Source organism: Gymnoscopelus microlampas (genome assembly GCF_963454915.1).
Source record: "Gymnoscopelus microlampas genome assembly, chromosome: 4".
NCBI classification, from domain to species: Eukaryota; Metazoa; Chordata; class Actinopteri; order Myctophiformes; family Myctophidae; genus Gymnoscopelus; species Gymnoscopelus microlampas.
The window spans coordinates 19,884,814-19,956,902 of NC_139941.1; the positions used below are offsets into that span (position 1 = coordinate 19,884,814).

A 72,089-nucleotide genomic window follows, 5' to 3' on the forward strand; every position below is an offset into this window, starting at 1 on the left:
ATTCTACTGAAACCACACTCTGCTAAGGCCATCTGTCACAGTAAGTTGCTTCATGCTGTTCAAACGGATATACATGAATGAAACTTTATTTGTGTGAACTGAGTACTGAATCTTACACATGCTCTTTTTCAGCACTGTCCTGCTTTTTGTTTATTATCTTTGTCTCGCTATTTAGATGCTAGAACTACAATAGATCATTTACTTGTAGATATGTGCCTGTTCCAAAATAGATTGAAAGACGATCTACAAGCCCACAATGCTTTGTGAGCTTGCGACTATTTTCGCACAGCCAAGTATAAATTGGGCTTTGTATACAGTAGCTGGCACCAGGTTTTCCTGGTTACTCTAATAAGCCTGCTGCAAAGGAACCAGGGAGCCATAATAACCCCTGATTACAACGGGGGTCATCCAAATCGTCATAAGCCTACTTGGATACATTACATTACATTACAGTCATTTAGCAGACGCTTTTATCCAAAGCGACTTACAATAAGTGCATTCAACATAGGTAGGGAACAAAACTACTAATCACTAGAAGTCTTAAGTGCATTTTCTGCTAAAACAAGCAGCCAAGAGTATACCTAGCGCTAAGGTAAAAGTGCAATATATCAGCTACCTACTTTCTTAAACAGATGAGACAAATGGCAAAATCAAATGAGCAAGAGCTAAAACAAATAAGTGTATTGACTAAACAAGATCCAATAAAACAATACAACAATAAAACAAGAGTTTGTACAACTAGTTAACAAGTAGGCAAGGCGAATACTTTTATAATAGACAGAATTAATTTGAAGCCTTTTTATTTCTTTATTCCAGACACAGAGCGATCATGGCTGAGTACAAGCTTGAGGTGACAACTGGTGACCAGGCACTTGCAGGGACAGTAAACTGCATATATGTCACCTTAATTGGAACTGAAGGAGAGAGTGAACACACACGTTTGAACAAAATAGGTTTAATTACTGGAACGGTAAGCTAATTTAAAGGGATGTGTTGCCATTTACTTTTATTTAAGAAGGAAAGAAAGGTCATTTTTCAGCAATGTTTTTTGGAACGCATGCATCCTTAATTTGTGTTGAAGTACATTTTAGCATTGAATACTACTTTAACATAGATAACACTGGCCAGTCTTTGAAGTCTGGTGTCTGCCTTGCTCAAAAGAACCTCAACAAGTTTCCCTGACTATTTTTACTCCTTCTTTTTTTCATACAGACTAGGGGCTACCCTGTGAAAACCAGTTTACATCTTGGGCAACTTCTATTGGTCAAACTGGAGAAAAAATCCTTTGTCCTAGATATCGCAGACGATGCATGGTTCTGTTCTAAGATTGTGGTGACTACTCCAGAGGACGATGTCATCCTTTTCCCATGCTACAGATGGGTGTACAATGGGAAACCGATAGAGCTGAGAGGAGGGAAAGGTGTGTTCCAAATAAAATAGACACTATAGAGCGCCAAAGTCTGACATCACTGCCGCCAGAGGGTGCTATCCCCCTAGGTTATTATTTTTATATTGGATTTCCCATAGGGGAATCTTAAATTATCATATAAGAACTGTATTCCAGAAATAAACAAATCAGCCGGGCGATTATCAAATCGATATCATAGAGTCACATACCTGACAAAATCTCCTGGGTGGTTTGTTTCTTTTGGAACACAGTTCTTATGACGCGATCTAAGATTCCCCTATGGGAAATCCAATACAAAAAATAACGCCATGACCCAGAGGTAGTGGGAGGAGTGGACTTTTGTACTCTATAATATACACGGTAATTGTGGTCAAACATTCACTCCCATTTTATGTGATGACTCTGATGTTTTCTTGATGTTTTCCATGATATAACTATTAGTCTTCTTTATCCTCAGCCATGAAGGCCTTTGAGGATGACCATCCCCTTCTGACCGACCACCGAAAAAGAGAGTTAATATGTCACAACGACTTGTACCAGTGAGTTTTATGTGTGCACAATTACATACTGCAAGAAGGGTTGTCGTTATAGTATCAAATGTACAAATATTACGTTTTTCATGATGTCATTCCCTACAGGTGGGGGACAGCTGGTCAATTAATGCCACACATCTCCACTTATATGGACGATTCTGAGATCCCTGATGAATACCGTTTCTCAGTCTCTAAATCTTTAGAAATTGCTCTTGAAAAAGAAAAGAGGTGAGTCTATATTGTTCAGGATCTCTACATACTGTACTGTATAACAAGGACAAATAGACCTAGTATAAAATGTTGATGAAAAATAGTAACTTTTTTTTCTTTTTCCAGTGTGGCTGAACTCAAACTGAAGGGAATGATGAACTCTACTGAGCAGTGGGCGGACTTTGAGGCCATAAAAAATGTTTTCTTGTTCAAAAAGACACAAATGTCAGGTAGAAATGGACTCTAAAGTTTGTAGTGTAACTCACTGGAACATTCTCATTGAATAACTACAAGGATTATTGCTTACATGCACGTAGGGTATAATTGGCCATGTTGCATTACATCCACATCTGAGAATGAAATACTCTCTGACCATTAGGAAACAGAAACATTTATATGCGGTGTACAATACATTATAAATAAAACATTTACCAATTGTCATTCCTGTAGAGTATGTCTCCGAACACTGGATGGAGGATGACTTTTATGGATTCCAGTTTCTGAATGGAATCAACCCAAATATCATTCAGCGCTGCTTGGAGCTTCCTCACAACTTTCCAGTCACAGAGGAGATGGTGAAGCCCTTCTTAGACAGCGGTAGCTCTCTCCAGATCGAAATGGAGGTAATGAATCCGTCTATTATATTGGTCCGTTTCAATTAATGGTTGTGTTAATGCCTGTGACATCCAGGAAGTACAAATATGTTGTATCTATAATCTAGTTTCTTCTCTCACGCAGAAAGGCAATATATTCCTCTGTGACTACAAGGGATTGGTTGGATTGTCCACTAAGGTGGAGAATGGTGAAGTTCTGCCTTTGACACCTGGTCTCTGCTTGTTTTACATGAACCCAGAGAATAAACTGATGCCCATTGCAATTCAGGTATTTCACTGATGAGGTCATTCAGTTACTGTATAGTCAGTCACACTGTCAAAGGAATATGAGCATCGATATGGGATCACTGGTCAAGTTTGTTTGACTACTACTGTACTTGACCATTAAGGATGAGACACTGAGAACATTTAAAGCCCGAGTTTTTACATGAAAATGTAAAAAAGATTTATTTTCCTTTTAACATCCCAGCTGACCCAACAGCCATCAGAGCAGAATCCAATTTTTCTGCCCAGTGACCCAGAGTGTGACTGGTTGCTGGCCAAGATGTTTGTGAAACATGCAGATGGCATCTACCACCAGTTTGTGTATCATCTATTGAACACTCACTATTTGGCAGAAGCATTAGCAGTTGCAACTCTGCGAAGCTTTCCAGTGATTCATCCTCTCTACAAGGTATGGTCATGAAGATCATTTAAATTATTTTACTATATGTATGTATATATAGCAGAAATCTTTCAGCGTTTTTAATGTCACTCACAACTCAATGACATTTTAACTATATCCACAAAACCTTTATGATTATGAATAACACACTGCTTTTTCATTACTGTTACCTAACATCTAGGTCATATGGCTGCTGTATAAACATAACATAACTTTATAGAAAATTGAGTTTTGCACAATAAAACTTGAATATTGTACCACTGTGTATGATTCTGGGTTTGTGATTAATCTTTGACATGGTTCTTCCTCCTCCTTGTCTGTCCAGTTGCTGATCCCACACTTCCGTTATATCTTCCCAATAAATGTTCTTGCCCGCAAAATACTTCTGTCACCTGGAGGAACGTTGTCTACAGTAAGAATAATATTCAAACTTGAATTGCTGCTGATTTTCAAAGTAGATTTTTATTCAAAAAAAATTAACCAGTAAGAGATAGTCTCTTACAGTATTGAGTTGAAAATATTTCAACTCTCGACCGGATACAAACGCCTGACGTGAATGTGCAACGCAAAATAGATGCTCAGTGCGGCACTCTCAACAATTCAAAAGCAAGAAATGCCTTGGTCTACACAGCCCTAACCTTGTCTAACGCTCATTATTTATTCAGACTTCGCTAACACCAGAGGGTTTTATTGAGATCATGGGAAGGTCTCATTCTGAAACAACCTACAGCTCCCTCTGTCTGCCAGAGAACATCAGAGCACGAGGACTGGAGTCTGTCCCAAACTTCTGCTACAGAGATGATGGACTGAAGCTGTGGAACATCATCAACAGGTGATCATTAACCATTGTTGTGTGACCGTCATTGAACCAAGCACGTTGGCAAAGACCGCACTCATTTAGATTGCAGGTCCTTACCAGACCACTGCTACGGCCCTTTAACAACTTTAACCCTGGCATCTCCATTTTGGGCATGGCATTAGGCAAAAAAAGGAACGAAAGAAAGAAAGAAAATGAAAGAAAGAGAAAAAATAAATCCTAAAATGTTTTGAAAATAATGTACTATATTTGTCTCTGCAAGGTGTGCACTCCCTTGAGGCCAGGGAAAAACCTTTGCCCTGCATTTTTCACATCTGCCTTTTATAGCGCCACCAGAAGTTATATATACTTATATAAAACATTTTTTTATATTACTCCTTCAGATCTTATCCAAATTTCATACAAATCGGTAGACATTGATCTCTATAGTCATGCGATCAAGACGGATCAGTTTGATTTTTCATATTCCATCCTGATTGTCTAAGACTGATCTAAAGTTTGCAGGAGTGGCCCGTTTTGAACAAAATGTTGCAAATCATGAACGCAGCGCCCGATTGCGGTGAAACTTTGCACGCACATTGGCACTACTTTGCGGAACAATGCCACCCTTTCAACATTGCCCTATTACAGCGCCTGATTGGCGAATTCCGAACATTGGTGGCCCACACTAACCTACCTGACCTGGCGGAGACCTGTGCTCCGAGGAGCACTTTTTCTAGTTTTGTGGTATTTTTGTGGTTAAGTGGCTTGGGGAATAGTCTTGTCGATTTGTGGCTTGACCCAAAAGAAATTGCAATAGTATCATTCAGGATTTTTTTATGATTCTTAGGGTCATCCAAATAACATATTAAAACTAATATATACTTAGTGGATCAAGGTCAATTTAGGGGTTGAAATGTGGGGCCTTCATGCCTTCAGCGTCACACAAATTAGGTTAAATTGGCATCCAAGATGGCTGCCGGGGTCTTTAAATTGCTATATATCAATTGAAAAAATGGATACAAAAGATTTATTTATTTATTGTGGTACCTCTATGCATGCTTAAGAACAGACTAAAAACCTAGGAAAATATACCTCCCGGAACGGTGTAATTTCATTTTACTCCCAAATGAGCAGTGTGGCACAAACTAAGTGCCAAATGCGACAAACAAATGGGTGTTGGGGTATTGGTACCCCAAATACAAGCATAAGACATTAAAATATCCTCTCAAAAAGTGTTTTATTGGCAAGATTGACCCCCAAAACTCAAGAAAATACACCAAATATGTTGGATAACTCTACATAAACCCTCCAATATTTAACACCATTTGACCAAGACGCCAACGTTTTAAAACCTCAAAACTTTGCTTTTGACCTTGACAAAAGTAGGTTCCACTAAATCCATGAATGAACACTTTTAACATATGATGTAGGAGGGTATTGGGACCAATAAGAACATTGCAATCACGTTACTATTGCAATTTCTTTTGGTTGGGCCTTTCTTTTGGCTTAGATTGACTGGCTTATAGTTGCAGGGGCAGGAGGATGTGTTACACATGACATACAGTCACACCCAGGAGCCACTTGATGTGATAACATGTTCTTGTATCGTTTGACTTCCTTGTTGTTTATTCTCTGAATTTTCTTTTTTGGAAATTTATGAAGTGAGGTTTTATGAAAGCTATTAAAGAGAGTGATGAACTTTTGGTGTTGACACCAATTTCTATAATTTTATGACATAATGTTATATAATTATCTATTTCATCTGCATAGAAATGTATATAACTATACGTTTAGGCCAGTGATATTTAAATACTTGTCATTATGTATCTCCAGCTTTGTGAGAGCAATAGTGGAGCACTATTACCCCTCAGACAGTGATGTGTGTAGAGACTCTGAACTCCAGGACTGGATCAACGAGATATTCACCAAAGCCTTCTTAGGAAACAAAAGCTCAGGTATATTACAACCTACGGTATGCTGTTGACAAACTAGTTAACATACACTAGTAAACATCATCTTTAAACAGTTGTAAAGCTTTGTTTAATGTTGCACTTCACAGGACCTTTTTACGTGTGTCTAAAAGCCGGACTAAAGCCTCCTAGAGGCTGTGCTTCTCCTGACACAGACTGAAGCGTTTGAACCGATTGATATTCATTCTCAGACATGGTCTAATATGGCTTCCAAGTGGATCTCGGAAGTCATGTGTCCAGCCTCGTAAAAGTCAAAAACTAAATAGAAAAAGAAAAAGAAAAGCTTCCCAGTAGACAGGAAATAGTGGCCATATGTCCATGTTGTGCGTTGAACTGTGCACAAAGCATTTCATGGGCACTAACTTTTCCATCTGTGCCGCGATTGTCATATTGGGGACATGAGGGGCGGTGGTGCAGTGGTAAAGTAGGTGCCCACTACCATGGAGTGTCGTGTTTGAATCCACTGTGTTACATCCAGCTTTGTCTATCTATACGAACACAATTGGCCCGTGTTCGGGGGAGCTAAGCATTCCCTTCATGTTTCTTGTTAATTTTCCAACAAACACACAACACACACACTGTCACGCATTGCTGCAGGTACTGTACTATACTGTAGTTGACAAGACACCGCCAAAGGTCCTGAAGATCTGAGAGACCAAAAGTTTCAATCAAGGGTCAGCAATTTACTAATAGTGGTGCCAGGCTAATGCCTTGTAAAATGAACTTTCAAGTTTTTACTTTACTTATATTCATAAATTATCACAAAAACATGGATTTGTGAATAGTGCAATGTTGCTGGTATTTCTCAATTGGAAAATGCAAGGCTGTGATTTAACCTGCTATGAAGTCAAAGCTCTAATAAATAATGAATGCCCAAGCTTCAAGATATTAAAATGTCTGTTGATGTTGATCTAAACAGGGATTCCTGCAGCCTTTCACACTGTGGAGGAAGTGATCAAGTTCATAACCATGCTGATCTTTACTGTATCATGTCAACATGCTGCAGTCCACCTTGGGCAGGTAAGATATTTCAATTAAATCTTCCTTGTTGCAAAACACACACCAGTGTTAATCGAGCAAACAAAATGGTTCAGGGCCAAACGCCCGAAGAGTGCTTTTTATATAGAACAATCACACATTGCAGATTACACATTAAATGACAAATCTGTTAAGTATGATGCACAGGATCTACTGACAGGGTCAGTTGTCTGGGTCACATACACATTGTAAAGTCATATTTTGGACTGTGATAGTATGCAACACTATGTGTTCACTCCCAAAGATGTCTCCTATAGCCTCTCTACGTTGGTTGCACGCACCACCATCCAGAGTCCTGTAGTATCTCTTTGCCCCATGAATGACAGAAATATGGAGGAAGGTATTAGATCAAGCCTCCTGGCAGATTTGTGCTCTACTGAGTGCACCTTAAACTGTGCATAATGACCCCAAAAGACATGTTTGCAGTTGTTGAAGCATACTTTTACATGCTACTTAAGTTTGGCTGGTTTTGTCAACTTAGCCACCAAGTGGCTATTTATTATAAGTAGATTTCACTTCACCACATCTCACAACCCAATGCAATGGCTAAGATAAGATACGACCTTCATTGATCCCGTGAGGGAAATTAAGTCGCCATGGACAGTACAGCAGCTAAAAAAGCACACCCAGTGTGAAGTGAGTGGTGCCATATATACAGTATATGCACATACAATATACAACACTATCACACCCTCAGCAGATTCTGTTGAACGGCTTGTTTCTTGGCAATTAGTCTACTGAGCGAGCTGAGTGACCATTGTGTGCCTTGTTATATATCTTCATAGCTAGCGGCACAAAGGACTATCTGAGTCTGTTTGTTGCCTGTTTAATTGTGATTTGTTTTATTGTGACTTTTAAATATGTGCATTCTCTCATCTCAATTTTAGTTTGACTATCAAGGTTGGGTCCCAAACTCCCCTCTCGCACTGCGTAAAGCTCCTCCAACCATTAAGGGACAGTCTAGCATGAAGACGATGTTTGAGACACTTCCGAGAGTTGGAGATGCAGTCAGATTTGTGTTACTTGATTGGGTACTCACCAGGAAATACAAGGACTCTGTAAGTTTTACTAGGCATGGTTGAATCATGTTGCCATCATGACTGATAAGTAATAGCTGTGAGACTTTGTTTTCAGTGGTGGAAAGTGACTAAGTACATTTACTAAAGTACTGTACTTATTTAAAATTCTGAGGCACTTATACTTTAATTGAGTAGTACTGTATGTTAATTTTTCAATACTCTATACGTGTGCAAATATTGTACTTTTTACTCCACTACAATTATTTGAAAACTCTAGTCACTATACAGTAGTTACTTTCTAGATTAGATTCTTAATACAATACGTATATTGATCGATTGATTGAAAATTGTATTGTATACTTTTGTCTAAAAGGTCCATCCAAAAATGTCCTTGCGGACTTGTTTCCGTTGAGGTCCTTAGTATTAATTTCATAGACATATATAGTAGCAACCAAACAGTTCAAATACCAACACAAAAATGCAGAGAAAATAACACCATGTACAAAACATTTTTTTTTTTTAAAGTACATTACCCACATAAGCCTGTTATTTGTTGTGATTTGAAACGAGTTTGATCAACAAGCTAGATCGTCTATTTTGCAAAGATTTTGAGTACTTTTACTTTTGGTACATAGGTATATATTGATGCCAATACTTTGAACTTTTATTCAACTAACATTTTTAATACCCCTTTTACTTGTACTTAACTTTTCTACTTTTACTTAAGTAACACATCTGAAAACTTCTTCCACCTCTGATTGTTCTCCATCTTTTCCAGATTCCCCTGGGTTTATATCCTGAGGAACACTTTGATGAGCCTGCCCCAAAGCAGATTATCAAGGAATTCCAAGCAGAGCTCTCCTTCCTCAGTGAGGCTATTGCAGCAAGAAACACAGGACTGGTAGTGCCTTACAACTACTTAAACCCTACCGAACTAGAGAATAGTATAACCATGTAGTCTGGGGGTTGGCGACAGGGCCTTTCTGTGTGGAGTTTGCATGTATAACACTTTAGTCTGGGAGTGAAGCATAACATTGCTTAACTCCCTGTGACCCTGATGAAGACATTGGTCACATTGGTCATATTTAGCCACCTAATGAAGCATTTTTAATTATTCTACATCAGAAAACAGAGTATGTTTAGACCACATCCCCTTACCGTTTTACTGTAAGGCTTATTATTGCCTATTTTTAAATCTACAGTTAATCATCATTCAGACCATTGTTCATGATTATATCATTATTTCAGATGAATTGTGTAGTTTCATTCAACATATAGGCTACATCAACTATTTATGGAAATGCATCGACAAGAGCGGTCAAAATTTTGGTTTCAAAGTATGGTTGCTTGTTTTAATGAATAAAGGTAAACTAATAATGGTCAATCTTTTTCTATTCCACGTAAAATTCATGATATGCTCTACTAAATTAAGAAAGTAAGCAAAGTAAGCATTACCACCAATCAGGTGCTGTTCTTTTTTAGATTTTAATGTTTGAGTTTTGACTTTGTGTGTTTTTCATAATATTCTGACGTGTATGCATGAGGTATATCTTTATGCTATTTGTCTTATTTTGTAACCTTATACACTTTGGCCGTATTTGCTCCAGAAGAGATTGGTACCATTTGTTCCATAATTGCAATAAAATAAAAGTAAAAAATAAAAAGGAAATGATGTAGTGCAAAAGTATAATCGAATACAATTGAAAGAATTGCTGGCACCCAAGATAAGAGAATAGACAACGGGAATTTGTTCAGGCAAATACATTTCAAAACTAGGAGCATCGCAATCACAATAATCAAAGGGCCAAGTAGGCCTACTGCACTGCCAGTTTTTCTGTTGGGTGTATGCCAGACAGCACTGACCGTGACCACCAACATGTCAGATATTTACAAGCAGTCTAAAAGTTTGTTTCATGGTCTTGTGGTGTGCTTTGATGAGTGTATCGAGTCTTTATGAACAGTGATATAGCCTCACTACAACAGTAATACAGTAACTTCTTGGCTCAACTAATGACCAGATTATAAAAATAAATACAACATAGGTATTCTGTAAGAGTAACCACACAGAGTCCAAGAATAGTCCTTTTTAAAAAAAATCAAAATTCTAATCCCGGTTTAATTCCCCGAAGAGAGCACTGTGTGAAAATAAGCATTATGGAATTTTCTAAACAGCATTGAATCATAGTGTTCTGTGAAACACAAAGCAAAGTAAGACTACCAATATTTGTACATTTTACCAAATGAGTAGGTAGTATCTGGACACTGGTGACACACACTGTCTTTAGCGGAAGGCCTCACGATGTACAGAAAGTATGTTCCAGCCAGAGTAGAACATTGTGACAGGTACAATTAATGGCTAGCTCAGACTCACACACACACACACACACACACACACACACACACACACACACACACACACACACAGTACAGAGATGTACTGTAGCACACACCTAGCTCCGTGCACATCCAATGCACACGTGACACGAAAGCAACGTATGCAAGTGCATACACACACATGTGAAGTCTAGATATAAATACTGTGAAGACAAAGAAACCCCGCCTCTGGTACGCGGCCCCTTCCAACAGCTACACCATGCAGCAAGGCTGACTCCTGTACTCTGTGCTCTGTTTTTATCCAATAAACTAACTTAAGGAACTTGTACACAACACCTCACGTTGTGATACGATGTGAACAGCATTTTCACTAATCAGGGTCACTCAAGTGCAACGTTTGCAAATTCTAGTTTTGTATTTTGAATAGGTCTATATCCCTAGATGATATTTGATCATGATAGCCTTTCCCAAGTGGTAGCTTAGTCACAGTTATCAGTCTTCAAAGACACCAACCATATTCAAATAATGAAGAAAGTGTGACACTTTTTTGGAACAGAACATGTGGGGGAAATCATTTTCTCTCTTTCATTCACTTTAATAATAATACAAAAAATAATAATAATAGTAGCTTGAATTTATATAGCGCCTTTCAAAAACAATGAACAACCAACAGACAAACTAACAAACAAAACAACAAACAACTATATGCCATAAGCCTGAGAGAATAGGTGTCTTTTCAAGACACACAGCCTTAAGAGTCCAGTGTTGCATGAGCATGGAGCAGGAGCATGACCAATCCCTATTGGGAGAGAGTTCCACAGGGTGGGGGCTGCCACACTGAAGACTCTGTCCCCGACAGAGCCTTCAGAACAAGGTTCAGAACATGGTTTGCTTGTTTGCCTTGGGGACAGAGAGGAGGTCCAAGTCTGTGGACCACAGGGTCCGTGACAGAGTCGGTTTATGGCTTGAGAGGTACTTGATGATGATGATAATCAATGATCATCATCATCATCATCATCATAACTGTCATACCAATATCAATTCTTCAGCATTCGTCATCGTCATCATTATCATCATCATAATCAATCAGTTCCACAGTTGGATAGACAGATGTTTGATGCCTACATGCCTACATGCAATCGGGATGTATTTCTTGAGTTTTAAGACCATTCCACGTAGGTTTTTCCCAAAATAAAGTGTAAAGATGTAATAAATACAGGTTCAGAAGTGTACCGTTCCATTTTTAAATACTTGGACTTGATAAAGATGCACAGGACCACAGCTCAACACGAGGAGGGTAACTTTTCTATTTCTGAACATGCACAGAATCGTCTTTGACCAGAGACGTAAGTTTCTTGTCAGATTTCAATTTGAAAACTTGTCAGACTGGTCAGTTTTCTTTCACTCTAAGCTCCACTGCTATGGGTCATTAACTGTGCTAAAAATGGATTAATCCACACATGTTGAAAAGGTTTGATTGGGACAGTACATTAGCTGAGATTTCTTTGAATTATAATAAGTTATTTGCAAAGATGCAAGGGGAAAACTTTGTTGTGTGGTGTGTCTTACAATTTCATGAAATATAACCATGTTTTGCTTCCTAATTAAATAAATAACCATTATATACAGTCCTTTTGAAGAAGTACAATTTTGAATTAATATCTGAATAAATTATACAGTCCTTTTGAAGAAGTAAAAAATGTGTACGTTATCTGAATAACTAACCATTTATTTTTGCCCTTAAGTCATTGAAATTTCTGTATCCTTACTCAGCCACAATGTAAAGTTTGCCTGTCTGGTTTGGTTTGAATAATGTCACAAGGTACAAGAATTGATCAGCTTGCCCTTTGACCCTATCCAAATCATGATAAGATGTAGGCTTGATAGAGTTAAATCTCGTTATCATAATTATCATAATGTGTCTAGGGTCATAAACCTGCTTAAAATGTCAATTTAATATAGTGGTGTCTTTTTGGGCCTATACTTCAGTAAGTCTACTGTATTTTCCCTTCCAAGGCCATAGCTGGTTCCATAGTTGTTATCTGGTGCCGGCTCCATATGTTTCCAAATCAGTAAAACTTGTCTTGTCAACGCTTTGCGCTTTAATGTCAAATGGTGTGTTCAATGTCCTAATGACCTGTATCTCTGTACGATGACCGATATCTCTGTTGGACCCAACATCGTCACTAATTCCCTTTTGTCAGCTGTCATCCTGTCACAGATAGAACCATGCACATGTCCTATGATATCGAAGGAACAACTTGTTTATGGAACCGAGAATTGTACACAAGGACACCCTAAGACAACAACTTATTATGATGACACCCTGATGCCTGACAGCTCATCAGATATGATCTGACGTCTGAGGGTCTTAACCAATCGTTAGGATCCACCTTATATCTGATGTCCGGACTCCAACTTGTAAATACTATTGCCTGTTATTGAATCATGAGTGTGTGATTGTTATTCTTGTCTGTAACTTGTACTGTCTCCGTGTGCACGCTCAGGCAATACAGACTGATCATTTTTGGACGTACCGGTGTGTGACTATCATTTCTTTGGGTGGTGGGGGGTCTTAGCACCAAACCATCTTTTTCCATCTAATCTTAGAGTTAAATAATTCAACTCTATCAGCGTGCAAGGCCGTCCCATGAGCAATGCAACCCTGGTTACTTCGACTATATTACTATATTATAGCCGTTGAAATATATAGACGCTCGGAGCGCCAGGTCAGGTAGGTTATTGTGGCCTCCTGGTGGCACTATAATAGGCCAATGTGAAAAGGGTGCCATTTCTTCTTAGGCCTTTCACGGCAATCGGACACTGCATTCATAATTTGAGGCATTTTGTTCCAAAAATGTGTTTGCTAAATTAGACCTGCTGGTGGCGCTATAACAGGCCAATGTGAAAAGGGTGGCATTTCTTCCTCTGTCTAGTGGGAATGTGCGTGCGAAATTTCACAGAAATCGCACGCTGCGTTCATGATTTGAGGTATTTTGTTCAAAAGGGACCTATCCTGCAAACTTTGGAAGCCAATGTTAGCCAATTACGATGGAATATGAAATATCGGACATAGTCTCGGCCATGCCTTTCGGCCTGGCAGAGACAATAATAGAAGCTTAAAGGTAGGGTAAGTGATATGTTTTGGTCAAAACAAAAAAAAAATGTTAAAAGGTGGAAGCACTATGTTCTGATAGTATTCATTCTGTTTTTTCTTAATAAACAGAAAATACATTTTCAGCATGGGTTGCAAATTTCCAACCAATCAGGAGAGAGTGCCCATTCATCAGCTACATTTTTAAGTGTTCCAGTTTCAATTTTGTGTGCTAATTTCTTTATGCCATCACTTCCCATTTCAATTGTTTATCCTGTATGAGTTCTCTCTCCTGATTGAATATGATTGGATAAAATTGGTATCCCGACCTGAAAATGTATTTTCTGTTTTTTAAACAACTGTACTCCACCCCTCCTCAAGAACTGCTGACCAGAAAGGCTCATTCTTTAAAACCTGCCCTCTCCCCGCCTCTCGTAGCATTACATTTTTGAATCCCAAGCTGTAAAGTTTCTGTAGAATAATCCATTATTATGATGTAACCTGGCGTTTGTATTGGCATGTTACCTGCACATGTGTTCTTCTAGCGCCTTCCTGTATCTTATTTTCAGAATGTTTCAGGATATTTAGCCATAATAAATACAAATATATGCAATTCTAAGAAATACAGCTGTAACACTGCACTGTTGAAACCAGGGGACTTTGTACATGTCACATAAGAGTGTTGAGAGAGTTGATTGATTAGATCAGATAATGACAGTAGCCACTGTTAGAGAACAGTACTGGAGCCTGAGTTGCGTCATTTAAGACAGTACCAAGTCACATGATTAATCAACAGAAGGTTTCACCCACATGGGTAGACCATGTAAATAGAGTGGATGCTCACTAGTCAGTACGAAGTGTCCTGCAGGCATCAGTGTTATTAGTTGACAAGGTGTTATTGCTGCGTTCGTCATTTTCCATTGCGAGCTCCGAGAGACTGACGGTAAGAATTGAGAGTGTTTACACAACAATGAATGTATGTGTTTCTGATATGTTTTACAGTGTTGTGTGTATATTTCATGAGAAAAAAAGAAGGGAAGTCCGCACACCGATTGAGCTCCCAATGGAAGAGTCTGGTGTATTCATTTGTTAGGCAACGTTTTGACCACTGTCGGTCTTCATCAGGTCTCGATACATTACAAGGCAAGGCAGTTTAAATACAGGAAGGAGAGGCACAATACAATCAGCGGCAGCTTAAGCTTGCAACTGCAAACTGTTCCTGTTCGCAGATGACTCTGCTCTGCTGGTCTCGGACAGGGACAGGCTGCAGGTTGAGAAAACTCTGAGCTCCAGATACGGATCTCGACACGATCCGTATCTGGCTCTCCGACAACAAACTATCATTACACCTGGGTAAAACTGAATCCATCCTCTTTGGGTCCAGTTCTAACCTTTGCAAGGCTGAGAGTCTCACGATCAAAGCGGGTGATGATGTTATCACAAGAAAGGAGGAAATTACCTACCTGGGTTCCATCTTGGAGGCATTAGTATCATTGGTAACACCTGTGAATGTCTTCACAATATGGCTGCTGTGCATAGAGCCTATTAATAAACCAGACTCTTCCATTGGCAGCTCAATCGGTGTGCGGATTTCCCTTCTTTTTTTCTCATGTACGTATTGTTGTCCAGCACTTACTATTTTGGATGTCCGTGCTTACCCCTCGTTCCTGTGTGTATATTTCATGTCAGTAATTTGTTGTTGTGTTGTTGTTTATGTTTCCTTTCCTAGGTTTATAACCTATTGGCCTAGAAGTGTTAGAGTATGTTTGTATTGTAATGTTAGTATAATTAAATCATCAAAGACAGGGGTCTGAGTTGTGTCCGCCAACTCTGTTGCTCCAATATCCTTTACAAGGGGAGATCTAATTAGTTGCATTACTTGTGCGACTGGCTAGATAAATTGTACAGTTTCAAACCTGCCAGACCATTTCCCTGACTATTTTTACTCCTTCTTTTTTTCATACAGACTAGGGGCTACCCTGTGAAAACCAGTTTACATCTTGGGCAACTTCTATTGGTCAAACTGGAGAAAAAATCCTTTGTCCTAGATATCGCAGACGATGCATGGTTCTGTTCTAAGATTGTGGTGACTACTCCAGAGGACGATGTCATCCTTTTCCCATGCTACAGATGGGTGTACAATGGGAAACCGATAGAGCTGAGAGGAGGGAAAGGTGTGTTCCAAATAAAATAGACACTATAGAGCGCCAAAGTCTGACATCACTGCCGCCAGAGGGTGCTATCATCCTAGGTTATTATTTTTATATTGGATTTCCCATAGGGGAATCTTAAATCATCATATAAGAACTGTATTCCAGAAATAAACAAATCAGCCGGGCGATTATCAAATCGATATCATAGAGTCACATACCTGACAAAATCTCCTGGGTGGTTTGTTTATTTTTGGAACACAGTTCTTATGACGCGATCTAAGATTCCCCTATGGGAAATCCAATACAAAAAATAACGCCATGACCCAGAGGTAGTGGGAGGAGTGGACTTTGTTACTCTATAATATACACGGTAATTGTGGTCAAACATTCACTCCCATTTATGTGATGACTCTGATGTTTTCTTGATGTTTTCCATGATATAACTATTAGTCTTCTTTATCCTCAGCCATGAAGGCCTTTGAGGATGACCATCCCCTTCTGACCGACCACCGAAAAAGAGAGTTAATATGTCACAACGACTTGTACCAGTGAGTTTTATGTGTGCACAATTACATACTGCAAGAAGGGTTGTCGTTATAGTATCAAATATACAAATATTACGTTTTTCATGATGTCATTCCCTACAGGTGGGGGACAGCTGGTCAATTAATGCCACACATCTCCACTTATATGGAAGATTCTGAGATCCCTGATGAATACCGTTTCTCAGTCTCTAAATCTTTAGAAATTGCTCTTGAAAAAGAAATGAGGTGAGTCTATATTGTTCAGGATCTCTACATACTGTACTGTATAACAAGGACAAATAGACCTAGTATAAAATGTTGATGAAAAATAGTAACTTTATTTTCTTTTTCCAGTGTGGCTGAACTCAAACTGAAGGGAATGATAAACTCTACTGAGCAGTGGGCGGACTTTGAGGCCATAAAAAATGTTTTCTTGTTCAAAAAGACACAACTGTCAGGTAGAAATGGACTCTAAAGTTTGTAGTGTAACTCACTGGAACATTCTCATTGAATAACTACAAGGATTATTGCTTACATGCACGTAGGGTATAATTGGCCATGTTGCATTACATCCACATCTGAGAATGAAATACTCTCTGACCATTAGGAAACAGAAACATTTATATGCGGTGTACAATACATTATAAATAAAACATTTACCAATTGTCATTCCTGTAGAGTATGTCTCCGAACACTGGATGGAGGATGACTTTTATGGATTCCAGTTTCTGAATGGAATCAACCCAAATATCATTCAGCGCTGCTTGGAGCTTCCTCACAACTTTCCAGTCACAGAGGAGATGGTGAAGCCCTTCTTAGACAGCGGTAGCTCTCTCCAGATCGAAATGGAGGTAATGAATCCGTCTATTATATTGGTCCGTTTCAATTAATGGTTGTGTTAATGCCTGTGACATCCAGGAAGTACAAATATGTTGTATCTATAATCTAGTTTCTTCTCTCACGCAGAAAGGCAATATATTCCTCTGTGACTACAAGGGATTGGTTGGATTGTCCACTAAGGTGGAGAATGGTGAAGTTCTGCCTTTGACACCTGGTCTCTGCTTGTTTTACATGAACCCAGAGAATAAACTGATGCCCATTGCAATTCAGGTATTTCACTGATGAGGTCATTCAGTTACTGTATAGTCAGTCACACTGTCAAAGGAATATGAGCATCGATATGGGATCACTGGTCAAGTTTGTTTGACTACTACTGTACTTGACCATTAAGGATGAGACACTGAGAACATTTAAAGCCCGAGTTTTTACATGAAAATGTAAAAAAGATTTATTTTCCTTTTAACATCCCAGCTGACCCAACAGCCATCAGAGCAGAATCCAATTTTTCTGCCCAGTGACCCAGAGTGTGACTGGTTGCTGGCCAAGATGTTTGTGAAACATGCAGATGGCATCTACCACCAGTTTGTGTATCATCTATTGAACACTCACTATTTGGCAGAAGCATTAGCAGTTGCAACTCTGCGAAGCTTTCCAGTGATTCATCCTCTCTACAAGGTATGGTCATGAAGATCATTTAAATTATTTTACTATATGTATGTATATATAGCAGAAATCTTTCAGCGTTTTTAATGTCACTCACAACTCAATGACATTTTAACTATATCCACAAAACCTTTATGATTATGAATAACACACTGCTTTTTCATTACTGTTACCTAACCTCTAGGTCATATGGCTGCTGTATAAACATAACATAACTTTATAGAAAATTGAGTTTTGCACAATAAAACTTGAATATTGTACCACTGTGTATGATTCTGGGTTTGTGATTAATCTTTGACATGGTTCTTCCTCCTCCTTGTCTGTCCAGTTGCTGATCCCACACTTCCGTTATATCTTCCCAATAAATGTACTTGCCCGCAAAATACTTCTGTCACCTGGAGGAACGTTGTCTACAGTAAGAATAATATTCAAACTTGAATTGCTGCTGATTTTCAAAGTATATTTTTATTCAAAAAAAATTAACCAGTAAGAGATAGTCTCTTACAGTATTATTTCAACTCTCGACCGGATACAAACGCCTGACGTGAATGTGCAACGCAAAATAGATGCTCAGTGCGGCACTCTCAACAATTCAAAAGCAAGAAATGCCTTGGTCTACACAGCCCTAACCTTGTCTAACGCTCATTATTTATTCAGACTTCGCTAACACCAGAGGGTTTTATTGAGATCATGGGAAGGTCTCATTCTGAAACAACCTACAGCTCCCTCTGTCTGCCAGAGAACATCAGAGCACGAGGACTGGAGTCTGTCCCAAACTTCTACTACAGAGATGATGGACTGAAGCTGTGGAACATCATCAACAGGTGAGCATTAACCATTGTTGTGTGACCGTCATTGAACCAAGCACGTTGGCAAAGACCGCACTCATTTAGATTGCAGGTCCTTACCAGACCACTGCTACGGCCCTTTAACAACTTTAACCCTGGCATCTCTATTTTGGGCATGGCATTAGGCAAAAAAAGGAACGAAAGAAAGAAAGAAAATGAAAGAAAGAGAAAAAATAAATCCTAAAATGTTTTGAAAATAATGTACTATATTTGTCTCTGCAAGGTGTGCACTCCCTTGAGGCCAGGGAAAAACCTTTGCCCTGCATTTTTCACATCTGCCTTTTATAGCGCCACCAGAAGTTATATATCTCTGCTGTCCAGCCAGAAACGGCTAACTCCAAAACGCTCATTGTTCAGGAAACGAAAAAACAAAATATACGTTTTTCAGAAAATGAAGAAAACCTTATATTTTTAAAACAAAGCAATACTACCTCATCAAAGTTGGTATAGTGACTGTATATATTGTGAGATACTTGCATGTGTCCTTATATTATCAACACTTTACCCAAATCGCGGGTAAATCAACACTTTACCCAGCGCGAGTGGAGTTAGAAGTTTCAGACGAGCAGAAATCAAGCTGAAATGGAGTTAGGTGTCCAAACAACAGTAGCTCCACTCGCTGCTGAGAGAGAGGTTTCAAAAGGGTACAGATTCCCAAAAGCTAACAATGGATCTCCAAGCTCACAATGCATCACAACAACGTTTGAATTAATGCCCTGATGCTTCATGACACTTATTATTTAGGCCTAAAACAATAAACAGGACTTTAAATATTACAATAACTTCTGCAAAGAGGTAGAACACTAGTGCGACAGAAATGCTATGAACGTCTTTCTTCTTATCACAATGCTCAACTCATTAAACACTAAATAGATTTTAGAAATATAATTACTTGTTTTCATAACATTAGCGTCAGTGCTAAGTTTGATAAACAGGTACACTGCATAGTTTTAACAGACTACGGGGAGTCTGTTTACGTGTTCCTCCTCGTCGTTCACTGCGCAACGCGCACTGCTAATGCTGTGAAGCAGCACTGTGTAGACGAGAGGGGGGAATTGTTTGTTTTTGACGGACAGTTTGAGGATCCAATGGAGTTGGGAGTTTTCGTCCGAGGCGCTTTTTAATACTTTTCATTGTTTTTTTTGTTTTTTCCTTTTACACAGATGTAAAGGGGGTTTAATAGCATTGATTTATAAAAAAAAAAAAAAAAACCGAAAATGGAGTTAGCTGTTCCCGGCTGGACACCGACGATATACTTATATAAAACATTTTTTTATATTACTCCTTCAGATCTTATCCAAATTTCATACAAATCGGTAGACATTGATCTCTATAGTCATGCGATCAAGACGGATCAGTTTGATTTTTCATATTCCATCCTGATTGTCTAAGACTGATCTAAAGTGGTCCGTTTTGAACAAAATGTTGCAAATCATGAACGCAGCGCCCGATTGCGGTGAAACTTTGCACGCACATTGGCACTACTTTGCGGAACAATGCCACCCTTTCAACATTGCCCTATTACAGCGCCTGATTGGCGAATTCCGAACATTGGTGGCCCACACTAACCTACCTGACCTGGCGGAGACCTGTGCTCCGAGGAGCACTTTTTCTAGTTTTGTGGTATTTTTGTGGTTACAGTAAGTGGCTTGGGGAATAGTAGTCTTGTCGATTTGTGGCTTGACCCAAAAGAAATTGCAATAGTATCATTCAGGATTTTTTTATGATCCTTAGGGTCATCCAAATAACATATTAAAACTAATATATACTTAGTGGATCAAGGTCAATTTAGGGGTTGAAATGTGGGGCCTTCATGCCTTCAGCGTCACACAAATTAGGTTAAATTGGCATCCAAGATGGCTGCCGGGGTCTTTAAATTGCTATATATCAATTGAAAAAATGGATACAAAAGATGTATTTATTTATTGTGGTACCTCTATGCATGCTTAAGAACAGACTAAAAACCTAGGAAAATATACCTCCCGGAACGGTGTAATTTCATTTTACTCCCAAATGAGCAGTGTGGCACAAACTAAGTGCCAAATGCGACAAACAAATGGGTGTTGGGGTATTGGTACCCCAAATACAAGCATAAGACATTAAAATATCCTCTCAAAAAGTGTTTTATTGGCAAGATTGACCCCCAAAACTCAAGAAAATACACCAAATATGTTGGATAACTCTACATAAACCCTCCAATATTTAACACCATTTGACCAAGACGCCAACGTTTTAAAACCTCAAAACTTTGCTTTTGACCTTGACAAAAGTAGGTTCCACTAAATCCATGAATGAACACTTTTAACATATGATGTAGGAGGGTATTGGGACCAATAAGAACATTGCAATCACGTTACTATTGCAATTTCTTTTGGTTGGGCCTTTCTTTTGGCTTAGATTGACTGGCTTATAGTTGCAGGGGCAGGAGGATGTGTTACACATGACATACAGTCACACCCAGGAGCCACTTGATGTGATAACATGTTCTTGTATCGTTTGACTTCCTTGTTGTTTATTCTCTGAATTTTCTTTTTTGGAAATTTATGAAGTGAGGTTTTATGAAAGCTATTAAAGAGAGTGATGAACTTTTGGTGTTGACACCAATTTCTATAATTTTATGACATAATGTTATATAATTATCTATTTCATCTGCATAGAAATGTATATAACTATACGTTTAGGCCAGTGATATTTAAATACTTGTCATTATGTATCTCCAGCTTTGTGAGAGCAATAGTGGAGCACTATTACCCCTCAGACAGTGATGTGTGTAGAGACTCTGAACTCCAGGACTGGATCAACGAGATATTCACCAAAGCCTTCTTAGGAAACAAAAGCTCAGGTATATTACAACCTACGGTATGCTGTTGACAAACTAGTTAACATACACTAGTAAACATCATCTTTAAACAGTTGTAAAGCTTTGTTTAATGTTGCACTTCACAGGACCTTTTTACGTGTGTCTAAAAGCCGGACTAAAGCCTCCTAGAGGCTGTGCTTCTCCTGACACAGACTGAAGCGTTTGAACCGATTGATATTCATTCTCAGACATGGTCTAATATGGCTTCCAAGTGGATCTCGGAAGTCATGTGTCCAGCCTCGTAAAAGTCAAAAACTAAATAGAAAAAGAAAAAGAAAAGCTTCCCAGTAGACAGGAAATAGTGGCCATATGTCCATGTTGTGCGTTGAACTGTGCACAAAGCATTTCATGGGCACTAACTTTTCCATCTGTGCCGCGATTGTCATATTGGGGACATGAGGGGCGGTGGTGCAGTGGTAAAGTAGGTGCCCACTACCATGGAGTGTCGTGTTTGAATCCACTGTGTTACATCCAGCTTTGTCTATCTATACGAACACAATTGGCCCGTGTTCGGGGAACTAAGCATTCCCTTCATGTTTCTTGTTAAACACACAAACTGACAGGACCGATTACAATACACTGTCACGCATTGCTGCAGGTACTGTACTATACTGTAGTTGACAAGACACCGCCAAAGGTCCTGAAGATCTGAGAGACCAAAAGTTTCTATCAAGGGTCAGCAATTTACTAATACTGGTGCCAGGCTAATGCCTTGTAAAATGAACTTTCAAGTTTTTACTTTACTTATATTCATAAATGATCACAAAAACATGGATTTGTGAATAGTGCAATGTTGGTGGTATTTCTCAATTGGAAAATGCAAGGCTGTGATTTAACCTGCTATGAAGTCAAAGCTCTAATAAATAATGAATGCCCAAGCTTCAAGATATTAAAATGTCTGTTGATGTTGATCTAAACAGGGATTCCTGCAGCCTTTCACACTGTGGAGGAAGTGATCAAGTTCATAACCATGCTGATCTTTACTGTATCATGTCAACATGCTGCAGTCCACCTTGGGCAGGTAAGATATTTCAATTAAATCTTCCTTGTTGCAAAACACACACCAGTGTTAATCGAGCAAACAAAATGGTTCAAGGCCAAACGCCCGAAGAGTGCTTTTTATATAGAACAATCACACATTGCAGATTACACATTAAATGATAGAAATCTGTTAAGTATGATGCACAGGATCTACTGACAGGGTCAGTTGGCTGGGTCACATACACATTGTAAAGTCATATTTTGGACTGTGATAGCATGCAACACTATGTGTTCACTCCCAAAGATGTCTCCTATGGCCTCTCTACGTTGGTTGCACGCACCACCATCCAGAGTCCTGTATTATCTCTTTGCCCCATGAATGACAGAAATATGGAGGAAGGTATTAGATCAAGCCTCCTGGCAGATTTGTGCTCTACTGAGTGCACCTTAAACTGTGCATAATGACCCCAAAAGACATGTTTGCAGTTGTTGAAGCATACTTTTACATGCTACTTAAGTTTGGCTGGTTTTGTCAACTTAGCCACCAAGTGGCTATATATTATAAGTAGATTTCACTTCACCACATCTCACAACCCAATGCAATGGCTAAGATAAGATCTTCAACGACCTTCATTGATCCCGTGAGGGAAATTAAGTCGCCATGGACAGTACAGCAGCTAAAAAAGCACACCCAGTGTGAAGTGAGTGGTGCCATATATACAGTATATGCACATACAATATACAACACTATCACACCCTCAGCAGATTCTGTTGAACGGCTTGTTTCTTGGCAATTAGTCTACTGAGCGAGCTGAGTGACCATTGTGTGCCTTGTTATATATCTTCATAGCTAGCGGCACAAAGGACTATCTGAGTCTGTTTGTTGCCTGTTTAATTGTGATTTGTTTTATTGTGACTTTTAAATATGTGCATTCTCTCATCTCAATTTTAGTTTGACTATCAAGGTTGGGTCCCAAACTCCCCTCTCGCACTGCGTAAAGCTCCTCCAACCATTAAGGGACAGTCTAGCATGAAGACGATGTTTGAGACACTTCCGAGAGTTGGAGATGCAGTCAGATTTGTGTTACTTGATTGGGTACTCACCAGGAAATACAAGGACTCTGTAAGTTTTACTAGGCATGGTTGAATCATGTTGCCATCATGACTGATAAGTAATAGCTGTGAGACTTTGTTTTCAGTGGTGGAAAGTGACTAAGTACATTTACTAAAGTACTGTACTTATTTAAAATTCTGAGGCACTTATACTTTACTTGAGTAGTACTGTATGTTAATTTTTCAATGCTCTATACGTGTGCAAATATTGTACTTTTTACTCCACTACAATTATTTGAAAACTTTAGTCACTATACAGAAGTTACTTTCTAGATTAGATTCTTAATACAAAACATATATTGATCGATTGATTGAAAATTGTATTGTATACTTTTGTCTAAAAGGTCCATCCAAAAATGTCCTTGCGGACTTGTTTCCGTTGAGGTCCTTAGTATTAATTTCATAGACATATATAGTAGCAACCAAACAGTTCAAATACCAACACAAAAATGCAGAGAAAATAACACCATGTACAAAACTTTTTTTTTTTTTTTTAAGTACATTACCCACATAAGCCTGTTATTTGTTGTGATTTGAAACGAGTTTGATCAACAAGCTAGATCGTCTATTTTGCAAAGATTTTGAGTACTTTTACTTTTGGTACATAGGTATATATTGATGCCAATACTTTGAACTTTTATTCAACTAACATTTTTAATACCCCTTTTACTTGTACTTAACTTTTCTACTTTTACTTAAGTAACACATCTGAGAACTTCTTCCACCTCTGATTGTTTTCCATCTTTTCCAGATTCCCCTGGGTTTATATCCTGATGAACACTTTGATGAGCCTGCCCCAAAGCAGATGATCAAGGAATTCCAAGCAGAGCTCTCCTTCCTCAGTGAGGCTATTGCAGCAAGAAACACAGGACTGGTAGTGCCTTACAACTACTTAAACCCTACCGAACTAGAGAATAGTATAACCATGTAGTCTGGGGGTTGGCGACAGGGCCTTTCTGTGTGGATTTTGCATGTTCTCCCCGTGTCCCCTAGGGTAGGTACCCTCACAAAAAACATGCAGTAATCCTTCATTCTTTCAGATGAATTATGTAGTTTCATTCAACATATAGGCTACATCAACTTGGTTTGGTTTAATGAATAAAGGTAAACTAATAATGTTATAATGATATTTTTCTATTCCACGTAAAATGTATGATATGCTCTACTCAATTAAGAAAGTAAGCAAAGTAAGCATTGCCACCAATCAGGTGCGGTTATTTTTTAGATTTTAATGTTTGAGTTTTGACTTTGCCTGTGTGTTTTTAATGATATTCTGATGTGTGTGCACTGGGTATATCTTTATGCTATTTGTCTTATTTTGTAAGCATAATAGATACACTTTGGCCATATTTGCTCCAGAAGAGATTGATACCATTTGTTCCAGAATTTCAAACTAAACCTGCGAAGAACACTGCAAATAATCACGTGACTCGCAAGCTTGTAACTGTGTGGACACATTTCTGAAAGGTTGTGCAATATGGTGCAATGGTGCAAATGTAGTGTTTTGAAGAAAATGCAAACGGGCTGAAATTAGACAGGCAGAAATGCCTGTGGCCTATATGGAGAGTTGCTTCATGATTTAAGAAATCCAGGGAAATTTGATTATTCAACCTGCTGTTTTAAAATGTGAAGGAGTAGCCTACTTCTGGGAATATGAAAACAAAGGAATTCAGTAAAATATTTGAGGTTCAAACAAATATTGTGTCTATAAAAACAAAAAATTAAACCGCAAAATAAAATATGTTCTAGATATTAACTGTTTCCCATGAATTCCTCTCTATCCTTTTAGACACACATCCGGGTATTTGACCAACAAGCACCTTGTTTTCAGCTTTGATTCCATTCCCCTATTCTTACATACTAGGACATGACGTCACTGTAGCTAAAAGAAATGGCACACTATTACTACTACTTAATCATCACTAAAGTTTATCTCTTAAATCTAAATCCTCTTATCACGCTGGTACTCCATCCTCATCAAAAAAATACATAAAGCCCATAAAATTAAATAGATCCCCCATCCCTCCATATTATATGAACTGTTTTCAAGTGGCCTGTCCATTTTGAGTAAGCTAGTTAGTAGGCATATTTTTTTTTCTTACTGATGTTTTGGCTGCTGTTAATTAGTTAAGATCCCCTTTTTAGTTGAACCTAGTTTTGAGTTTTATGTATCAGCAAAGTTTAGTTGTGCATGTTAGCTATAGCTGCTGCTGTTAATTGCATTATTTTCATAAGATCCCTTTTTAGTTGAACCTAACAGTTGCATTGTTGGCTATTATTATTAAAACTGCATTATTTGTAATTCTCCATTTACATCAATTCGAGTTTATCATCACGAAGAACTTCACCTATAATTAGTCACAATAATATACAAATATGTATACATGTATAAATTAGTTTTGGCCAATCCTGCTTACTGACCTATCATAGGAGTGTCTAACTTCTGTATCACACATATTTTATAACATTGTCTGAGGCACTGACACACTGTACAGTAGGACTACATTTATTCCTATGGTGGTGGATGTCTGTGTACATAGCACCACCTAGTGGTTCATGCCATATCTTGGCATCTGCTCTCATGAGCAACATCACCTTTTGAATATGACTATTTGAGAAGACCTGTATAAAGTTATACTTTATAGGTATAATACACATATCTACAAAAAGTGCCACAATAGGGGGTTAACTCAATAAAAAGGAAAAGACGTAGTGCAAAAGTATAATCTAATACAATTGAAAGAATTGCTGGCACCCAAGATAGGAGAATAAACAGGAGGATTTTTTTCAGGCAATACATTTCAAAACTAGGATCATAGCAATCAAAGGGCAACGTACTGCGCTGCCCGTTTTTTTATGTTGGGTGTATGCCGGACAGCACTGACCTTGACCACCAACATGTCAGATATTACAAGCAGTCTAAACGTTTGTTTCATGGTCTTGTGGTGTGCTTTGATGTGTATCGAGTCTTTATGAACAGTGATATAGCCTCACTACTACAACAGTATTGCAGTCACTTCTCGGCTCAACTAATGACCAGATTATCAAAAATAAATACAACATACGTATTCTGTAAGAGTAACCACACTTACTCTGTAAGAGTCCAAGAATAGTCCTTTTTAATTTTTATCAAAATTGTAATCCCGGTTTAATTCCCCGAAGAGAGCACTGTGTGAAAATTAGCATTATTGAATTGTAATCATAGAGAAGTGCTCTGTGAAACACTAAGCAAAGTAAGACTACCAATATGAGTACAAACGTCAAGATCAACTACAGTAAATGCTTTGATGTACACCTGACCAAGGATAATACCACAACTGATAAGCAGAAATAGAAGGCAAAATGAAAAAAAAATGGCATTTTTATAATTTCTTCTTCAGGAGAACATTTATGATATTGCTGGCGTAGAACATGTCAGAACTCCTCTTCAGCGTTCCGACTCCTGCAAGACTTCAGCTGCTGCAGACGCTCCATGCACTCCTTCACGCTGCGCTCGCCGTGAACTTTGTTGTCCCGTGTGCGCACGTTGACTGTGTCACTCGTCTTCTCCTTCTCTCCCACCACTGCAACCACGCCAGAGGAAGAGACGCAAATTAATAAACATCTTCATTTTAGAATGATGCTTCATTCATACTCTTGTCTTTTGACAGTGTCGCTCGCCAAAAGTTGTTGTTAGCCTGTAGATCGGCTACTTCGGTGAGCTAAACCTTGTATGATGAAATATAATTCAGGCTTTCATTTGAGATGGAGGAAAGAGACAGATAGACAGGTATTGGCACTAACCCAGGATGAAGTTGTACTGGGCCAGCTGTGCATTTCGGATCTTTTTATTAAGGGTGCAGCCAGAGTCCACATCCACATCTACCATGAACCCACTACTGTGGAATTCCTGCCGGACCTGCCACGTTGGAAGGGACAAAACAATTAATTATCAAATATAGATTTTTAAAATAAAAATGTAAAATAAATTTTTAGTGGTAGTGATTAAGAACCAATACATATGTCATTTAGGAGCTGTATACCTTCTGGGCGTACTCTTCACACGTGGGTCCCACCGGCACAACCATCACTTGACGGGGTGAGAGCCATAGAGGCCTGTGGAAGAACACTTGGTCAGTATGGGTCCAAAATAGATAGTATACTCTAGGAACCAGAATTAACATTTACTCTTTTACTTACCTTGAAGACATTTAGATATTATAAATAATGTTTTGAACTCTCAATTCCTCATTAATTAAAGGACCATACCGGAGTAAATACACATACACATGTTTTATTTATTCACATCTCCAGCCATATATTGTACATAACCTTTTCCTCATAACAGCCTCAGATTTTGAAATTGTTTAGACATTAATGAACGTATCAGTGCCCTGTTAATAAATCATGGATATACGATTTTTTTGTATAGTAATGTATAGAATGTTTTTTCACTTTCTCCCAACAAAGTGGTTATGCCAATTCCCCTATGTAGTCCCTGTCACTGCTGACCCCTACAAATTGGTCTTGAGGAGAGGGTAGACCATGACTCGCCCTGAAATAAATTACATAATCGCAAGCCACTTCTTTTTAGGGTTGTCCGATATTGGCTTTTTTACCGATAACCGATATACCGATATTGTCCAACTCTTAATTACCGATACCGATATCAACCGATACCGATATATGCGGGGATTATTGTGATTAGGGTAAGCTCAAATTTCATATCACACACACCATATACAGTAAGAACTCCTGTAACTTATTTATAAAGCAAAAAAAAAAAAAAAAAAAAAAAAATTTTTTTTTTTTTTTCAAAAACCGATACCGATATTTTCCCGATATCAATTTTTATGCTAATATCGGCCGATAATATCGGGAGGCCGATAATATCGGACATCCCTACTTCTTTTCATTTGAATGCGTGCGTGACACCCGCACGGCCCCCTCCACAAACTATTGATTTTGTCAATATATGACATGCATATGACATTGTTTTGGGATTACCGCTCAAGCATATTTTAAGTGTCAGCAATTTCACGTACCTAGCAACATTAGTGTGTGGCACTGAAATGAAGCACCCAAAATATGGTACAGCAGATATCAGATGTATCGGTATCCAACCCGGTATGGTCATTTAATAGCTAGAAAAATCTTCAAACTCTGCAAGTAAGTGATGTATGCTGCATTGCCACCAACCATTTGCCTCCATAGTTTTCAGTCAGGATGGCGATCATCCTCTCCAATGATCCCAGGATGGCTCTGTGGACGATCACTGGCCTCTTCTTGTCATCCCCTTCATGGCTGCTGCACACATGAGAGGGGGATCACGTCAACATTTTATTAAGAGAGTTTGTTAAGAGAACGGCATCAATGCCAGTGTCATAATACCAAGCTGCAAGTGAATAAAAGAGTCATGAGTACCTGACGTAGGTGAGATTGAAGCGGATGGGGAGCTGAAAGTCTAGCTGAATAGTGGCACACTGGTGGTATCGACCAATGGCATCATGGATCTGAATGTCAATCTAGTGAACCAGACAACACACGCCACGGTAAATGAAACCAGTCTTGTAGCCGTCCTGTATTCCAGAGGAATCAACACTCCATGTACCTGATGGGGTAGGGTTCAAAGTGGTCGCTGTGTGAATAATGGTCAGTTGCTTCACTACATTGTACTGCTCACCTTTGGTCCATAGAAAGCTCCATCACCGGGGTTGAGAACCCACTTCTCTCCAAATTCATTCAGGCTGTTCTCCAGTTTCTGTAAACATAAACAAATGATTGGTATCTATCTAGATGGTTGTGCTCTATGACGAGCTCACTCAACCAAGTCAGCAGACGAAGATCTCCTTTTAAAGATGACATTTTTTTTATTTAGGCTTTTTATTCGTTTTTTTCCCATTTGCAAAACAGGCAAATGAGGGGGACTGAATAAAAGCTTGTGGATGTGAAAATGAAAACTATCATGGTGATTGTGAATTATCACTTTAAATGTATATCCACTTTTTTTTGCATACATTTGTGTTGATTTAAGGGTTTAGAATCACTCTGTGGTTTGATTAGTGAAAATAACTGTCAGGTAAAGAAATGTCTTTCTTGAAATTGTTTTTTTGTGTTCCTCAGACTCATATTCAGATATTCTATACAGAAAATAGTACAATAAACATTCTGAGGGCCCTCATATATTAAACCTCTTACCTTCTCTGCCTGGTCCCAGAGCTCAGGCTCTCCTAGGAACTTCTCTGGTCTCGTGGACAAGTTGAGTTTGAATGTGAATCCAAACACATTGTACACAGTCCGCAGGAAGTCCAGGCAGCCTTTGATCTCATCCTCAATCTGGTTTCAAAGATTAAAACAAATCCATTGACTCTTTTGGGCTTCATGACACCGACTAAAATATCACTGCAATAATTCTGCCAAGTACTATGACTATTAAAGAGTTGACAATTTTGATATTGAAAATATCAAATATGGGCTCAATTATTGACTCACTACAGTACACTTTAACAAACTATTTGAAAAAGCATGACTCCTAGACCTCAACAATTGAAATATGTTTGTGTCAATATTAGTGACAGTCTTTATTTAACAAGTGAACTTTCAATGTATTTTGCAACTCCAGCAGCCCCAGGCTGTGCATTTCTCCCACCATCAGAGCTTATGGCAGGACAGTCAATGAGAACACGCTGTAAAACAGTCATTCAGTTATTGGACCCACACTGCTGTAAATTTGACTAATGTATATCACATTTATGATCCAAATGTTTTCCAGGAAAACATAGAAGTAATGTTAAAGACCTGATGGAGAAGTTTTAAACTGGTTACGTTTGCTGACAGTAGCAGATATGAAGCAACTGAAAAGCTATAATCTGACATGGTGTTGAACATGTGACCGATCGCAACACTACGTTCTGGGCCTCACCTGGTCCATGGAGCAGAAGATGTGGGCGTCGTCCTGCTGGAAGCGGCGAACGCGGGTCAGACCAGTCAGGGCTCCTGACAGCTCATTCCTGTGTAGGACGCCAAAGTCGGCAAAGCGGATGGGCAACTCTCTCCAGGAGCGGGGCCGATGGTCAAACATCAGACTGAATGGGACAGAGTCAGGGAGTGTTACTGAGTTTGCACAGATTAGAAGATGAAACATCGAGTCTGCAAATATCTTAAATCGGGTTAAGGCTTTGAAATAGAGCCTTCATAGAAGGTGTCAGTTTTATTTGCATTTAAGTATTTAAAGTGCACTTGAGATTACAGGGTCCATTGAACGAACTATGTATTCGAAAGGAGGCTTTACCAGTGACCGGGGCAGTTCATGGGTTTGAGGGCAAAAGTCTCCTTCTCCGACTCAAAGGAGAACATGTTCTCGCTGTAGTGCTCCCAGTGGCCGGATGTCTGCCATAACTTGGCGTTGTAGATGTTGGGTGTGACCACCTCCTCGAAACCCCTCTTCCTGTATTCACTCTGACAAGAGTAGGATACATTAAATTAAAATAATATCTCCTTAAATTAAATTCTCCTCAAAAGCTACAGTAGATACTTAACTTAATGGTCTTAATGAACTTATTTTTGAGTAACTTGCTATTTGTTGGCTTCATTGTATTTACTGACCCACCAACTTTACAACTGTTTAGGTGTACCGTTTTTTTGTTCTTGTTTTTTTTGGTTCTCGATATATGTGAACTACACATGCGGCCAGAGATGACAGAGATTATAGTATAGTATGTGACTCACTCTGATGAACTCCACCAGGGTGTTATAAATGAAGGATCCATTAGGCAGGAAGAAGCAGCTCCCTGGGCTCAGGTCATGGAAAAAGAACAGGTCCTGCTCCTGGAAGACAGAGTATGTTGGTGAGTGCAAAACAAGTCATGCTTTTCTGTGGCAACATTAAAATAGCTGATCCTGTGAATATTACTAGCATCTCTGTCATTAAGATTCCACCACCCTCATACCAGGACACCCCCCCCCCCCCCAAGACACACACACACACTTACTTTCAGGTTAGTTGTAAACCATGACTTCACATATAATTCATAATGACATTAAAGATAGCCTGAGCACAGTAACAACCCACATTAAAACACAGTGTGGGGCATTGTTGCACAAGTTCATGGTGGTTTTCTTGTACCTTGGGATCTAACCTTTGGGGTTATGATACTGTAGAAATGTCAAATCAGTGAAGTCATCAAGAGGCATTTTCTGAAGCTGTTCCATTCATTACAAATTAAATAAAAAAATGTACGGGGTAGGCAGTGTTTGTTTGAGTCTAAGCATAAATTAGCTTTTATATATCGGTACTAACAATTCCCAACAAGAAAAACTAACCATATTGCTTTAAAATAAATATTAAACACTTTGATAATTGCATTGTTCCATTATGACGGCTCCATTGGTTTTCTATTCATCATCAGTAGAGAAAGCGTACCTTCATAATAACACAGCCTTGAATGGTTTATTAATTTCTGTGTAAGGGGTTATATCTTAATTTTTACATAGTCTTACATCATTTACAAACACAGGACAATGAAGTGAGTTGCTATGATCATATTTTATAGCTACAGAATGTCATGGTAGTCCATACCCGTCCCAGTTTGCGATGGTCTCTGTTCTTTGCCTCCTCCTGGAACTTCTCCCAGTCTTTGAGCATCTTGGTGTCAGGGAAAGAGATTCCATAGAGTCTCTGGAGGCTTTCCATGTCAGCCTTTCCCTCCCAATAGGTGGATGAATTCTGGAAAAACACACAGGTTCAACGGATGGTTCTCTTTTATTCTTTTAGCTCTAATTATCTCATGACAATAACGCATAAGATGTCTTTGCTCTAGAAGTGGCACACGGTGTGCTTGCTATCAAGATGTTCGGGGTAGAACTTGGAAATATCTCTTGTATTGGTGAGAAAAAACAACATTAGTTCGTCACCTTGTGGATCTTCAGGACCTTAATCTTTCCGGTGTGTCTCACATGAGGTCCTCTGCACAGGTCGATCAATGGACCACACCTAGAATACACAGCATGTTTTACACAAGCCATATCTGCTGCAAAAAAAAAAATATATATATATATATATATATATATATAGCTGGCTAAAAGAAACACTACTACCCTCTGTGTACATGTTCAACATGAGCAATAATCAATATGTATTTATTCATCAGTCTATATTACGATATACCATCCTCTATAGGCTACACTCTACAGTATACAGCATATCATAGTTTCTAGTTTATTATATTTTGAGTAAACTGCTGTAAATAACTCCCTGTAATGCACCAACCTCAACAAGACTATTTTGTCGTATACAGTATGCAAAAATATCTGGTAATAAAAATGAATTTCAAACAAACCGACGGCTTACCTGTAAACCGTAGTAGTAGGGGTGGTGACTTTCTCGTTCAGAATACGACACTTAAACTTGTTGTACTGTGAAAAGCAAGAGTAGTTTGAGAACGGTAAGAGGTGGTAACCAAGTTACAACTCCTAGTGTAAAGGGGTGCAAACGCTTTTCTCTGTAGACCACTGCAGTACAGATGTGCAACTACCGAATGCCCTACAGATGACATAGGTTTTCAATGAAATGGGTCCCGGGACCCACAGGTGGTCATTCAAATGGGTCCCAGAAACACCGAAAATAACGATCTGAAAACAACGTGTCGCGCCTCAGTGTTTCGGCTCGCGGCTCGGTTTGGTGCGCAGGTCGCGGCTCGGTTTGGCTCGCGGGTCGCGGCTCGGTTTGGTGCGAGGGTCGCGGCCCGGTTTGGCTCGCGGGTCGCGGCTCGGTTTGTTGCGCGGCCCGGTTTGGCTCGCGGCTCGGTTTGGCGCGCGGGTCGCGGCTCGGCTTGGCGCGCGGGTCGCGGCTCGGTTTGGGGCGCGGCTCGCTTTGGAGCAGGGCTGCGTGGCTCACGGCTCGCTTTAGTTGTATGCGTCCCGTGGACGCAGTGACGGTTGGTTTAATGCGTCCTTTATTAAAACGGTGCGTCAGAGACTCAGGACGCAGGGCTAGCAGCATCTCTGATATATATATATATATATATATATACATATATATATATAAATCACAATAACCATTGCCTAATGTCTAATTTCACAATGCCCAGGGCAATGAAACAGTGCACAGCTGTACTGGACAGTGCCTTGTGAAGTCCAAAATGTAGAATTATACTGATATACTGAACCCTAAATAAAAGATAATTCCCCAAAACGCCAGTCATTTTCTATGACTAACAGACATGTGATCATAAGCAGTCATCACATTTGTAACGTTTTTTATTTTTATTTATGTAAAAACATCAAGAACAGTTGTTTGATAGCCCGATGGTCAATAGATGAATAGCAGTTGCCTAAATGATACAGTGAGTGACATAACTGGTAGCCTGACAACCCCACAAATAGCTAAATATGATGATATAAACCTAAATAAATATACAATAAATTGTGTCCTCTCAACTTGAAACAATTTTGTGGATGCAGACAAAAATAGAAAACAGGGTTTTTCAACAGCTTGCATAATGTAGGCTATAGCATACATTATGCAGGACAGGTAATAATAATTGCTACTCTATCAGGTAATAATAAATTATATGCATATCTAGGGCTACCATTTCTGCGACGTATGCTTTATTTAAATATCTTGGTCCATAGCTTTGTGGAAAATAAATTACATATCCGTAATCTATGTGTACAGAGTAGACTTAAAAGACATAAAATATAATAATGAATGTCAGAGGGACATTACCTATAAAACTATTTTCAAACTATTTCGGTCTTCTAGACAAGTACTCGTTTACTCGAAAATACATTTGCACCCCTACTACTGTACAGCTTTTTGTTTGGTAGTTCGGGGTGGGTAGGTACCTTGAACATTTCCAGGAGGGTCTCCTTCTTTATCTCCAGCCTCTCGAAGGGCTGCTTCTCCTTGATGATCTTCTTGCACAAAGTCTCCAGACCTGGAAAGTCATTGCTTGACACGCACCTATCAAACGACAAGTGGGAATAAGAACTCAGCACACAAGCAGTGGCAACTTTTGGGGCCAACATTCACGTTCAATTACCAAGTGCTTATAACTCTTAAGTTGGTTTGTTGAAGTCCTTCTACCAAATATTTTTCCATATGTTCAGAGTTCAGACACTTCGTCCAATAACACAATTCAGTTATGGCCAAACCCTCTAAAACCCCTGGGTGAACCCTACAAGCACAGGTGTTAGTAGTCCAATGTCAGAAAGAATGCCCTGGCAACAACAGCCCCCACCCCCCCAAGCATTAATGTAACTTCAATATAGAAGCTGTGGAATTAATCAGAGAGCCTTCTTACATGCCTGCAAGCGTGAGAGAAAAAAATACATCCGTTTCAATTAAAGGTCAAAAGAAAATGTGGTAAAGTTGCTTTCTAAGGTGGCATATTCAGGCTTGCCAAAGCCTCAGTTATACTTGGTCGTGCTCCAGTGTATGACATCTGTATGAGTGTTGTCTTTCGCATTGTGAGTGACATCGTTGTGCAATGGAGAAGAAATTTGTATGCAATGTATGTCCCCTGATAAATAGGCTCAACTATGCACACATACTGTATATTTTGCCTTGTTATTAAGAAAAGAACCAGAATGACTGCTCCCAAGCCTTGAAGTGCGAACAAAACACTACAGAGAACAGATGCAACAACTCAGGCACTGAAGTCATTTGTCCACACTTACTCGTCCTCGAGGTGCATGTCATAGTAGAAACCATTCTCGATGGGTGGACCGTAGCAAAGGCAGCCTCCGTACACCCGCTCCATGGCTTCACCCATGATATGGGCACTGGAGTGCCAGTATACCTGAGGAATAGTCAAATAAATAATGTGTAATTATGAGAAAGTACTGGGGGTATGGCCTTTTGGTAAGGTTTCCATACAAGAAGTCAAGAACCCAGATGAACGCATTGGGCGAAATGTTGATCTATTAAATTCAGCTGGCATCTAGCACTGGTGTACTCCTTTTCCTTTTGTAATAGTTGGGAAATTATTGTTCTGAGCTTGGACATCGACTATTTTTGGCAAAGAGATTTGGTGTAAAAAAAAGAGTGGTCCAAGAAAGAAGTACAGAGCCAACCCCCGTCAAGTTTACCAACTTTAGAGGATTTAAGTGGTTAGTTGGTCAGAGTTGGAGCGGAACAGACTTACTGCTTGGGCTTCCTCATCGTCAAACTTGAGTAGCTGCAGACTACAGTCATTCTCCAGTGGTCTATCCAAGTCCCATACACAGTTGTTCACTTTAGCAATCACTGTGTTGTCAGCCAGACCTTGGCTGAAAAGTAAAAAGAAGAGGACCTCAAACTCCTGGGATTCAGAGATTGTAGAAAGGTACCAGGTACAAAAAATATAAATCTCTGCCGCTGCCATCTTTTAACCCACCCGGCAACGCACCGGCGTCATTTTAGATTTGAGCTATAACCATTGTTTTATACTTTGGCTATTCAAAAATAGCCGATCTACAAGCTCGTAGAGCGGCACTCTGCGCTATGAGCTTGTAGATCTGCTATTTTTGAAAAATCGTGAAAAGTTTTGAAAATCTTTGGGTATTATATTTTTTAATGCGAACATTGTGAACTCAAATCTTTGCTTCCTGGGGTCCCTGGTACAAAATATTTCACAAATGTTCGCTTTAAAAAAATATGTATTCAAAGATTGGCACACATTTTCCACAATTTTTCAATAAAATAGCAGATCTACAAGCTCATAGCACGGCACCAAGTGCCGCACTATGAGCAAAGAAAGAAATCTCAAAATGACACAGATGCGTTCCCGGTCTTATGGGTTGACTACACAACAGCAAGGCGCTGACCAATGACAACAACAGGAAAACAAGTACGTCTGTCGTAGCACTAACCTGATCCCGCATGCCACCTGGTACGGTGTGGTCTTCCAGGACTCGCCGTCCACCACCTTCCCATCAGGCAGGGTCACCTTGATGGGGCGAGCGTCACTCGCAGCCCTCTCGGCCAACAGGGCGTCGTGTTCCGCTTTCAGCGTTGTGTAGAGAGACAGGCGCTCCTCGATGTACTGAGGTGGTGGGCTCAGCTGGAATGTAGCAAGACATACTGTAGGTTATGAGACAACATTGGGAGGGGCGGCAAATCTATCAGGCGATACGCCTTACGAACACTTTTTCCCACATTGCCCGACTCATGTACCTCTTCCAATGGCCACACAACAGCTCATGTCCGTTCTTTGGGTTTGTGCTTGCAGAGGCATTAAAGTAGATTGGAGGTTTGTACACAATGTAATCGTCAGTGTTCATTCAACTGTGAGTGTAGCGTGCAAATGGAGGACGTAAGGGTCCAGTTGCTTTGATTTGTACACTCTCAAGAGTTGAATTAAAGGGCATGAAACTCGGGTCTATGCTCATTTTGTAGTTTGTTTTCCAGTTCAGGTTAAAAAACGTGAGCAGATTACAAACATGGCAGGCTAGTAAAGCAATGCAGCTAATAGAATAAATAATGGGTGCGTTAGGATTTAGGTCAGGTGTGCCCAGAGCCATGGGTGGGTCAATGGTCAATGCTTGCACTCACATCTAATCTAACACATCCATTATTATATTTAGCTGCAGCTGCATTGCTTACATCACAGAGTACTATAAGGATACGGCTGGAGAATTGACCAAAGATTTATCAAAGGGAGATTTAGAACCTCTCACTGTCTTTATTTTGCAATTTCCCCCTCTTTTCTTATTTTTTTTAACCTTATTTAATATACAGAGGAGGTCAAGAAATTCCACAGAAAAGGGAGTTAGAATCTCAAGAGGGGAAAGTGTACCGGACTGCCTGGTTGAGTCATCATTATTAGGAAATGTGCTCATTTAATTTGCTCACTCATAAATGTTCAGTCACAGTCAAATCATTATAGCCTATCAGTTAACATGAGTTTAATATGGAAGGTTGGATAAAGTATGCGGAATAGATCAGTGGTTGGTTCTCAACCTTTTTTGAGGACTGGGCCACTAGCAGCATATTTCAAGCAATCTTCAAGGGCCACCCCACCTTTTAATTTCGAGCTTTTGAAATATTACTCAAACATATTTTAATACATTTACCAATTTACATTTTAAAACGTTTTCCCACGGACCACCCGTAATTATTCCATGGGCCACTAGAAGTCCATGGAACACACAGTGTTATAAGCAGATTATAATGCATTATAAGTATGTTTATAACGCATTATTACATGACATGGGATACCAAAAAACAAATCTTAGCCCACATATCCCTGAGTGGTCCCCAGGTTGATTCTTAGTCAGGGGTTGTGGTCCCTGGTTGAAAACCTAATAAAATTGTTGAATTCAGTTAAATTGCCTGACAACCACAGTAAAAAAACAAGGCAGAGGAATTGAGTTGGCGTGAACGGAATTGTTGCCACTTGCCAGTCTGTCTACAGTACATCTCTCTGGTAGAAATCTGTCTTTCATGCCAAAAATAACAGATCTACAAGCTATCAATGATTATGTGCTGCATCAAACCGCTTTGTGTTAACATGTAGATCTACGCAGTCAGCTTCACCTAGAAATGACATCATCAAATCTAGATATATTCATTTCAGTTTCATTTGATGTACTGTGTAGTATGCTTTGGTTTCAACTGTTCAAATTATTCAATAGCCATAAATAGCTCATCCGTGTTTACTTAAATTATTTTAAAATCGAATTATTTTCAAATCACAAAGGTATGCAGTTATGCACCTCATCATCATTAGACAGAATTAACCCAGCTTTTACAGTAGAAGGTCTTGGAGAACTCTGAGAGCAGTGTAATGTTGTTGTTGTTGTTTTTTAAATAGCAAATAAAATAATTTCACTAATTGTAATCGAGGTAAAGTTAGAATTAATTGTGATATTGATTTGAATTGATAACTCCATGCCCTACTACTGTATAAGGTCAGTCTTATGAAGACCCTCATGTTTTGACCCCGCTGTAGTTTTTAAACCTGAACTGGAAAACAAACAAACTAAAAGAATAGCCTAGGGTTTCATCACTTTTTTAACACTCAGGATTTTACAGTGTTTTCCAGATTTTCTGTTGCCAGTTACACGACCGACTAAATAGGCCTCCCAATCTAAAACAAGCACTTAGTACTAGTGCTTCTTATCTTGATTGTACAGTACAGTACAGTCCTTTCCATTACCTGTCCTGACCATACACAGGTATTGTTCCCCTGCCACAGCCTCAGAACCCATTTCGAAAAAATTATGCCTGTCTAGGTCTGTGTGAGCATGCATGGGCAAACGCCCGGACCCATACACAGTACTGTCTTGGCATGTTAAACCATGCTAGTAGCATGCCCTTCTAAAACTAACAGTGGCATCTTTGTACAGTAGCTTCCGACAACGTGATTTAGCATCTCACCTCTGTCCTGCCTGCAGAGTCTCCTGTCGCAGCAACTTTGGCCTTCTTCTTGCCTTCTTTACCACCTCCACCCTTGACAGAAACCACAAGCATCAGGTTAGTTACATTTTGTTTTCCATTAATAGATGGGAACTACTCACATTACATACTATAGAAAGATACACCTTGGGCTAAAATACAATTATGATCTTGTGCCACATCCATGAACCAAAACTAAACATGGAGATGCAGCATTCAATTTGTATGCGCCACATATCTGGAACATACTCTCAGTTCTTTAAGATGAAAGCTGAATACTTTTCTGTTTACAGCTGCCTTTTACTGAGGTTTTTGATTAATTTCTTGTGGTGCACTCATACCGTGTTCTCTTATTTTTCTGTTCTCTTATCTCTTTAACTACTTTAATTGAATAATGACCTTTTATAATGTGTTATTGCTCTTGATGTTTTGTGTTTTGTGTAAAGCACTTTGAATTGCCTTGTTGAAATGTGCTAAACAAATATACATTGAATTCACCTGCATACCCATTCACATCGAGTATACAACTACACACACACACACACACACACACACACACACACACACACACAGACACACACACACACACACACACACACACACACACACACACACACACACACACACACACACACACACACACACACACGTGAATCCATGACTAAAGTGACAGCTACCTTCAACAGGCTATTCAACCACTGTTTTTTTAACAGCACTCACCTTATGTTTCACAGTGCACTGACTAATAACTGACCTGTTTTCTGTTTCTTTCTTTCTCTATCTCCTTCCAAATTTCCTGAAACTGCAATAATGGATCTTGTATGACAAATATTACCCCCACCTTTTAAGACCTTCTGTAAACCTAACCCTGGACCACAAGACAGTCTTGTATCAAGGCTACTGTAAACCTTGAGTTGAACCAGACTCACTACAGATAGCTAGTAGCTACACAGGCTTAATGACAGTGAACCACAATGCTACAGCTAGCATGCCATGCTATCAGTTAAACCTTTCTTTAGTTAGTTTAGTTTACAACCTTTTTGCCTTCCTCCACTTGCATTTCGCTCATTTTATCCGCCACACAGTCTTCTGCCATTAGAAGAACAAGGCTCTCCCTCTGGGCTGAGTTAACTCAGATGAATGTGTTATATATAGCAGGTTTGTTTCTACCACGAGAGAGCCGGCTCAGAGATGATGATGGTGTGACGTTACCCGGATATTGTAAATCTGATGCAACATGAGAAGGCGGAGCTTGGTGGAAAGTAGCTGAGTACATTTACTTAAGTACGTCTTAGTACAATTTTGAGGTATCGGTACTTTACTTGAGTATTTCCAATTTCCAGTACTTTTACTACTTGTACTTTTACTCCACAACATTTATTTGAAAACGTTGGTTACTAGTTACTTTGTACATTTTGATTATTATTACAAAACGTATTAACTATTAACCACTTCAAATATACATTTCAGCCATTTGAAAATAGCCGTATAGATCTGTTATTTTCAAAATATTTGCATACGTTTGGAAACTTGAAATGGGACATCTGCACATTGAGTACTTACTTTTGGTAGCTACTTTAAGTACATTTTGATGCCAATACTTTTCTACTTTTACTCAAGTGCATTTTGAATTCAGGACTTTTACTTGTAACGGCGTATTTCTATATTGCAGTATTTATACTTTTACTTAAGTAAAAAAATGTGAGTACTTTCAGTTTTTCCACCACTGAGCTCTGATACTGTGAATTCGTCGTACAACGGTGCAATGCGACTTTGATGACGTAGATGGTGTTGGACTTTGTGCAGGGTATGTCTCTACATGTAAACTATCTACGTTTTGAAAGGAGTAAAACATTTTTTATTATTAATCTTGATAATATCCTACACTAGTGCTTCTCAAACTTCCCATGCACCCCCAGTTGACCCCCATAATTCTGAGTGTAGGCTACAAATGGAACCAAATGGACCCCTAAAGACCAGTCCACACCAATGCAACTCCTTGCAACAAGTTTGCATGATGCAAGGAGTTGCAAGGAGTTGCATTGAGGTTGACTGCCCTTTTTCAGGAAGAATCTTATATTCATCCATTTGGTTCCTAACAATGAATCATTTAGCTGGGGACCCTCTCAAGGACCACTTGGGTTCCCCTGACACCACTTTGATAAGAGAATTATTGTCTGAATTAGGCTTAGGCTACTGATTTTTTTAGATTGAGATGAAGAACATAATGGCATGTATTTGGTACAGTCAACATATAAAAGTCCTGTGACCACAAAGAGTACTATCCATCACTCTTCTGTGAATTTTACAGGCTGGGAGAAACCCAAGTATTGCCTTGTATACCAGTGTGTGTGCCTGCCGGTTGCCAGGCCATCCTACAAGGGAGTGAAGCTTGTGGAGTTAAGTTATAGCATTACAGTTCCTGATGAATCTAAGGCAGTGGTTCTTCTCAAAGTGGGGTCCAGGGAAGGGCTTCTTAGGGTTCCTTGAGGGCATCCAAACGAACCCTTAGAGCAGTGGTTCCCAACATTTTCAGGTCGCGGCCCCCCAAAAAATAATATTTGAACTGGGCACCCCCCACTCTGATAAGCACTTGGAATTGTAGGCGTTGAGTTGAGGCATTACATTTTGTTTAACTCGGTTCCACAGATAAAGATTGTGAAAATAACAGATGTACAAGCTCACAACGCCTCACGACGCTTGTCGATCGGCAATTCTTGCCTTTTTCTTATAACATTTGACAATGTTTGACCGGAATGTATAGTTTGTTGATTACTTTTTATGCAGTATGGTCTCTTTTTTTTTTTACTTTTTAGGTATTAAAAAGGTCTCAAAGGTCCTTAAATGGTCACTTCACTGTCATCTGCGGGCACCCCCCAAAATAATGTGGGGACCCCCCTGGGGGTCCCAACCCACAGGTTGAGAACCACTGCCTTAGGGGTCTGTAACTCAGAGAGTTATTATGGGGGTCCTTAAATTAAAAGGTTTGAGAACTACTTATCTATTATGTAAATGAATATGTATTAGGCCGCGGACCCCCATCTGAAAATACCCCACTTTTGTAAAAATGTATATTTTGTTGCTGTTTTTAGTATTTCTTTATAATACGCTGTGATATGTTTTATATATTTTTGTTAATGTATTTTAATGTCTTGGACCCCAGGAAGACTAGCTGACGTTAAGGCGTCAGCTAATGGGGATCCGTTTAAATTAAAAAAATAAACAAATGCCTGATGCCTGAGGTAACACTGCTTGAAGGTAACAAACAAAACAAACCCTTGGCAAAACTGTACATCTCAAGTGGAGATTAGCAGTTGTAATCTTTAGAGAATGTTTGACTCTCCAAGGGAATAAAGAAGAAAGTTGAGCAAATCCTCCCATCCTACTTCTCTTGCCCTCTGTGAGAGGAAGAAGCAGCCGATGAAGATTTAACATTTACACACTTGAAAAGTCAGACGCTCATCATTCCCACTCCATTTCATCACACTGTATATTATTTAGACCTGAAGCAGTGTGTGTGTGTGTGTGTGTGTGTGTGTGTGTGTGTGTGTGTGTGTGTGTGTGTGTGTGTGTGTGTGTGTGTGTGTGTGTGTGTGTGTGTGTGTGTGCGTGCGTGCGTGCGTGCGTGCGTGCGTGTGTGTGTGTGCATGCGTGAGTGCATGTGTGTGTGTGTGTGAGTGCGTGTGTGTTTGAATAGGACTGGATAATGGGGACCGTAATTAAGAGTATCACTCTATATTATGTGGTAGATGAAGCCAATCATTCCTTGCAGCATCTTAAACAACAACAGACAGAATGACTTATGGGAATAAAAGGTGTTATTCAAGGTGAGGAGGAGATTTTGTGGGCAGCCATTAGGTGTCAGTAAAGAAACCTTGAACAAGAAAATGTGTAGTAAGAATAGACCATGGTTTCCAACACACTGTTCTTCTGCCTGCAGTGTCCACCCCCCCACAGTGCTGCAACTGTCATTGTCACCTTGTACACCAAAGTTGAGGTATAGGCGGCAGCAATTGTCTACTCTAGACGCATCCCAGGGGACAGTCACCATTTTCAAAGAGCACAATGGAGGTGAATAATGAAATAATCACGAATTTACTTCCATTGTGCTCTTTGACATTGTTTTATCTCACTGAGCAATTTTTATACATATGATGTACAATGAGATTCTCATTATTCACTTATTACTCGAATTATCAACTTTTTCTGGTTCGGGCACTTTTGAAAAGTTGCAGGGTTCGATAAAAAAAAGAAGAAAGAAAAACAAACAGAGGGGAGACATTTTCTTAACCACCTAAGCCTATACTTCTATATGACAAATAGTGATCTACAAGCTCACAACATGTCACATCATGATTTGTGATGCATTGTGAGCTTGTAGATATCATTATTAATACTATTTTTTACCTTATTTTTTTAAACTGGGACACATTTGTCCAAAATAGGGACACCAGTCAGTTTGGTTAACTTACCAAACATAAATATCAAATATATCATACATTCCTACAGTACATATCCCCATAAAAATCAATGACCAGAGGGGGGTATCAAAAAGCAGAGGCATGGATTTCCCTCGCACCCTCTCGTCCTCAGCAAATCGAACCCTGAACAGTTGTACCCCCCATATCAACTAACTACTAATATTTAATCTGGTTGTGTACAAGTTCCTGAGGATCAACGTTACCAGCATACTGAAAAGGACAAGATGTCTCAACAGAGACTGTCCTTCATTTCGTAAGTGGGGAAGGTCAGTGCTTCGCAACCAATCCCGATCCATTTTTATAGATCAATAATTGAAAGCCCCTCACAACCCTACATTAAATCCTTGTCCGGCTACTGTAAGTCCACTCCTATTCCAACTGCCAAGCTCCAGTGTGATGTCCACATACTGCTGAGCAGGTCATTCTGTCAGCCGCCCTACACACAGGCACTGCAGTCACACTAAAGGGCAGGAAAGATTGTCTGTAAAGCCTAATTTGGTGAAAACAGCCGAGCTATAAGCTCACAAGACGTTGCATTCACAACGCATTGTAAGACTGTAGATCTGCTATTTTTGGCCTGTGACACCGTCACTCCACAGTGTATAAATTATGCATTACCCTACTTACGTACATAGGAAAATACCTCTCGGACAGATGCTGGCATATTAAGACAAAGACAGTAATCAAAATTATATTTGTGCTGTTCAGACAATTTGCATGTGGGCAGGTTTCAGGGATGAAACCTGTATCTTCTTGGTCTATGAAACGGACATTAACATTAATCACTGGGTAATGCTGCTAGTATCACAAGTATCATCTCTTTATAGCCTCTTCCTAACAGCTGTCACCCTAATTAACGACCTGCACCCCTTGTATTCTGTATGTCCTCCACAATCTCTAGACTCCTCCTGATAATTAAACTGTCACTAAACCTACTACTGTTGGTTTATTTACCATACCTGCATTTATTACAAACCAAGTTGTACTCGCACAATGCCCTATAGTGTTTTCAGACTCAGGAATCCCTCACAATTATTATAGCTATTCTTCAGCCTCAGGTGTCGGTGTTCTGAATTGCTGATCATTTATATCACACATTTCATTTTCTCAATCTATTCAGTGATACAGCAGCCCATTACAATATGCTTCCTTTGCAGCAGCAACCATACTCTACTACTACTACTACTACTACTATGTCATGCTGCTTGAATGGCCATGAAAATTGAATGATGATTCCATATAGTATATTATATTGTACACCTATGTACAGACGTGTACTGTATGGTCTAATATACACCATACTGTAGCTGGCACTGTTTCTTCACCTTGTCATTATGCACTGTGAATTGTTAATGATAGTAAAATCCTCAGTGTTAATTTATCCATTTGTAACTTAAATAATTGTACAAAATTTTACTGTGTAGTGCATAGCATGTGGCATATTTAGTCAACACAGTCTCATGCCACAGGGTTAAATACAGTGCAGAGAGGACAATTCTCTTTATCACTGTGCTGTTGCCCAGTTTCCTGTTCTTCCTATGTGTAAATGACAGTCAATTATCATAGGGGACAATAAAATGGACATCCATTTCCCAGAAGAATGTGCCCTTTACTTACAGTAGCATGTAGACACTGACAAGTGAGGGCCTTTACATAGAAAGAGCAAGAGAAACAGGGGGAGAAGTAGTGATACAGAGAAATACACAGTAAAACACACCGTGTTAATTTAACTCTGAAGGTAAACATTGACCCTAAGGGTCCAGATTGTACTGTGTAAAGAGAGTGACTGAGCTGAATACAAGAGAGGGAGAGAGAGAGAGAAGCTGTGAGGATTTAGGTTTGGTCCCGGTCTCTTATCATCGTGGCCTAGCTGCTGGCTCAGCAGCAGGTAAATTGAAGCTAACTGGCTCTGCTGTAGTATACCGTCTCACAGTGGCGCGTTAACCTCAGTGGTCCTGACTGCTATTGTGAGATTAGCCTCTATGTCCTCTAACAACTGCCAAAGCAACTGCATTGTACGTGTACGTGAATGTACAGTACGAGGCAAAAAAGTTAAGGTTACAAGCTGTCACTCGCTCACATCTACAGCACTGTTTTTTTGTCCTATCAGAGACATCACATGTTAACCTGAATTACAGGGTTGTACTAATTGATGACAACAGACAGACATACAACCATCATCATTTTAAGTAAAAGGGATTGTACAGTTTAACCTTTATGTAGTTGTTCGTGCAAATTGTTTGCACATCTCCAGCAATAATGAAGACAACGTGAGAATAGTTTGATCCCTAAACATTAGTATTTGATGGAGAATGTTATCCATGGTTAGGCCTAGTGTACAAGAAGGAACAATCACAAATTAAAGAGTCAAGGTCATTACACACAGAGGGTGTGACGATCTGAAAATGTATCTGCGAATATTTTGCATCAAACTACATGTATACAGGTTGATGCCTTTAATTGCAGTACAGTACATCTGTGTGGATGTACTCATAACAAACAATAGCTGGGGGGAAAAATCTTTGGGTGAATTAATCACATGACAAATACACCCACAGTATGTAAGGACCTTTACAGTGATAAATTAAAGATGTGAAACGAGATACGGCACACAGAAATACAAAAGTATCAAAGTAAACTGACTCGAGTGTACAGTTGACCTACAAGAGCAAAATGACCATATTACAGGTATGTGTGCAATATGAAAGATTACTTATGCTGGGATGTCATACAGACCAAAAGATCTGACTTGTACAGTATTTCATGTCCACTAATCTGTTCCCTTTCATACTTCTAGGTAGAAGGTGGATGTGTAGTTAAATTTGAACAGTTGTCTTGTTCTCAGTAGAAGACTTTTGGCAGTAACGTGTTACAATAACATCATATAGTGACATACAAAAAAAGGCTTGCAGAGGATATGTAGAACAAATACATACAAGACATATATTCACAAGGACCTTCTGGAGAATGCGAGTCAAGCCCTTTATACTTACTTTATACGTAACCGTAAATAAGCGCGATCTATAAGCTCATAACACTTCACTGACGTGACGCGTGGTGAGCTTGTAGATCTGCTATTCTTGGTCTTCTTGGACGAAGGGGCACACATTAGGCGCAGAGGAGGATCATTGAGTGAAAGCCAGTGAGCCAGATAGCACATGAATAAAGCAGCAGGGAGATGGATAGGACAGTTATGGATGGGACAGGGCAGTTGGGAGGAATTCCTGGCTTTAATCAGGCTCACCTGAGCGTGCCTCAACGCTGCCGTGCCAGGGTGATGAATGACCGGGAGATACCGACAGTGGCAACACTCTCCACTGTACGTTGTGTTAGGCAAAGCAGCTGCTTGGAGTCTCCAAAGCTCTGTAGCGGGTTAAGAAATGACACCAGCGCACAGTATATATAGCTGTCCCCCAGGGAAAACTGAGACGAGAAGCCCTTCTCTCATCCCATTGTTTTCAGGGTTGGAATTCTTTCATATAGGCTTTATATTATATGCCATGTATGTATGTATGTGTGTGTGTGTGTGTGTGTGTATATATATATATATATATTACTGTATATATTATCTGTTATTTACCCTTATGTGCGTTTTATAAGTTTTAGATTACATTTTTAGATACCACATTGAGATTGCATGCCTGCTTACTCATGTATACTGTAGCCGTTTCTTTTTCCCTCCACTATGCCTGCATGACAAAATATTTACGAGTTAGAGATGAATCCATAGCCTTGACCTAGTAAGGAATAAGGTTGTAGCTCTATCACTGGAGCAAATAGACGAGTATTTTGTTCGCAGATTCTGCCTCTTGAGTGGCACCATGTAGAGGTGCCTTTTCTCTGGCTACTGAATGATGCATTATCTTTTGGGCTCAGTCATACTGTATCTACTCCCACACGCTTCTTCATGCTGCTGCCTTGGAGGGCCAAGGCTACTGCTGCTGCACACAGCATTTCCTGTAATTGTCATAAATAATGTATGATTAATATGACTGATTAAACAGTCTGGGATTCCTCTCCCTCCGGGCAACATCACTTCTAGCAGCATAACAAAGATTAGCTCTCCCAGCCTTCCGCTCCTGTCACACCCATTCTGATTAGGAATTAAGACAGTCTCACCAGGGCAAAGAGCAGCGTAAGCTATCTTTTGCAAGTTCAATTCAGTTCAGTTCAAACTGGTATGCTGTTCATGGCTCTAAAGTAATGCAGGTACATGCTGTTAAATGACTAGGTAGGATTCTAAGTTTTTATATCAAGTGCTTGCTTAGAAATGGGCTGTGGGTGGAATTCTAAGGAACTTAAATGTTTAAAGTGAGGGTATATGGACAACGGTTTCTGTATTTGAAAGCAAATGATAGTTGTTCATTGATCAGGGTTCAAGCTCCTTACTCCGACATCATGCACTTTGTTAGTTGCTCTGGATGAGTGTCTGCAACAGTAAATCGTAATGGTAAATTGTCCGTCCTCCCAGCATAAAATTTGCCTCAATATTTTGGATACACATCATAATTGTTTATTTAGGCAAAACACTCTCCTGTAATTCTGGCAAGGCAAATCATGTCAGAGGGTAAAATGCCATATAATGGGCTGTGGTGATATTTAGCACATTAAGTATACAGTAATAAAATGAGTGAGAAAACCATATAGTGGCTCTGTTAATTTTGAGTTGTGAGAAGGGTTTATGACAACAAAACTATCAGACACTAGCAGGCACAGCTCTTAAAAGGGGCAAATGTTTTGAAATAAGTGCTCCAACAAGGTTAACAGCATTGCTTGGGGTCTGACTTTGTAGAATGATTATGTGCCATAGCAGTTTAGTTTTCAATATGAAAATAAAAGCCCCTGAACAGGAGGATTACAAAAAGCAACATGATTACATGTTGGAGATACAGGATAAGTACTGTAAAATGTGTTACTCTTAGTGAAAGGACCGACTCTCCCTGACCTAGAAAGTCAACCGCAATGACCCAAAAGCATTCCTGAAGATAAATGGTTTCATATTCTATGATCGGTCATAGTCTGCAGTATGGCTGGGTATCGTGATTTGTGGGTGACAGATGTATCGATATGACATGAGACATATTATCTGGGATTTTGGATATCGCGAAATGGCCTGTGTGTTTCTGGTTTTAATCACTTTTACCTTGTTTTATGTAACTCAGTGTTTGTTAATATAGCTGAGAAATACAGCAAAGACTATATAGGGATAATCCCCCCCTGCTTGCTCTCACACAGTTCATACAAAAATATAAAATATTTCATCATGCCGTATGAATTTTGTGATTGCACGAATACAGTACCTTGCCTAGCCCTACACAATAAAAGGTGGAAAAGGAAATAAGTAAACTAATGAACAAATATCTTCAACAAAAAAAAAACAGTTTATTGTGACACAGATCACATGCCAGTGGTCATTACAAAGGCAAAATAATAAACTCCAAAAGACATGCAATTATGCAAACATGACAACAGAGACGCAATACATTTGCATTAACCCATTAAAACCGGGAAAGGATCTGTGCCATTTTTGATTTTAGCGTTGGCTATTCAAAAGTAGCAGATCTACAAGCTCACAGCACGTCACTTTGTGCTGCGAGCTTGTACAGTACATCTGCCATTTTTGAAAAAGATGTGTTTGAAAGATTTTTAATAAATTAGAATTATGGCACAAAACATTTTTAAATGGGGGGTCCACGGCCAAATATGTAATTTTGGGGGTCCACAAAGAAAAGTGAGAACACAATTTACAGGTTGTTGAAGGAAATTAACTGGTGCATTTTTTGCATTCTCTCAATCACTATAGTTTTCCACTTGGTTGTTGTTCTCTTCCTTAGTGATTGGTTTCCAGGTTTCGAAAAAGGACCTTGTGGAAGCACGCATAGCCTCTAAAGAGGTGTCCCCTCCACAGCTCATCCTGGATCTGATGGGGGTGGAACAGAACGGGTTAAGCACAACATAATAATGATGACTTGGTGACGAGTGATCAAAGTGGTTGTTAGTAGGCATATGGTCATCTTCCTCTTCCGTGCTTTCATCTAGCACAGATGCTTTCCTCTTCTTCTGGTTCTCTGCAACATCTTCATCTAGATCGACGGCCTGGCCCTGGTTCTCTGCAACATGTTCATCTACATTTAGATCGACGGCCTGGCCCTGGTTCTCTGCAACATCTTCATTTAGATCGACGGCCTGGCCCTGGTTCTCTGCAACATGTTCATCTACATTTAGATCGACGGCCTGGCCCTGGTTCTCTGCAACATCTTCATTTAGATCGACGGCCTGGCCCTGGTTCTCTGTGACACCTTCATCTACATTTAGATCGACGGCCTGGCCCTGATTCTCTGCAACATCTTCATTTAGATCGACGGCCTGGCCCTGGTTCTCTGTGACACCTTCATCTACATTTAGATCGACGGCCTGGCCCTGGTTCTCTGAGACACCTTTTTCTAGAGTTAGATCGATCACCTGCATGCTTAGATTTTTCCCATAACCGTTTTCCTTCTCTACAGGTACAGACCGGAAGGACACATTTCTAGGTGAATCGTGTTCCATCTCTGACAGTTCTTCTTCTTGATCTATTCCAACCGCCTGTTTGGCTAGAACATCTTCATCTAGAGTTAGATCGATCACCTGCATGCGTTGTCTTTGGCTGCCATCACACTCCTCCTTAACAACTCCAGGCTGTTGGAGCTTCACCCCCACAGCAGGTGAGTCTCTGATGTCGTTCTGGTACTTGGGTGGTGGAGGGCTCGGGAGGGACCACGTCTTCCCTTTTTTCTTGTTTGGAAACATCCCTTCACGGCTATTATGACCCACCTGTCTCAGCCAGTCCTGTTCCACACTTGAGCCCAGCTGTGCATGCATCTCAGACTCTGCCCTCATCTGTTCTTGTGCCTTCTGGACTTTGCTCTGTATGTGACGCCAAGATTCTTTGTCATCGGGGTCCTCATCGCGGTCATTGGCCTCCTGTGAGAACATCAGGTCGTGGTCAGAGATGCCAAATATCTCCATGGAGTGGAGGTGCATGATGTGTTCGTCCAGTTTGGGGTCTGTCCTCCGATGCTTGCTGTGGAGGGACTGCAGCAGCATCTGGGTCTTGGAGGAGCGTGGATGCTCCAGGACGAAGAGCTCCCTCAGCTCTTGCTGGCTGAAGTACCTGGGGAGGAAAATGTAGTGAATGTGTTATCCGAGAGTGGCATGAAAATGCCAAACTGATTGTCATGCAATAATATGCACAGCTAGAGATAGTCTCAACAGCATGGTTGGAATAGCGGGTCAGTAGTTAACCATGACACCTTATAGCAACAAGGCCCTGGGTTTGAACTAGGGCTGAGCAATATGACTTCAAAATCAGTATCACTATTATTTCAAATTTTTGTCTTGATTACGATTAACGAACGATTATAAAAAATTACAAAATAAAGTGACAATCTACAAGCTCACACCGCCTAGCGATGCAACGTGTTGCGTGCTTGTAGATCGGCTATTTTCTCTATTTTTGTACACCACCATTGTACATGAAGTATAATACAGGGTCAAGTGGTTAATCAGAATAATCGAGTTAGTCGATAATAAAAAAATCTATTTGACATTTTTGTATCGAATCTTATTCAGTTATAAGTCTGTTATTGGTTCTAAATTTAAGTTAGGGTTAGGGTCACACAATAAAGACAAACATGTTAGAGATTAGGGCTGACCCCACATAGCCAGCTAGTTGACCAAGTAGTCGTTAGTCGAATATAGGTTTTTGCTAGAAATGTAGTGGAGTCAAACGTACAATATCTCTATTTAAAATGGAGCACAGTGATAGTCATCAGCTTGCAAAAAACAAATACTCCAAACATGTACTTAAATACAGTACTCAAGTAAATGTACTTAGTTACTGTCCACCACTGTTAGTGACCTATTCCTACCAAGCCAATGGCCATTGCTCAGGATGGGTCAATGATGATTTTCCTCAGTCCTCACAGGGATCAAGTATAACTAACACATGACAAAATAAAGGATTTTGGGCATTCCATAGCTCTTGTAAAACTCACCCATCACCCTTGGTTGTTCACTACTAATGTATGAATAACTCTCTGCCATTGTTGAATGTATATTTAACCATGTATTTGATAAACTGGAAACAAATCAAGAGGCAAGTGCTTATTTTGTCATAAGTAATAATTCCAACATACCTGAAAGGGTTCTTCTTGTCGCCGGTCGTCTGTCTGGTCAATGAGTCTTTGAACACCTGCCGTCTGTAGATCTTTTCCTCCACAGTCCCACAGGTGATGAGCCGGTAGATGACCACGTTTTCAGTTTGTCCAATGCGGTATGCACGGTCCACAGCCTGGGAGTCAGTGGCAGGGTTCCAGCTAGGGTCAAAGATCACCACTCGATTGGCGCCTGTCAGGGTGATGCCAACACCGCCCACTTTGGTCGTCAGGAGGAATACAGAGTAGGAACTGTCCTCCTGGAACAGTGAGATCAGCCGCTCCCTCTCTGCAGTCTTGCTGATTTTGCCATCAAGCCTCAAGACTTTGAAGCCCCTGTTGCCAAGGACTTGCTGGATTATGTCCAGCACCTTCAGGAAGCCTGCGAAGATGAGGGTGCGGTGTCCTTCTTCCCTGAGCCGCTCGAGGAGTTGGATGAGAAACACCATTTTACCCGACTCTGAGATCAGCGTTTCATCTGGTATGTGATCAATGCTGCTTGAGCCAAACTCGTCATCATCGTCGTGCTGGTTCTTGGATGTTAGTTCTTTCAGGTTCATTTGACTGATGGCCTTGGCAGAGAGCAGCCTCGGGCTGTCACACATCTTCTTCAGAACAGTGAGTGCAGTGAGAGGTGACCTGTTACTGTTGAGCAGCGCTTGGACGTCGTCTAGTGACACAAACTGATGGTAGATGTCTTCCTGAATTGGACTCAGATACGTCCACACGATCAGGTCGTTCTTCCTTGTCAGTGTTGGCATGACTGCTGTTCCTGTGTCAGTTTGAGTATTTGTGACTTGGCTGTCATTGGAGTGCAAACGTTCTCCATGTGTTTTTATCTGGACCTCTGCTTTGGTCCTCCTGAGGAAGTATGGTCTGATGATAGTTATTAGGTTTTCGGATATCCTCAATCCCATGGCTTTCTGGTTTGGAGAGGCGTTCTTCTCCCTTCCCCGCATAATGGGTCTCTCATACATCTTTTTGAAGGTTCTATATGTGCCAAGGAGGGTGCCTTGGCAAGCAAAGTCGAAGAGAGCCCACATCTCTCGCAGATTGTTTTGCACAGGGGTTCCTGTGAGAAGAACCCGGTTCTCTGCGGGTATGGCATATGCACTTCTGGCGGTTTTGGTTGATGTGTTTTTAATCTTGTGTGCCTCGTCAAGGATTATGTAGTCCCACTTGAACTTTTGGCCATTGTATGACGCCAGCTGCTGCCAGCTGCTCATCAGCACTTGATAAGTAGTGAGCGCCACGCCGCCTCGTCTCTGGATCTGCTCCAAGTTCCTGTTTCTCTGAGCTTTAGTCTCACAGCGAAACTCCTTCACCCTAATCCCAGGAGTCCACTTAGTCAACTCCTTGATCCAGGTGGGGATGAGGGACAATGGCATAACAATTAGAGTGTGTTTGACCAGGCCCGCGTCGTACATGCCCGACAGGAAGGCGATGACCTGGATGGTTTTGCCAAGGCCCATGTCATCTGCCAGGATGCCACCTTTACGCCCGCATCGGTACAGACTGTACAGGAATTCTGCTCCGCCTCTCTGGTGGTCGTACAGCTGGTCATGCAAGTCTCTGAACACTGGCAGGCCGCTGATGCTGACAAATTCATCATCTTCACTCTCAGAACTTTGCTCCACCATTAGGTCCTCAAATGTCACATCTCCTTGTCCAGCAGCATCGTTCTCCTTCTTGATGTTGCTGTAAAAGAAAAGCATTTTGGTTATGTATTATGTAACTGTGTAAGTCATCATTCAACAAGATAATCTGATGTACGCATTTCACCGGCCAAACTGATTGAAATTAAAGAAATATTGTTTTCTATGGTAGTATACTGTAGATAACCATAAGTACCCTTGAACATGACAATGAACCCCTTGTATTTAAAAATGGACACCGTTTCAGTCCAATCTGAGCCATATGGACTTCCATTCAATATTTCAAAAAGTATAAAACATACAATATGTGAGGAAAAAAAAGAGGATAAATTATTTGAAGATAAGGTTGAAAATGGTATAAAACATATGTGGGATAAAAAGACCCTACAGGAATGCAGTGCCGCATATATATGGGCAACATTTCAGTCCAATCAGAGCAGCCCCAATGACTTCCATTACAAAATTAAAGTTAAGTACCCTTGAACAGGACACTGATGAACCCCTTGCTCACTCACAACTGTATATATTAACCTTGGATTAAAAACAAATTGGGCTATGTTTCAGTCCGATTAGAGCCAGTGTTGCCGGATTTTGCGAGAGAAATAAGCAACCATGTCTTTGAAAACATTAAATAGCTGACGCGACACGTTGTGAGCTTGTAGATCTGCTATTTTCAACAACAAAAGTGAAAAAAGTGACACATTTCTTGCATTTTTTGAAACACAGATTTTAACAACAAAAATCTGGTACGGGGGTCCCTGGCACAAAATATTTGGGGGGGTCCTTGGACAAATACTTACTAATTTGGGGGTCCTTGACATGAAAATGTTTGAGAACCACTGGTTTAAACAACAAAAAGGAAGCAAGCCCAAATAAGCAACTACACTTTAGAAACAAGCCCAAAAACCCGCAACCACCAATATTTACAAGCAACCTTACAGAAAAAGAAGCCCAAAGTCGCTTATAATAAGCGGACATGGCAACACTGATTAGAGCCACAGTGACTTATTTTACAAAAGTTTACAAGTTAAATATTTAAAGAAGTATAAAACATATGTGAAAAAGTATACCGTACAGGAATGCAGCTGCATCTATCGGCTGGTCACACAGGTCTAGGAACACTGGCAGACCACCGATGCTGCCAAAATCATCATCATCATCTTCGCTCTCAGAATTTGGCTCAGTTTTCACAAGTGCTTTGGACATGTCTCCCTGTCCAGCAGCATCTTTCTCCTTCTTGACGTTGCTGGGGGAAAAAAAGCATATTGGTTATAAAAGACCAAAGATTCGGCTGGTTGTCTAAACCCGAGTCAAGACCCGCTGTGATGGTGTCCAAGTAGGAATCATGGCTATTATGGCTATCAAAAATAACTTTGTGCAACGCTGCAAAGTACATCTGCTATTTTTGAAAAGTGTGTGAATTACTGATTTAGAGGACATTTGTAGAATCAGCCTCAGGTCTTAATGGGTTTAAAAAAAGAAATGGGCAAGATTTAAGTCTGATAAGAGCCCCCCGACTTGTATCATACAATTTGAGTCATACTGTGTAACATTCACACCTACTGGTAGCTCGGTGTCATTACAGCAAAACTACACAAATACATACATTTCTGGAACATTTCCAGCGCCTGGATCATTTTGCTCCACCTTCAGGTCCTCAATTTTCACAAGAGCTTTAGACATATCTCCCTGTCTAGTAGCATCTTTCTCATCCTTGACGTTGCTGTAAAACAAAATCATATTGGTTATGCATTATGTACTGTATTAATCAGTGGTGGACAGTAACGTAAAGTACATTTACTTGAGCACTGTGATTTTGCCCCTTTTTCTCCCTAATTTAGTCGTTAATTCCTCCCCGCACAAGTGCGTTGACAATGCTGTTGTATCCTGCGGCTCACCTGCCAGTGAGGAGTCCACACCGGAAGGACGGAAGTGCATTAGTACAGCACTAAGGCCCCATTTTAAATATAGTGAAAATACAGGTCTTATACAGGTCTTGTAGAACAGCTATTTTCACTATTATTGAAATTATTAATGATATACTTTTTAATGCTCTTGAACAGGACAATGAACCCCTTGCTCACTTTAAATGAACCTTGTATTTAAAAAATGGACACCGTTTCAGTCCAATCTGAGCCACATTGACTTCCATTAAATATTTCAAAAAGTATAAAACATACAATATGTGAGAAAAAAAAAAGTCCGTACAGGAATGCAGCGACGTTTCTCTGGTGGTCATGCCGGTGTCTGAACTTTGGCAGGCCACTGACGCTGACAAATTCAACATCGCTGTCCTCCGAATTTTGCTTCGGCATCAGGTCCTCACTTTTCACAAGTGCAGCATCTTTCTCATCTTTAATGTTGCTGTAAAATAAGACCATATTGGTTATGCATTAGTTACTGTATTAATCATCGTTCAAAAAGATAATCTAATGCGTGCATTTCACCAGCACGCAATGCTATTGTATCCTGCGACTGACCTGCCAGTGAGGAGTCCCCACCGGAAGGACGGAAGTGCATTAGTACAGCACTAAGGCCCCATTTCAAATATAGTGAAAATACAGGTCTTATACAGGTCTTGTAGAACAGCTATTTTCACTACTATTGAAATTATTAATGATATACTTTTTAATGCTCTTGAACAGGACAATGAACCCCTTGCTCACTTTAAATGAACCTTGTATTTAAAAAATGGACACAGTTTCAGTCCAATCTGAGCCACATTGACTTCCATTAAATATTTCAAAAAGCATATAACATGCAATATGTGAGAAAAGAAAGGCCGTACAGGAATGCAGCGACGTTTCTCTGGTGGTCATGCCGGTGTCTGAACTTTGGCAGGCCACTGACGCTGACAAATTCAACATCGCTGTCCTCCGAATTTTGCTCCGGCATCAGGTCCTCACTTTTCACAAGTGCAGCATCTTTCTCATCTTTAATGTTGCTGTAAAATAAGAAAGACCATATTGGTTATGCATTAGTTACTGTATTAATCATCGTTCGAAAAGATAATCTAATGCGTGCATTTCACCAGCACGCAATGCTATTGTATCCTGCGACTGACCTGCCAGTGAGGAGTCCCCACCGGAAGGACGGAAGTGCTAGTACAGCACTAAGGCCCCATTTCAAATATAGTGAAAATACAGGTCTTGTAGAACAGCTATTTTCACTACTATTGAAATTATTAATTATATACTTGTTAATGCTCTTCAAGATTATTTGATTAAACAAAAAGTAATCAATATACTATTAATTGCTTAAGAAAATAGTTGCAACCCTTTGTCTTGTTTCTTGTGACTGTTCTTATACTGTACGTGGTAATATTACATTGGCTGTACTGTACTTAACAGACACTTTGGTCGTGCCCCATCATTAAGAGACTGATCTATGTGGGAGGAGTATTTAAACAAGTCTTGTCCTTGTTGACAGATGAAAACACCTGCTGTCAAAACACAAGTCTTTTTGCACCATTTGAAAAGTTGACCCAGAACTAATTTCTTTGTTCTTTGTTCATAACAATGACCATTTGTCTCCAAATAAAATAGCTACAGTATAATAATACCTATGGTTGGCCTCCATTTTCTCACTGTCCAAAGCAATGACCTGTCAAAAAGAAAAATCAGTAACATGTCAGTAATACAGTTTGTTGAACTGATAATCGGCTGATAGTTTGACCAGAGCCGAAGCCACTATGAGAATATGCTTTAGGCTGTGAAAACCAACCACTGATGAGTTGTATTGATGCTCATCTCTCTGGAAGGAGTTAATATCTCTCGGAATCGCTGATGAACTCAACTCAACCAAGGCCTTCCGAGGCATTTTATACTGTTGGCTGCGGCCCTGATGTCACTACGGTGATATCAGGTAGTGTCAGGCATATCCATATACTGTATGGAGCGGGCTATCTCAGTTATGCCCTAATCTGGGACTATGTCAGTCCTGGACGTTTCGGTTATCTCCATATACAGTATAGCCGTCTAAGAGAGTCTATGATGTCAGAAATGGGAAGGTTGATTGTCTCCATCTATCTATGGGGATCTCCATATATGGGAAGGTCTGGATCGAATAGGTGACTAAAGGTCGGGACTGAATAGGTCATTCATCCCCTTATATAGGTTTCTGGGCTTCCTGCCATGGTCCACCTTGCGGGGATACCCTATGGCTAATGCTGACAAGTATGCCCTGAATGTTCTTTACACAGTTTAACATCGTAACACAGCTATCTGAACAGTGCATTGTGTCCATGCTTGAGAGCAACTGGTTTGTCAGAGATTTTCTCTATCGTCTGTTCATTGGACCTACTGTAGCCATTTCCTATAATAATCTGACGCCATTTTACTTCATAAAAAAATAGTTTTACCAACTTGTGTAACTCTCTATATTTCAACAGTATCCCTCAGTGATGCAAGCTCTTCCACTGGGCTGTATTAATGACATGAGAGGAATAATTCAAACCATTAACTCATCTGTTTTTAGCGGCGCTAGCCGCTCTATACCTTTAGGTATAGAGCGGATATTAGCCCTCTATACCTGGCTTTTGCGTCAACGTTCTGATTGGTCAGGCTCGCCAAGGTTCTGATTGGTCAGGTCCGTCAACGTTCTGATTGGTCAGGCTCGCCAAGGTTCTGATTGGTCAGGTCCGTCAACGTTCTGATTGGTCAGGCTCGCCAAGGTTCTGATTGGTCAGGTCCGTCAACGTTCTGATTGGTCAGGCTCGCCAAGGTTCTGATTGGTCAGGTCCGTCAACGCTCTGATTGGTCAGGTCCGTCAACGTTCTGATTGGTCACTATTCATGACATCACTATGTTACCCCACTCTATCAGCTATGACAGATCAGTTTTTGCCACTTACCTTGGAATGCATTTGGTGATTCGCTTCCAATGGCACTATTTAGTGCCACTGGAAGCCTTGAAATAAATTTACAGAGATTTAATATTGTTTCTCTAGTAGAAACACATATCTATGACAAAATATATCAAAGGCGCCGCTACCTTCACACAGGTGTGATTTTTTTCTATGTTAGTGCAAAATTGTTTACCGTTCTGGAGATAACGTACAGTATGCGAGTGTGCAGAATAATGCATCACAGTTGTGTTTGTGAAATGTCCATCTCATCTTCACAACAGATTAAAAGCTGGAGCCATCTAGGATTAATATTATCACTACATGTATGAACTAATTAAAGCCATTAGCCAACTGAAATGTCAAAATGTTGCTAATTTCTCCTTGACCCTGACTTTTCCACGGCTACTTTATAAGCTGTCAACAATTCACAGATATCTTTTCACTTTATAAGATCTGTCATCTGTTCTCGATTTCTTTTTATTTACTTTTTATTCTATAACGTTTCAGCTTTAATGGTTTAATGAAGTAAAGGTCCTCCAGAGCAGTGGTTTTCAACCTGTGGGTCGGTTGAGAGCTTGTAGATCAGCTATTTTCATAATATTAATCTGTGGAACCAAATCAAACTAAATGTAATGCCTACAATTCCAAGTCCTTGTCAGGGTTGGGGTCCCCAGTTCAAATATGATTAATGGGGGGGGGGGGGGGTCCCCAATTTAAATGTGATTATTTTAGGGGGTTCCAGGTTCAAAATATGATTTTGGGGGGTCCCCACTCCCCACTTCAAATATGATTATTTTGGGGGGTTGCGTGCTGAAAAGGTTGAGAACCAGCTGCTCCAGGGCAGGGTCCGGAGAGAATCGAAGTCGAACCCACAACGCTGCAGCTCGATATACAGTACTTCCAAAGTGTCACAGCAGTTTGGTGAAGCAGCCAGTTTGTTGGCAGGCAAAGCAGCTGACGGTAATCACGTTAATTGGAGGTGCAGTTTCATTTACTGTAACCTTGCGTCAAAAGGCTGTTTCTTTCCACACAGATTTACTGTAGGACGATGCTTGTGTTCCAGCATGAATGCTGGCGCTACTGGCAATGAAACACACACACACACACACACACACACACACACACACACACACACACTCAATGTTAGCATCAGCAGCAAATTACCAGTGGTGGAAAAAGTTTACTTAAGTAAAAGTATCAATACTGCAATGGAGAAATACTTTGTTACAAGTAAAAGTCTGGTATTCAAAATGTACTTGAGTAAAAGTACAAAGGTATTGGCATCAAAATATACTTGAAAATAGCCAAAGTTTAAATAAGGCTGAAGTGGTTACTGGTTAAGGTATGTTTTGTAATAATAATACAAATCTACAAAGTAACTAACATTTTCAAATAATAGTGGAGTAAAAGTATTGACAATTGGAAATACTCCAGTAAAGTAAAAATACCTCCAAATTGTACAGTATTTGGGTAAATGTACTTAGTTACTTTACACCAAAAGCAGCAATTACCCCATCAAAACACCTGCTTAAAATTATCTTCGGTAGGCTATATGCACACCCATAAAAAGCTGGCCAACTATCGCCCTCATTTAAGTCAAATTGTCAAATAACCGTTGTATGAATAATAAAACACGGTCGGTAGGTACTAGCCAACTGTTTGTGTGGAGAGAAACAGTATAGTCATCTTGATGAGCAACAACAGGAAACGTCAAACTCCGTAGCAAGAATAATAACCATAGTTTTATGCAAGCAAGAGGCAGGTTTTACATCCGAAAATAATAAGTAAGTTAAAGTGTAAAGTTTTAAATAATGGCTTGCGAACAAACGTACCTGGAAGCAGGTGGTCGATGGAGGAACATGTCAACTCTGTGGCTGCAGAATGGATCCCATGGGCCATGCAAGTCCTTCTGGGAGGAAAGTGTGTAGAGTTCATGAAAGACATTTAGAAACGCAGTTTCCAGCCTCTGGAGATTATGTTAGAAACGCTTTCGAAAAATAATGAATATTTGTCTTAAGTTACATGATCAAATATCATTAAACATAATATAGGCCTACATAAAAATGGTTCGAAAAAAATAATATATATATTTTATAATATTTTGTTATAGGCCTATCTACCCTGGTGGCACTGGCATTTAAAACATACTATTTTCACGCAGTGTAGGTTAGCACTGGCAGCTCAAATCTGATTTTGGGCCTATCGAGATTGAAATCACATTGATCTGTAGGGTAACCTGATTATCAGCCTGAAGCTGCGTGGAGTTTAGCTCACTCAGAGAGTGGGCGGGGTCTATGGTCTGGAACCAGGCTAATTGATTTGATCAAGCCTGAACAGCAAAAAAAACAAGACCTATTGGAATCACATAGCCAGTTTTATGTTGTTCAGACAGCACATAACTAATGCTACTCCAATCTGGATAGGAAATCAGATTTGGGCTGGAGTTGGGCTAACAGTCTGAAGAAGTCTTAGAGAGCATAAAGTAACAGGACAGCTACAGCTTGTAATACAGGCTATAGCCACAACAAGCAGACAATTTAATGAAAAATAGAAGGCCCAGTGGTGAAAAGTAACTAGTATAGGCTACATTTACTTAAGTAGGCCTACATTGGTGTAGGCTACTTTTACTTTACAAATGTATTCTTCTACACAGCCACACTGGGAGACCAGGTGGTCCCATTGTTTTTATCTATTATTGCACATAGAAAAGAAAAATACATGTTAGTTAAATAAAAGGGAAAATAACACATACAGTAGGCTACATAAGGATTCGGAAGAGAAAACAATAACTTAAAGAAATGTGCAGGAGTGGGCAAAAAACGAAAACACATAATTTATAAGTAGGCCTAGATCTGCTTTTCTTTGACTGTATGTGTGTCAACGAATTGATTTCAAAATACTACTGTTGGTCTATAAAGCTTTAAATGGTTTAGGGCCAAACATTCATTTCTGATCTTGTACGATATGAATCATCCAGACCTCTCAGGTCATCTGGGAAAGGTCTGCTTTCTGTCCGTAAAACCACAAATAAACGTGGGGAAGCAGCATTTAGTTTTTATGCACCACATACAGTATCTGGAACAAACTCCCAGAAAACTGCAGGTCTGCTGCCACTCTTATTTCTTTTAACCCATTAAGACTAAGACCTGAGGCCGCTTCTAAACATTTCCTAAATCCTAACAGTTTTTCGGAAAAAAATATTAAAAAATAATTTTCACGATTTAAAAAAAATAGCAGATCTACAAGCTCATAGGGTGGCTTGTATATCTGCTATTTTTGAATAGCCAAAGAAATCTAAAGTGACACAGATGTGTTCCAGGTCTCAATTAAAACACTACTTAAGACCTTTCTGTTTGCTGCTGCCTTTGTTTGAGGTACTTTTCTTTTCATTTTTTTCTTTCTCTTCTGCACTGCAACTATCTGTTATTTTCTTTCTTTATTTTATTTTTTGGATTTTTTTGACATGACAATCATATCAGAGTATATAACCAACAATTATAAAAGATATAATTATACAAATATTATTGTATAATTGTGTTTTCTTCCTGCTTGTTGTTCTGTATAAAGCACATTGAATTGCTATAGCATACAAATAAAACTGCCTTGCCTTGCCAGGGGTCCTAGAGAGGGTTCAATGGGGTCCCCAGCATAATTTATTAGTACTGTATAGCATCAAAATAAGTTAAACCACTTTAGGCTTATTATATTAAACACTTCGGCTATTCAAAAGTAGCTGATCGACAAGCTCATAATGTGTCATAATGTAAACTTTTTTCAAAAATCTTAGGGAAAGAAAATTTAGAATTTTGACATTTTGCACAAAATCTTTTCACTTGGGGGTCCTCAGCTAAATACATCCTTGACATGAAAATGTTTGAGAACCACTTTCCTAAACTACAACCATCATTAGGTTTTTAACCATTTAACCCCCCCCCCCCCCCCCCCAATGTTTCTGTAAAGCGACTTCTGAGTACCTAGAAAAGCGATATATACATTGTATGTATTATTATTATAGCATTCTACGACACTATTTACTCCAGTACCAACAGCTAGACATCACGTAATCCTGCATGACTGATGGATGGTTATATGAAGCTATTTATATACCAACAGACACTCAATCTTCCAGTAACAGCAGCATCCAGGCAAACCTCTCTACATGGCATCTGAAATGGATTAGTGAATTCATCACAATGTAACATGACCTTTTGGGTTTCACGAGAAGCTCAGAGCTGTCTGTCAGAAGTGTTTGGCTGACAGAAATATGTGAAGGAGAGACCAAATCAGACAGATTATGCCAATATGTCTATTCAATATGATTTTGTCTTTGACACATGCTTGCCTTAGAACTATTTCAAGAGGCCTCATTCTAATTCTTGATTCTCATTACAGCCCTAATTTTGTTAGTGTGCCTTAATACTGACAATTGGTGTATATCTCTTCATTTCAATCTCAGGCATGCAGAATATAAAAAAGACCAAACCATTGCTAACAAAGCTGAATCCTTTTCTTCTTCACACCGTAGCTTCAGTCTAAGGACCTCACCCATGGGACATCACAGTTAGGAAATCAACATCCTGCATTGTGTGTCAAAATGCTGCATGTGCTACAGTATCTGTAATTGGACTCACATTTTCTTTCATGTGAGAATGGAATAAATTATCACAACAACTCAGACACCCTACCTGCAACGTGTGGCAGGGTATTGTCCTCAATCCTGTCAGTGTGTTTTTGTTAACGAGATAACAAATTAATATTCAGATTTTCAAGAAACCCAAGGGAATGATCAGTCAGCTGCCGTGAGGAGATGATTAAAGGCCTGTACGCAGTACATGATTTTTATTTTTAAGTTTTAGTTTGGTCATGGTCAGAATCAAGGTCCAATGTCTGGCTGTTAGTAAAATAACGTGACATGCTCACATTTCCATGAAACCTGGCTGTCCTGAATAGATTATTATCTCCGCCAGACCGAAGGCAAGGGTTTTTTTTCCGCTCCTGTCTGTTTATTTGTCTGTCTGGAGCTACTCTTGTTTGTCTGTCCGGGACAAAGATTGCAAACCGCTGGACCGATAAACGTCAAATTCCGTGTGCACGCTGCCAGTAGGCCAAGGAAGTATGGAAGGAAGCGATCAGATCGGGCTGATACCAAGCCCAAATAAGGAGTATAGCCTATGTCATTCTGTGAATATGTCATAGATGACAGACATCATGGACTAGACACCCGGCCTGGTAGAGATACAGCATGCACTCCCCTGAGCATTATGTTAATGTCTGGGTTGAAAAGGTCAAAGGTCACAATTGAGAGACGTAGAACAAGAGATGTTGGTCCAGGCAGGGTTTGCACCCAAAGGTACATTTGTTTAATTGTACTGACTATTTGCCCTTGAGGCTATTTCCAAATACTGGTTTATATTGGTTAAATCATGGATTTTGTGTATCATGAACTTGCAGATCTGCTATTTTTGACGTGCGATACCATCGTACAATGAAGGGTGTTCTTATGCATGAATGTACGCTTATTCTTATTACTACTCGTATATATGATGTTTTTTTGCATATTATTGTACATTATTGTTTGTCTTTAAATGTCTAGATGAATTGAATACACAGGACCTTAATGGAAACAAGCCCTGAGGGCTTATCTGGGTTATCCTTTTAGCATTCTTTTGTATAAATCTGCGCCACCGTGCCTTGTTTTTGCAAACTGTGTTAATAAAGTATTCAATGAATCAAATCAAACACTCTGGCTGACTGGCTCTGAGAAATGTTTGTTGTGTTGAAATTTTGTTCCTTGGTGGAAGGACAAATAAACTCAACCTTGAACCATAAACCTTGAATCAACCTATAAAATAGGGCTTAAGTGGTTAATAGCTAAACTCATTCTCACTCTCGCTGTGGCTACTGCTTACCCGCTGCCACCTTTACTTCTGCTGATTGCTTTGCCCCACCTCCACCCAGTATCCACCTGTTGTCTCCCTGGGGTTCTGTAATTGATCACTCCCTGCTCATAAGTTGCCCGCCTGCTAAATAAGGCTTAATGAAGAGAATCACAGCCACACCCCACATTATATGCAAACGTGTCATGTTGTGAGCTTGTATTTTCGGCAAAGAAATCTGGTGGGGAGAATAGGAGGGGGCCTTGTATAGACCCCTGGGGAACTCCACTCAACCGAGGGTTTAAATGGTGCCTTGCATGGTTTCCTCTGCCATCCATGTGTGAATGGGTGAATGTAGGTGCTTTGTATAAAGGTGCTAGCTATTACATGCACCATTTGCCTTTTTATATAAATATCCCTGCCACCTCAATTCTTTGCTTCTTTCAAATTAAAGCTCTTCAGACCTAATTATAGTTGGTAGTAGATCAATGCGAGTTAATATAATTTGTTATTAATTATAATATTATGCCAAACTTTAATGTCTGCTCTTTGATATTGTGATTTTGTGAGGTCAGACATACAGTACGTAGGTCACATCTCCTGGAGGGACATATTTGTTAACCATGATGTTATTAAGAACCCTTGCTGAGCTGCCAGGGACGTGAGAAGTCCAAGACAAACTTTCCCACCAAGGGGAGCCTGGTCAGAATTAAATTGAACTTTAGTTTAGACTGTGTCCATTGCTAAGCTCACGGGGCTGAGCTTCAAGCCTCACTACCAACTCCCCAACTGATGTCGAGTGCATGTGGAGCTTGTGACTTTGTGAATCAAGAGAGGTCAAGTATAATAGCTGGCTGGCAGCGTTCAAGGCAGTGTGGAGCCAGGGCATCCAGAGGGTAATACCTGGCCTCATTCCAAATCTCCTGAGAGTCAGGTTGTGACCACAGTTAATGAGTCTGGGGGAGTGGGATCGAGCATTGGATTCATAATCTGGTCATGTTGCAAAGGTGTCTATATTCCTGATGCTGCAAGTCCCCAAGTCCTTGAAAGTGGTGACTCACGTAACTAGTACAGACTACAAGAAACAAATAAACTTCTGTGTTCATCAAGAAAGCAAGGTGGGCAGAGAGGGAGTGTGTTTCAGAAAAGGAACGACTCAAAAGTTCCCTGTGGACACAGCACCCTGATGTTGTGGATGGATAACGAGTCTGAGAAGAACAGGAGTGCATGGACGAAGGATCATCAGCACCTAACCACATGCAGTACCACAGGCACAATGAGGAGGAGCTGATGGAGAATGTGTGGAGGATAGACGCGGGCCATGGCGATAACAACTCAAAGATTCCCTGCGGTCACAGCAACCAGATGTTGTGGAGGTGAGGGAAGTGCATGTTCACAGGGGCACGCCAGAGGTCCTCCCCGAGTGTGTACAGTACTAACAGCACTCACTGCTCCTAATAATTAGGATGGGTAAATGCAGACGACAAATTTCACTATGTGCAAATATACAGTGACAAAATTACCCCAAAGGAGTGGGGACCGAATTATTATTATTATATGATGAAATATGAGATATGGCGAGGTCTGGAAAGTCACCATCTCAGGGCACAAGAAGGCGAAAGAGGGATAAGTTGCCAGGACAAGCACAGAGGAGACAGTTACCACCTGGTTCATTCACTTTTGCAACCTGCTTGGCAGTGCTCCAGAAGTGGAAGGTGCCGATTAGGACAGGAGATCCCTGAAAGGATGTGTAATGGCGCTTTGATGAAGAATGACAAACCAGACCTGAGGCTATACTCCGGCATCTTCCCTATAAACCAGGCAGGTAAGGTAACCTATCCCCCACAGGCAACCACAGGATTGAACCTGAACCGCTCAAATTCCGAAAAAGGATACTGGAGCGGAGAAGACCAGTAAGCCAGCCTTATGGCAGAGCAGAGTGTGTTTACTGTGTAGCAGCTTTATGAAAGTCTGTCTGAGGCTGACCAAATAGTATTAGTAATATGTTCATACTTAACGCAATGCTGATATACAAAATAGTCTGGTCAGATTAATGATGGCATATAATTAGTAGCATGCCTTTTTCTAGTTTTGCATTCAACTACATACAGTATATGCATTCAAGTATGATCTTAACAATAAAGTACATTAATGTATGTTATGTAAGTGTGTGTACATCTATCTATCTACACACAGTAGTAGGACAAGCACCATGCCATCCCCCCAGCCACAAACTGTTCAAACCCCTACAAGACGAGGCCGGGCAATACAAGACACTGACACTTTGCAGTTTGCATCTTAATCCCAATGCACTGTTTTTTTTTCTTTCCTTTTTTTCACACCTTAACTAACGTCCATAGCATATCAGGTGGTACAGTATATATCTGCTATGCTCACGCACCTTTATGTCTTACCTCAGGTACTATGTGTATATACTGTATGTAGATAAAAAATATATATCTTTATTGATTGATCTCTCTTCCCCCTTGCCCCCCTTCTTATTCCTCCCTTTCTTTTTTATGGAAATAACAAAAACGATGGAGCTTGCTCAAAAACTAATTTCACCCACTGTTTTACACCTGTAGACCTGTGATGTGACTGACAATAAAGTCAGATAGTAAAATAAGCTAAAATTGCTCTTGTACTGCAGTAGATTATGGCGAGGTGTCAGAGTAATAATCCTATAGATTATGTTAGTTTGGAATCCATAAATACAAACAAGTACTTGCCTTGAATTTGTGTGTATTGGAAATCCACTGTTAAATATTTCAATATCTGACACTCTGTGGCTTTTTGGTATAGTGCTCCATTCAATGCAATGGAATATTGAGGGCCTTCTTAAAATAACTACCTTTACTTTTTAAATCTGCTGAGGCATTCAATAAAAAAGAATGTGTATCTGAGCCAGTCTTGCATCCTTTATTTTGGAGTGCCGCTTTTTCCACTTTGGTGGTATTTGAACCTAGTTATATTTATAGCTGAGCATCCACTGCCTAAACAAAAAGGCATCCAGAGGAAGCGCACCTGCTTTTTTTGTAAACTTCCTTTACCCTACCTTTTATTGAAAGGACAGTGAAGAAAATGTACATGATGAAATACATATACGTGTTAATCTTGATTTCATATTTCAATTATACAAAATGTTTCCCTTTTAATATCATTCAAATCATCTAAACTATCAGTTTGAACCTAAAATGGAACCTGAGTGAACTTGTTTCTTTTTGTTTTAGTTTGTTTCAGGTTTTACCCAAGGGCGGAAAAATGAAGACTCATGCTGTCAAACATCTTCCACCAGGTTATGCTCTGTGCTCTTGACAGTGGATATTCAGCTGCATGTAAGATGGCACTAGTAAAATAAAAACTTTTAAGCCACAAGGCTCTCTGTACAAAACCTAATTGCTTAGGGCATGGCATCCTTGCCAGATCCTGAAACTATCCTTAACCTCACTAAGCCCATGCTTAACCATACTAACAGTGCCTAACATAAACTAAAAATCACACAAAGCTCCTACCTAATCTCAACCATAACAGCGATAACCTTAACAGAAATTAAAGAATAAAACCACACCAAACTCATGTCTAAACTTAACCAGCAGCAAACTATAATCATTTGGCATTGAATGTGTATGACAGCTGAATATCATTAATAGTCCTGAAGGATGGACAATTTGAAGCTAATGTCTTGGAGAGTCAATTTCGCTATAGATGTGGGAGGGGACAGGCAGTTGAGAATCAAAGCTCTTACTTTGACCTTGGAGTTACACCAAACATACTGTTCTCTCATTCCAAATTGCAAGTTTTCCAAATATGTTTTTTATGACGATTTTGATGAGGTTACTTTGATAATCATGTTGAAGACGCAAAAACGATTGTCTTACCTGTTAGACTTCTTATTCAGTCGATAAAATTAACCATATTATTTTACTCTAGGTGTATTTTTCCTCTGACAGGAAGATAGTAGAGAGGGAAATTTACAGCAAAGACTGTACCGTAAGTGCCCTTCAGTAACCCATCATCATTATTGTTTCTAAGCTGTTCTGGGAGTTTCCAGCTCAAGAAATGGTTTATCATATTATATATAGCTCCAACAATGATAATCCTCATCAAAATGAGGATTTTATAAAAACTACAATCATTACTTTTTTTAAAATTTTGTATTATTAAGCTTAAAATGTTTATGTTTGCATTCAGTGTATGTTGCAACCACACAAAGGTATTATACATTATGAAACTGATCATACAATACAACTAATCTGTTTGGTGCGGTGGATTGTGTGTAGGCTACATGTAACATGATGATGGGGCCAAAAGTGCAGCACAGTTACAACCGTCATAGTTGTCACCAGCACCCACGTTGTGTAAGTACCAAATGTACTCCCCTATCCATCTGCGTGCCTATGGGTGTGTTGGTCTTAAAATTAGGTGTGGTCAGGCTTTTAGTTTTAGGTCGACTGAGAGAAGTCAGAAAGGGATTACGCCTTAGTCCAGGTCTAGACTGGTTGATGTACAGTAGTACCTCCCCGAATCATTTCCCCACCATTTAAAGAGCAAATATAGTACAGGCAGGTTTACAACACACACACACTGCAATCAAAATCCATCTGAATGCAACACATCACTCATGTTCAAAAATCATTTGTGGGCCACATTATTATCCATATATTGAATCCGCACCAGCCAATTTGCTGTGCTGGGTGTCACAAAAACGTAAATTGTTTTCATGCTCAGAAACGGCAGATAAACCATTTTTCAAGCACTTGATTTTTCATTATACCTAGCTCTGCGTTTTTTTACTCAGAGATGAGCGGTGAGGAGAGAGAGCAACAGAGATAAAGAGAGAAAGAGCATTTATTTCAATAAATAGCCTACACTTTGTTGCTGATCGAAAATATGTTCAAAAACATTTTTTATCTTTTGTTTCCCCATCTCCTGACATCATTATATTCACGCTGCTCCCGTAGATGGTTGCGCGCTTTTACCTCACACATGAGCTTATCTATTTCCTCAGCGGAAAACTATTTTAAATAGCAATGTGCCATGGTGCAGGCGCACATGGCTCGAATGGGAAAAGACTCTATGATTGGTATTTCATGTTATGCCCAAAACACCCCCATCAGAGATTAAATAGAACGTTTTACGCCTTCCCCTGTACTTTAAGCCCAGATTGTCCAACATGAAGTTGAACATGCCCAAGGTATGGCCCATGAAATGCCACCTTGTGCCATCGACCATCTAAAAATAAGGCCCATGATCTGTGTTGCATGTCATGTTAATCTCATTGTAGTTCTGAGAGAAGACAAATTAGTAGTTTTTTGAGTTAAATTAATACAGGATTTTACTAAGGGTAAACATTTCTTCATTCAGCATATGCTTTGGGTTTGTGATTCTGGCGTGCAAGGCCATAACTTGCATAAAGGAATTAATTATTTTTTTGTTCTCAATATTATTGCACTTGATATTTTTCGTATATTTCTTAATGTTTACATAAGGTTAAAAAGTGCTGTAACGGCTCCAGACACAAGCATATCAATTCTAAACAAAATAGGCTAAGTTACAGTGTATCTACAATATGTTGTAATGGACATGAGCACTTCTGTGTCTGGACTGTTGCTGTACGGTGAGTCAGTCGTTAAATATAGCAGAATTATTTATTTCCTGCCCCATTCGTGAGAGAATGCTGTTGGCAGATTCACCGCCTGGATACCAGTGACTTCCATTAGACCTGAAATTGCAATATCATGTCTTTCTGTGAGGGTTCACTGCCCCCAATACATTGAAGCTACCGTATGGAAGCAAAAGTAAGGCTGATTTAAAGAAAGAAAACATTTATTGTTTATGAATCCAGTGTCAGACAGATCCTGGCAGAAAGAACAGAGAAGTTGAGGTCTTGGGTGTGAGGTCTAAAAATAATCCTGCCTCCCGCTCTCTTCCATCAGGCAGCTGGACTTTGGAATTGTTCCTGTTAAGAGCAATCAGCACATTTGTGTAAAAGCGAATACATTACAATTGCAAAAAAGACAATCTAACATTCCACATGACTACTAGATTTACATTTGAACGTCTGTGATGCCAATTGTGGTTTATACATACTATATTATAAAAATGTACAGAATAACATTGTTTTGTGTCTCAGTGCAAAAGATATTCCAAAAGAATATCATAAAAGCCGTGCCCTTGTTAATGGTTCGCAAATCTCCCCCCTGTCTGCGCCAAAACCGTAAAATAGCTGGCCTTTTTTAGGAGACCGTCAATAAATAACCAACATAACCAGTTTTACAGTCACCGTCAAGTAGCAGCAGTGTTTCAGCTTTGACTTTAAATACATATTCACAAACAGCGTGTCACTGTACACCCACAATTCATTAGAACAACTTCAACAATGGATTAATAATTACAGCAGTGTTGATAATAATTACCATGACAATAACAGCAACCAAAAAAACTAAACAAAACAAAAGAGTCAATGTGTCGTATTTGCGTTGACGTATTTACATTTGCGTATTCAAGTTCTGTGGCTTATTTTCCCATGTGTGAATTTTTTTCCCCCCAAGTAAAAGAAGGCAATGAAGGGCTGATTTATACTTAGTTGTGCGCCGGAGTCGTGCACCAAAATAGCCGATCTACAAGCTCAGAACATGGAGCAATGCGCCACATTGTGAGCTTGTAAATTGGCTATTTTCGGTGCACGACACGGCGCGCAACCAAGTATAAATCAGGCAGAAGTGTCTGTAAGGTAACGAGGGGGCTGGGAGAGGGTGGCAGGGGGTTTATCAGCTGGTACAGATGCTGTTGATGGAGATGATAGCCGGGTCCACCAGGCCCATCTCCTCGTGCTCGTTCACGCACAGCTGATAGCCGCAGCCCCGCCTGCGCTTCAGCGGGGTGACCTTGGCGTCGGGCTTGGCGCGCGGGGGAAGGAGGAAGCCCACGCTGCCCGCAATCAGCATGTGCCAGATGCTGTGGATGTAGAAGTAGTTCTCCTCGGTCTCCACGAAGGCATACAGTGCCACGGCTGAAACGGCGATCATGGTCCCCGGGAAGAGGAAGAAGACCCATCGCTTCCAAGTCGGGGGGTAGCATCGCCGCCGACGGATGGTACGCACAGTCTGATGGGCCGGGGAAACAAACAGACACGCGCACACGCACACACACACACACACACACACACACACATACACACACACACACACACACACACAAATAATCTGGTTTAGAGTCGTGTCCTGCTCTTTTTCCTATACTGTTTTTAGAGTGTTTTCTTACTCATTTTTTCAATTTTCTCCCAATTGAGTCATTGCCAGTTGCCCACTGTGTACTGTGGTCCCCGTCACTGCCAACCCCCACTGTTGGCCAAGGGAGGGTGTATACTACTTTACCATGTGCCCGATACAAATGGAGTTGCCAGCCATGGACCCAATTCCCTGTCGGCTTCCCACCCACGAACAAACACCAATGCCATTTGTGTTGGTTGGAGCACCGGGCCAAGCTGGAGGCACCACTGCTGACAATCAAACCCTGCAGGTATCTGCGGTGTAAATATTTTAACTCTCCACCACCCAGAATATATATACAATATAAGAAAGAGTCCAAAATTGTGAAAATAGACGATCTACAAGGTCACAACGCCTCGCATTGCGCGTCGTTGTGAGCTTGTAGATCTCATTCCAAGTGCTTGTCAGGGTTGGGGATCCCCAGTTCAAATATGATTATTTTGGAGGTCCCCAGTTCAAATATGATTATTTTGGGGGTCACAGCCTGAAAAGGTTGAGAACCACTGCACTAGAGCACCTGTTATTTTGAAGATCAGGAAATCCTAAATGATAAACCAATGAATCACTGCACAGGAAAGGTCATTCTACTTTTAATGAAATCAGTACCTAGGGCAGCAACTCTTGGAGCGGCAGACTGAAGCAAACACTTGCAGCATATAATATACAGTATAGTGAATTAATATACTGTGTACATGCAGCAGCAGCACCATGATGCAAACACTGGCAGCATATAATATAGTGTA

General features: G+C 40.0%; 5 protein-coding genes across 6 annotated transcripts in view; 2 read left to right on the forward strand and 3 right to left on the reverse strand.

Moving 5' to 3' along the window:
- Nucleotides 1-829: 829 nt before the first annotated feature.
- On the forward strand, nt 830-9,213 carry LOC311044006 (hydroperoxide isomerase ALOXE3-like; the record flags this gene model as incomplete). Its single annotated transcript, XM_084055429.1, has 14 exons — nt 830-883; nt 1,213-1,420; nt 1,866-1,947; nt 2,047-2,169; nt 2,278-2,381; nt 2,602-2,774; nt 2,890-3,033; nt 3,235-3,438; nt 3,755-3,841; nt 4,095-4,261; nt 6,062-6,183; nt 7,118-7,218; nt 8,124-8,294; nt 9,034-9,213. 14 exons carry the CDS (start codon nt 830-832, stop codon nt 9,211-9,213), a joined length of 1,920 nt encoding a protein of 639 aa, XP_083911555.1.
- A 2,259-nt stretch (nt 9,214-11,472) lies between these two features.
- LOC311044007 (hydroperoxide isomerase ALOXE3-like) lies at nt 11,473-24,596 on the forward strand (the record flags this gene model as incomplete). The annotated part of the gene is made up of 14 exons (XM_084055430.1): nt 11,473-11,541; nt 15,650-15,857; nt 16,303-16,384; nt 16,484-16,606; nt 16,715-16,818; nt 17,039-17,211; nt 17,327-17,470; nt 17,672-17,875; nt 18,192-18,278; nt 18,521-18,687; nt 21,432-21,553; nt 22,492-22,592; nt 23,505-23,675; nt 24,417-24,596. 14 exons carry the CDS (start codon nt 11,473-11,475, stop codon nt 24,594-24,596), a joined length of 1,935 nt encoding a protein of 644 aa, XP_083911556.1.
- Nucleotides 24,597-26,478: 1,882 nt separating this feature from the next.
- Nucleotides 26,479-40,225, reverse strand: tars1 (threonyl-tRNA synthetase 1). Of its 2 annotated transcripts, none has more exons than XM_084054692.1 (19): nt 40,060-40,225; nt 39,006-39,077; nt 36,497-36,687; nt 35,791-35,914; nt 35,324-35,445; nt 34,490-34,607; nt 32,994-33,058; nt 32,558-32,636; nt 32,223-32,369; nt 31,373-31,471; nt 30,936-31,102; nt 30,567-30,729; nt 29,843-29,980; nt 29,328-29,405; nt 29,069-29,169; nt 28,844-28,948; nt 27,688-27,760; nt 27,449-27,563; nt 26,479-27,228 (listed from the first exon to the last, which is right to left on the reverse strand). In XM_084054692.1, the coding sequence occupies exons 1-19, from the start codon at nt 40,117-40,119 to the stop codon at nt 27,080-27,082; spliced, it is 2,166 nt and encodes a 721-aa protein (XP_083910818.1). In that variant the 5' UTR covers nt 40,120-40,225; the 3' UTR covers nt 26,479-27,079. The 2 variants fall into 2 exon arrangements, with proteins under 2 accessions (XP_083910818.1, XP_083910817.1); XM_084054691.1 differs by having other exon boundaries at nt 28,844-28,951.
- A 9,069-nt stretch (nt 40,226-49,294) lies between these two features.
- On the reverse strand, nt 49,295-53,327 carry LOC311044008 (DNA excision repair protein ERCC-6-like; the record flags this gene model as incomplete). The annotated part of the gene is made up of 2 exons (XM_084055431.1): nt 51,682-53,327; nt 49,295-50,657 (listed from the first exon to the last, which is right to left on the reverse strand). The coding sequence occupies exons 1-2, from the start codon at nt 53,169-53,171 to the stop codon at nt 49,295-49,297; spliced, it is 2,853 nt and encodes a 950-aa protein (XP_083911557.1). The 5' UTR covers nt 53,172-53,327.
- Nucleotides 53,328-70,778: 17,451 nt separating this feature from the next.
- tmem8b (transmembrane protein 8B) overlaps nt 70,779-72,089 on the reverse strand; it is a gene marked incomplete at its 5' end in the record, with an annotated part of 26,898 nt that continues 25,587 nt past the window's right edge. The window contains one exon of the mRNA XM_084054218.1: nt 70,779-71,181. Within this exon, the coding sequence (XP_083910344.1) occupies nt 70,846-71,181 (336 nt within the window). The 3' untranslated portion in view covers nt 70,779-70,845. The remainder of the gene's footprint in view (nt 71,182-72,089) is intronic.

Bases quoted from the DNA above. Each gene is read 5' to 3' on its own strand.
- tars1 (XM_084054691.1), bottom strand. From the start codon at position 40,119: ATGGCAGAAGACTGTGTGGCGGATAAAATGAGCGAAATGCAAGTGGAG. The intron at 36,688-39,005 runs GTGAGATGCTAA...GCTACATTCCAG, and splicing joins ACTCTGCAGGCAGGACAGAG to CTGAGCCCACCACCTCAGTA. The intron at 35,915-36,496 runs GTTAGTGCTACG...TTTACTTTTCAG, and splicing joins CAGGTGGCATGCGGGATCAG to CCAAGGTCTGGCTGACAACA.